The sequence below is a fragment of the Vipera berus genome (genome assembly GCF_964194415.1).
Source record: "Vipera berus genome assembly, chromosome: 9".
Lineage (NCBI taxonomy): Eukaryota > Metazoa > Chordata > Lepidosauria > Squamata > Viperidae > Vipera > Vipera berus.
The window spans coordinates 10148885-10220973 of NC_138212.1; positions in this window are offsets into that span (position 1 = coordinate 10148885).

The window sequence follows — 72089 nt, forward strand, 5'->3', positions numbered from 1 at the left end:
GTTAAGGCTGAGAAGATATCTGCAGATCCCTCCCATCCTGGACACAAACTATTTCAACTCCTCCCCTCCTGTTTTGTATGCCAAAACAGCTAGACACAGGGGCAGCATTTTCCGTTGTGCCCTTGTTCTGCTGGACACCAAATGTTCACAATGCTATCTAATGTTTATGTATATTTATCCACATAGTGTAGCTGTAGTGTTATTTACTCTTCTTGTTTTCCTGGGCTCCAACATCACCGCAGATAGAGACTGCAGCCAAGAAATTAAAAGACGCTTGCTCCTTGGGAGAAAAGCCATGGCAAATCTAGACAGCACATTAAAAAGCAGAGACATCACCCTGCCAACAAAAGTGCATATAGTCAAGGCCATGGTCTTCCCAGTTGCAATGTATGGCTGTGAAAGTTGGACCATAAGAAAGGCTGAGTGCCAAAGAATTGAGGCCTTTGAGCTATGGTGCTGGAGAAGACTCCTGTGAGTCCCTTGGACTGCAAGGCGATCAAACCGGTCAGTTTTAGAGGAGATCAACCCTGACTGCTCTTTAGAAGTTGAAACTCAAATACTTTGGCCACCTAATGAGAAGGAAGGACTCATTGGAGAAGAGCCTAATGCTGGGAAAGATTGAGGGCAAGAGAAGGAGGGGACGACAGAGAATGAGGTGGCTGGATGGAGACACTGAAGCAGTAGGCATGAGCTTAAATGGACTCCAGAAGATGGTAGAGGACAGAAAGGCCTGGAGGAATGTTGTCCATGGGGTCACAATGGGTCAGACACAACTTCACAACTAACAACAACAATTATCTTCTTCACTTCCCCCTTTTATTGGGATGCTTATGCTGATGGTGATTCTATTGCTTTGCATGTACACTGAGTGCTTCTGTACCAGAGACAAATTCCTTGTGCATCTAATCATACTTGGCCAAATAAAGTATTCAGATTGTCACATATTTTGTAAGGTAAAGGTAAAGGTAAAGGTTCTCCCACACATGCGTGCTAGTCGTTTCCGACTCTAGGGGCCAGTGCTCATCTCCGTTTCAAAGCCGAAGAGCCAGCGCTTGTCCGAGGACGTCTCCATGGTCATGTGGCCGGCATGACTAGACGCCAAAGGCGCAGGGAACACTGTTACCTTCCCACCATAGTGGTCCCTATTTTTCCACTTGTATTTTTATGTGCCTTCGAACTGCTAGGTTGGCAGAAGCTGGGACGAGTAACAGGCACTCACTCTGTTATGCGGCACTCGGGATTCAACCCGCCAAACTGCCAACCTTCTGATCAACAAGCTCAGCATCCTAACCCACTGAGCCACCACGTCCCTAAACATATTTTGTACTTAGGGCCAAACCTCACTTTTTCTTTAACCAGCCCTGTCTAGAAAGGAAAACCTGCAGTATAAATAAAAGGAATTGGACTCTTTATGCCTGGGCAAAGGCAAAACCTTGGCAGAAAAATGCTCCAGGGTTTGTGGACAGCCAGTGTTTCCAGGCACTAATTGTATTGAAAATGCTAGGACTTAAAGCACCTAATGAAGAATTTAACTTGCACTGATTCTTTTTTCTTAATACAACTTAATGGGCCATAATTGTGGTTTAAGAGGAACATTTCTCCCAATTTTTATAAATGTATGTGACTAGTTCAGCAGGACTCTGGGCCTAAAATGGTACATATCCAATTCTGAGCACAAATGAGGCCAAGTGGGTTCAGAACTGCAGCTAATGGCTTTTAACTAGTAAAGTCTTAAACAGTCTTTGGAACAGACAAGCAACATCAAGAAAGAAGATGAGGGAGTTACATAAGTAAACATTTTGCTCTAATTCTGATACTTTCACCATCCACTCTCAGTATGGACAGCAAGCTATTTCTCAATTGGTGAAAAGGAAGCATCTTATTTGAAGCTAGACAATCGTTGGTTCATCATTTCAGAGAACAATTTAAGTAACAACTACCTAAACAGAGAAACAGAATGACCAAGGGTAAAAAAAAAAAATAGTGGGAGAGGAGCAACTTTTGACTTCCTACCGGCTTGACTATGGCTGACCACCCTCTGACCGCCAATGATGGGACTTCCAGAGGCAGCAGGCATTGGCTATGGGGCAGCACTGAAGCCACCACACATTTTCCAAATTTCAGTCCCATGGGACTCATGGGTCACAGATTTGGAATGCGTTCTGAAAATTAGCCCACTTTTTTAGGCATTTTGGTTCAGAGGTTATTGCCCTAGAACACGCTGTTTTGTCTAGTTAAAGGTTACAGGCACAAAAGTTTTAGTAGCATATAGTTATTAGCAATTCATGGCACCAAAAAGTTGGAGTGTCCTTGCCTTAATGGCAGGATTGTGTTTTGCTGCATGTTTTGGTCTTTGTTGAAATAATACAGGTTTTTTTTAATTGAAAAGTTTTACAGTACATTTTTAAAAACAAAACCCTTCCCAACCCCCTCCCCTCTCCCCAAACCTCCCCAACTCTTCCCTCCCCTCCCCCTCCCCCTTCCCCGACTTCCCAGAGCTCAATACAGGGTATAAAAATACAAACAATCATAGTCTACCTTATGCAAACGACAATAAAATATTAAATTCTATCGCACTTTAACTCTTAATAAAATAACTACAAGCAATTTATATATCACATAAATCCAATACTTATTCAAATGCTAGGTGAAACTTTTTAGTCCCATATTTATTCTGGATGTAATCAATCTATCTTCTCCACTCCACAATATATCTCTGTTGTGACTGGTCTTTCAAATACGCTGAAATCTTTGCCATTTCCGCCAAATTGGAAACTTTTAAAGTCCATTCTTCTATAGTCGGCAGTTCTTCCTTCCAATATTGCGCTACTAAAAGTCTCGCTGCCGTAATTAAATTCAACATCAACTTAGTGTCCACAACAGTAGTATCTGTGATAATGCCCAGTAAAAACAATTGCGGACAAAACTTTATCCTTTTCTTGAATATTTTTTGCATATTCCACCAAATTTTAATCCAAAGAAATAATACAGTTTTTAAAGCTTCATTGGTATGCCCTGATTATTAATTACTTCAATAGTCCTCATTCTGCAGAGCTAAACTAGTTAATTATTGTCTGAACTGGATTGTTGCCTAATTTAGATCTAGAGTTGGATCAAAATGGTCCCTAAGTGTAAAGATCCATTAGCAGACATGTCTCCTGCCTCAGCAAAAACTTTTGCCCTTATAAACTTTTCCTCTTCTTTCATTTTCCCTCCCTTTGATCTGAGCCAAAAATCTAGCAAGTGGATTTTTCAGTTCAGCTGTAATAACAGACATTTTGCCTTTTTGATAAACAAAATACTGGTTTTGGTTTTGATACTGTCACTGGCTTGTCACAGATCACCTATTGGGGTGCTCATTTCCTCAAAAGATCCTGGGAATCATTCTTGGATTAATAAGAAAATAAAAATATCCCAGTCTCCCATCTCCCTACATTTAATTGAATTCTCCAGATAGAAAGGATTGTTTAAGCCTTCTGTGTAGCTATGTCCTAAGAGTGTGTACAAATGAATTTCTCACCACAGTATTGTAACCTTGAGAAAAGAAATGTGTGGTCAAATGAATAGCAAATGCACATTGGCTGCACAAAGAAAAAGAAGAATGTGACCATGAATAAGCTTCTGAACGTCACAGCACTTCAATATCTCATTCCTCCCCCATCCTGTATATCAGGAAGACTAATTGCTTTCTTCTCTACAGGCTGCTGGAGGGTTAATTAGTCACTGACTGCTTAGTTCTTAGTTGAGGTGAAGTATGAGGAATTTATGATTAATAATGCTCCATTGGCAAGGAGCTTAGCAAGATTCAAAGAAGGATTAGACATTTATATGAGCACACAGACTATCAGCCGCTACGTTAAGTGTGATGAAAAGCTGGGGTAGATGGAAAGCCTTCGTAGTCAGGGTCAAAATCTCAACATTGATTTCCCAGGTTTGGGATGAATTTCAGGGTCCGTATGGACACTGTACATGCTTGTGGTCTCAGCATTTGAGTTGGGGGAGAGGGGAAGAGCAGATTAACCATCTTCCAGCATCTTTCTCACTGCCCTACCTGTGTGGAGAGCAGGAGCCAAATATGGATATGTTATTCCAAATTCTCTGCTCTGAAGCAATACACAGAGAAGGGGACTTCCAGTTGCGATCTTCCCACAAATCTTAGCCTGGAGTGGAATGTCAGGGAAGAAGCCTCTGTGCAAATATCCCTAAATACCCCTTCTGACATGTAGTGGAAAATTCTATGTGTGATCTGTGTTTTTTGCTCAGACTGCCAATCCATTTTTCCCTATTAGCATAGAATTACCTTATTTATTCACTGAGAACAAGTGATGGCTAATTTGTGTCATTACTTGATGTATATTTGAATATGCTACATGGAAACCGATTAGATAATGGGAACCCAAGAGAAAAAAAAGAGGAGAAGGTGAGGATCATTTTATTTTATTATTTTATTATATTTTATTTTATTATTTCATTAAAATTTTATAAATTGAATGAGGAATTCTATTCTATTCTATTCTATTCTATTCTATTCTATTCTATTCTATTCTATTCTATTCTATTCTATTCTATTCTATTCTATTCTATTACTAATCTATTCTATTACTAATCTATTCTATATTCTATTCCATTCTATTCTATTCTATTCTATTCTATTCTATTCTATTCTATTCTATTCTATTCTATTCTGTTCTGTTCTGTTCTGTTCTGTTCTGTTCTGTTCTGTTCTGTTCTGTTCTGTTCCATTCCGTTCCGTTCTATTCCGCTCCATTCTTCTCTTCTCTTCTCTTCTCTTCTCTTCTCTTCTCTTCTCTTCTCTTCTCTTCTCTTCTCTTCTCTTCTCTTCTCTTCTCTTCTCTTCTCTTCTCTTCTCCTCTTCCCTTCTATTCCATTCCATTCCATTCCATTCCATTCCATTCCATTCCATTCCATTCCATTCCATTCCGTTGTGTTCCATTCCATTCTATTCTGTTCCATTCCTCTATTCTATTCTATTCTATTCTATTCTATTCTATTCTATTCTATTCTATTCTATTCTATTCTATTCTATTCTATTCTATTCTATTCTATTCTATTCTATTCTATTCTATTCTATTCTATTCTATTCTATTCCATCCCATCCCATTCCATCCCATTCTTATCTGACTATATGCCATTATGAGCTTACCAGCTGCCAGAAACCACATAAATAGATTTTCTACTTAATAATCTTTTCTTAATCTGGCCCTTGAGCTCTTCTACTGGCTGCTAGTTGTCCTCTTCTCTTTGCTTCCTCCTTTCAAGCATTAGAGTGGGTTTGTCCAACCTTGGCAACGTTAAGACTTCTGGACTTCAACTCCCAGAATTCTTGGAGTTGAAATGCACAGGTCTTAAAGTTGCCAAGGTTGGACACCCTATTCTATTCTATTTCCATTCCATTCCATTTTAATCTAATCCAGAACAACTCAGTTGTGTACCAGCTCTGAAGGTATTAAATGCAGAATCCAGTGAAAGAGATACCCAATGAGCTTCTGTAAGATGCACTTTAAGAAGCCGCCCATCTTAAGTACAGGTTAAAATGCACTTAACACTAAGTAGTAGCTAAAAGTGTTATTCAGGGAGATGACATTGGCATAATACAGAAAGACTTGAGAATAGTACATTTTGTTGGCATGAGATAAGTAGTATAAACACTTTCCTTGAGAGTCAAGGAGTGAGAACCAAGTGAGAAAGAAAAAGGATGATTGATAAAGAAATTTGAAATGCGTCTCACAGCTCTGTTCCAGTTGTAGGATTTGAATAAACAGCTTGCAGGACTTCCGTGCAGTTCAGTTATTTGTCATTGCTTTGCCACAGCTGCAGCTCAGATAGATAAAAGCAAATGTTGACTCCAGTCCTTGGTCACTATCTAAGAACAAGAATCTGCTATACCGTATTTGGATAGTTGGGGTATAGTAACTTGGTGCCTAATTTCTGAGCTGCAATACGATATGTGTGTCCAACTCATTGGTGCTTCTTGCTGCCAGATGCCATCCTGCTTTCTCTGAATGCAAAGCCATTCTGGAGCATATTGGGAAAATTGTAATATAGCTGGAGAGAGGATTTGCTCATTTTTCCTTCCCCTTTTGGAGCCCAGTGGCCGGGTTCTTTTGTAAAATGCAAATTGGAATGTTGTTTTGTCCCTTCTTCACTTGCCCATACCCAGTGGCATTATATAAAGGGCAGTTTTGTGAAGGATTTGCCATCTGCCGCATTTAGTGACTAACTCATATTTTACAAAAGATGCAGATCTACTGTCAGGTTTATCATGCAGTTGGAAGGCACCATAAAGCTCATCTAGTCCAATTCCTTGCTCAGTGCCAAATCCACTAAAGAATCCCTTCCAGATGGCCATATAGCTTCTCTTGGAAAAGGTCTGATAAAAGGAAATGCACCACATTATGTGGCAGCCAGCTCCATTGTCTGATAATTCATCCCATCAGAAAATTCCTCTTGATATCTAGCCTAAAGCACCTTCTTTATCATTTTAAATTGGTTCTAGTCCTGCCATATGGGGTAATGTAGAATAAATCCAGAATAACAGAGTTTTAAGGGACCTTGGAGTTCTTCTAGTCCAACCCTTTGCTCAAGCAGGAGACCCTATACCATTTCAGACAAATGGTTGTCCAATCCCTTCTTAGAAATCTCCAGTGTTGGAGCCCCCATATCTGGAGGCAAGTCGTTCCACTGATTAATTGTTCTACCTGTCAGGAAATTTCTCCTTAATTATAGGTTGCTTCTCTTCTTGATTAACTTCCATCCATTTCTTCTTGCGTTTGGAGAATAACTTCACCTCCTCTTCTTTCTGGAAGCCCCTTAGATATTGGAACACTACTATCATGTCACCCCTAGTCCTTCTCATTAGACTAGACATATCCATACCATTCTTCATATATGTTAGCCTCCAGTCCTTCTTTCTTCTAATACTTTAGCACAAAATGGCTCTTGACTTACAACATAGTATGACTTGTTATCCTTAAATGCAGCTCTGGCCTCCTCTTCCCTTCTTCCCAGGAAGTCCTTGATAGCACCAGACGTTTCTTCACCTGGAAGTACTAAAGGGGATTGTTGACTTTGCTTCAGGTTTGAGAATGGGAAAGGGACTTGGTCTGTGGACCAACTTTGAAGGAGTACTTTTCTCAACACCAGGCCCTTCTCCTTGTAGCTTGACGGAACCCTAAGCAAGAAGAGATCCATTCAACTGTTGAACAAATTTTAATTTAATTTAATTTTATTAAATTTATATGCCGCCCTTTCCCGAAGGACTCAGGGCGGTTTACAGGGTATTTAAAATCAAACAGTACAAAATACAAAAGTTAAAAAACAATTAAAACAGATTTAATTATCCCTTAACTAAAAACCTCAGTTAAAAATTCTCAGCCTGGGCCGGAGAGCTCAAAGAGCCAGGTCTTCAGGTCCCGGCAGAATGAATGCAGGTCAGGGGCGGTCCTAAGCTCCACGGGCAGCTGGTTCCAGAGGGCAGGCGCACCCACAGAGAAGGCCCTCCCCCTGGGTGTTATCCGCCGGCAATCTTTTACCGGCGGCACCCTGAGAAGACCCTCCCTGTGTGAGCGCACTGGACGAAGGGAGCTTGATGCTGGCAGCAGGTGTTCCCTCAAATGGTTTTATATCTACATAACTAATCCTGATCTGCTCACCTAAAGTCAGAGAAAATAGCTCAAAGGAATATCCCTGGCAGGTGGGATGCTAACTTATTTAAGCAACCATGAAGCACCCCTCTCAATCATAGAGACTGGAGCTTGGTTCTGTGTCCCACTGACCTCATATTTCCCCTCTCCATTGATACCACTCCATGATCCTCACCACTCTTCTGCCATCAGAAGAGTGCTAAGTCATCATTATAAATCCTCTTTCTGGTTTCATTCAATTTAAAACTCCCTCTTACCAGCTTTGGTCCTTAACCTTATGCTCCATAAAGCAATCAGCCAAGAGAGCCAGGTGGGATATTAAATTAGATACTTAGACATCAAGTTTCTGCTTCCTTTCAGTTGTTTTTGGAAGACAAGCAAGGCTGCAGGAAGATACAACGTGGAGGTGTTGGGATATGGGATTGGGTGGCCATAGATCACTGTAAGTATATATCATGCCCTGACTGTATATATCAAGGATCGGAGGGTTGTTGTTGTTGTTGTTGTTGGCTGCGAAGTTGTGTCCGACTCATCGCAACCCTATGGACAACATTCCTCCAGGCCTTCCTGTCCTCTACCATCTTCTGGAGTCCATTTAAGCTCATGCCTACTGCTTCAGTGACTCCATCCAGCCACCTCATTCTCTGTCGTCCCCTTCTTCTATTGCCCTCGATCTTTCCCAGCATTAGGCTCTTCTCCAGTGAGTCCTTCCTTCTCATTAGGTGGCCAAAGTATTTGAGTTTTAGCTTCAGGATCTGGCCTTCTAAAGAGCAGTCAGGATTGACCTCCTCTAGGACTGACCGGTTTGATCGCCTTGCAGTCCAAGGGACTCGCAGGAGTCTTCTCCAGCACCATAGTTCAAAGGCCTCAATTCTTTGGCGCTCGGAGGGTTGGGAGTAGTCAAATCAGCTGATTTGGAAGCTTTGATCACAGAAGCAAGTCTAAGTTGATTTGGTGAGAGTAAACAACTCTCGCCATTTACCCCAGGCTTGGAGACGATATAGTTGGCTAAAAGATACTTAGTCACTTTCTGTCTAAATTCCATTGTCTTTGAAGTGTTGGGGAAGTAGAGTTGCTCCTTCCAATCCCCACTTTGCAGATGCCCCAGACCTGCTTGGTTTCTTGTTACTGTTCAGCTGTCTCTTGCCATGGCACACCTGACTTTGCTGCATCAGTTTTCTTCCCCCAGTTCTCCCATCCCTTTGCTGAATTCTCGTATCTTATTGGTAACAGCCACTTGGTGCACAGAATCATTCTCTGTTTTTTGGTCTGAAGGTTTCGCTGGCGGTCGTAATTCTCCTTTATTTCAAAGCACTTAAACATCCAGCTCTGTAAATTCCTATTACCCTGGATCAGAGAGTGCTCTTTAAGTACTGCTTTGAATTAAAGTCCTCAAATATGCATTCAATTTCCCTTTTAAAGGGGTAGTTAACGTATGTTACATAAATAGCTATTATTAAATATGGTCGCTGAAGATTAGCAACTGCTGAGAGTAATGGATACATGTCTAACTCACATGATATATACCGCATTTCCTCATTATGTAGCTGCTGGGTGTGTTTCTGCAGGAACTCTTGAGTAGAGCTTGCATGTGAATACGGGTGGAGAATGGAATATCTTCAAGCTTCCTTTGTTTGTATGTATGTTTTTTCTTCCTGATGGAAACTTGGGTAGAATGCAGCACAGTGTTGCCCTTCTTGACAAGCTGGTTATTTAAATGACACTAAGCCTGGCTATCCATTCCAGAAGTACAATATTCACTTAATGCATCAGTCAAAATGAAGACAAAAGAGACACGTGCATCTAAAATGTAGAAATGCCAATGAAAAACTATAGATGTGCACTTGGAAAGAAAACAGACAGTGTCAATTATATCCTCAAGATACCTGGGGACTATGGACAAAGGTCGGGAATCATGGATTTTGTGGTTCTAACCTATCTGGATGGGTCCCAGTTAGGAAACCTTGTTTGAAATGGCTTCAACCCATTGGGGAAAAGTGTCACTGACTGAGCATTGTGGCTGCTTAATCTCCTGTTGAAGGATTGAATTTGGGCGGAGGAAGCAAGGCCTCTGTTGTTCTTGGGAGGTTTTTCCCCATGCTTTTTCTTGATACATGTTGGAGTTCTAATTAAAATAAAAACTCAGTGTAAATCTTATGAATTATAAGCCTATCTTTCTTTGGTCTATGTTTCTTGGCAGGGATCCTTGCTATTTCAAACAAAGAAATCTCCCCAAAGATTCTCCTCAAAGAAATGGAAATGTCCTTGGTTGGAAAATATGGGGCTAATCAGAAAGCAACCGTAATTTCCTAAAAGAACAGATCAGAAGACAAACAGAATTAGTAAAATGAAACAATATCATCCAATCTTGGATACACTGGACTGGCTATTCTCGTTAGCTCTGGGTCTAGTCCTTCATAGCTGACAAGTCCAAAGAAGAAAGAACAACCCAGATTTCAGAAAGATGTAAACTTTATAATTTATATATCCTTGTGCTCCAACACTGGAGGTTTTCAAAGAAGAGATTGGACAGCCATTTGTCTGAAATGGTATAGGGTTTCCTGCCTGAGCAGGGGGGTTGGACTAGATGACCTCCAAGGTCCCTTCCAACTCTGTTATTCTGTTATTATGCAACTCTGGGATAAAGGTAGAGCCCTGGAAACTATAATGGGGATGTCCTAACTTCCTTTATACTGAGTTCATTAAGGTGGAGCTTCCTTGAATGTTTTGAAATGCTTGTCTCCAAATCTTTTTTCCTCCTGACCTGTTGCCATTTATCAGATTCTTTGTTAATTCCCTTCCCACTGTTATCTCTTCCCCTCCCTGCCTTTTCCATCCATCCTACCCTGTTTCATACACTTGTGGGAACTGGCTCCAGATTGGAAAAGTCTGACTAATTACTCATTTAGATACCCTGAGTGAAAGAGAGAGAGACACCCCCCAAACCCTAAGCCAGTAGACATAAAATGGAAAGATCAGAATAATAAAAGAACACGGAACATGTTGCAGAACTGTAAATCGGATGAAGAAATGTTAAAAAGAGGGGAAATCATCAATTAAGTCAAATTCAGAAAATGTCCTTAGTGATAAAAGAAATAAGGCATAAGGCGAAACCTAGGCAAAATTACAGTAATTAACAATGCTTCTTTTGTCAGCGTTTACGTGCTCTGCAGTGGTAAGGAAGATTTCCACATCATACTGAACAGTACAACAAACCATAAACTCTTAGTTTTGTAGTATTAACCCATTTAATATTAACCCATTTTAGGGACTTAGACAATACAGTTGTCTATAACCTCTTAGTTTATGGTTTACTGCAGGGGTCTTCAAACTTGGCCCTTTTATGACTTGTGGATTTCAACTCCCAGAATTCCTCAGCCAGGCATACTGGCTGAGGAATTCTGGGGGTTGAAGTCCACAAGTCATAAAAGGGCCAAGTTTGAAGGCCCCTGGTTTACTGTATTGTATAAGTCCCCAAAATGGGTTAATTCAGTAATCAAGCTATGTGAACAAAACAAAACATAGTGCCCCAACCAGAGTCCATTTGGGGGAAAGATGGACAGCTACATAAATTTCATTAACAAATAAAATAAAACTGTGAGCAGATCGATCCCACAGCATTACATAGTCACTAAGAGATAGTGACACAATGTCACTGAGAATAAATATGGCGAATTGAGAATGTAAATGGTTAATCCAGTAACATTTAGATTAGTCTGGCTGCAGCTAATCAAGAATCGTGAATTAAGCAGGTTGGCATTTTGGTGTGAAGCAGGACCACTGACTTTGTTATAGGGCTGTGCCAATGATTGAACACTGTATAAAAACCAGAAGAGATACGGAAGATAACTAGGCTGCAAAAATGCAGATGGCCCGTTAGATGGCAACAAAGAGTCAGGATTTTCTGAATCTCTTTGCTGCCATTTCTGGAGTGCCTGGATTTGTGTGTTGTGATTCAGGGTCAGCCTGTGGGTTCGGCAGTTGGGTCGGATGACTCAGAGGAGGAGGAGGGGGGTGTTGAAGACCTTGCTGAGGGGGTTGAAGACCTTGCTGAGGGGGTTGAAGATCTTGCTGATGAGAGCCCTCAGCCAGGCCCCTCCCACTTGGTCACCACGGAGACCCAGCTGTGTGAGCCTGACAGCGTGGATGAAGATGACCCACAGCTGGCCCTGTTCAAGGACACCCGACGCAGGAGGCAGTCAATTAGGAGTAGACAGAGGAAGGCAATGGGGCTTCTCGGAAGGAGGCAGAGAGAAGCCACGCCCTGAACTCTATATAAGGGGAATGTGTGGGGAGGGCTGGTTTGCTGAAGGCAACCACTTGGATAGTTCGTGTTTCTTAAAGCTCCGGTTTCTTGGTTCGTGTCTTGTTTGTTTTTGTAGTAATAAATTTGGCAGGCGTAATTCCAGCCTCTTGCCTTATTGTAAAAGGGGTTGTCCCTGCCTTTTCTGCAGGGCCGGTAGCAGGCTGGTACAGAACATTGTGCATGTTTGATACAGGCAGTCCTCAACTTACGACCACAGTTGAACCCAGACGTTCTGTTGATAAGTGAGAGATTTCTTAAATGAGTTTTGCCTCATTTTACGATCTCTCTTGCCTCAGTTGTTAAGTGAATTACTGCAGTTGTTAAGTTTTTAAACAGTTGTCAAATGAATGGCTTCCCCATTGACTTTGCTTGTCAGAAAGTTGCAAAAGGGGAATCACATAACACTGGGACACTGCAACCGTCATAAATATGCGTCCGTTGCCAAGCGGCCGAATTTTGATCATGTGACCATGCAGTGGTTGTAAGTGTGAAAAATGATATAAGTGACTTTTTTCAGTGCTGTTGTAACTTTGAACAGTCACTAAATGAAATGTTGTAAGTCAAGGACTACCTGTGTTACAAAAGATTGAATTCAAAGTTATATTCTGATATTAAGAAACCACCCTAATTCATCTGAGACCAATTCCAGGCCTCCAATTGGACTTAAGGCCCTGATTGGAACAGCTGTGCCTTTCATTAGGCAGAACTCCATGCAATTTATTCGTCTTTATCAGACAAACAAGATAGCAGTATTTCAATGAGTTCTAAAAGGTGCACTATTAAATGTAATCCTAGCATATTTAAATTACTTAAATATGCAAAGACGTATTCTGCATCACAGAGAACTCTAATCACATTTCCTGAACATATTATTGTTCCCATTATTCACCACCAATATTTAGAAAGACAAAATCACTAAACACGCACAGGAGTAATCCTAATCACTATGCGTAATTAATATTGTGAAATTCTATGTCATTTTAAGTCAGTTTAAAAGTTTTTTTTTCTTTTTTTGCCCCGATGCTGCATCCAATACAAAAGATAAATGCAGTGCTCAACCCTGAAAAATATGGGCAGCCTGAATAGATTCCAGCTACTTCTTTTATCCTTATTCGGACAAAGTGAAGTGGTTGGAAAGTGGATGGAAAGTCCTTTTGCTTGAATTTAATTGAATTTCAATTTCTTAGGAAGCCAGTGTCCTCGGATCTATGAATTATGGCTCTAATGTATTTAATATAAATTCTCCCCATCTACAGAAGAGAGGCAGTGCTGTTTCCAACTCATTATAGACAGCTGGGGTAGATGTTTGAAGAAAATTGTGACTAAATCTTCTCAGGAGTTGGGAGCTTGCAAATGTTGCTTTAAAGAAGCTAGTGGACTACAGATAGTGGACAATGTACTCCATTGGCCTTTTGAAGCACACTTATCCAATCAAATGTTCCTAAACCAGAAGTTAACATTTATGACAAAACATGCACTTGTAAAGTATATTAGTGCAATTTGCACCTCCTATTTAGCCCCCCCTTCCTCAAAAGTGTGCAAATCTGTATTACGCTAGAATAGAAATCAACAGGGTTGTTGTTTTCTTCCCCAAGTTGCACAATTTTAGAATTAGAAAGGACTAGAAAACCTGTGACCCACTGGGTCATCATTTCAGAGGTATAACGGTACCTTGGTACTCAACTGCTTAAAAACTCATCAAATTTCATGCTCGACACATTTTGACGTGAAAATGTAGTCCCCGTACTTGGCGTTTGTTTAGTACTCGATGTGCTGTGATAGGAAGAGGGGGACAGCTGTGGAGGACGGATAAGAAGTTGGCCATGCTGGGAAGGTCAGTGACATAGGAAAAGGGACAAACAGTAAGTTATTCCTGGTCTAAACAAAGAGTCACATGATAAGTCACATGGTTTGTTTGGGATTCATCCTTTTTAGGACTTATCACACCTCCTGGAACCAATGAACAAGGTGTTTAGCAAGGTGCCACTGTATTTCTTTACCTAAACACAGAAAAATAGAATGACTATGGTTGGGCAAAAAAGCAATGGAAGTGGGATTGACTTCAGCTTCCCCATTGATTTGTAGGAAACCAATGGAGACCATTGAAAATTATGATCATATGATCACAGCTAATCAAGGCAGCATGAGAGTGGTCATAACTTTGCCAAATTTAAATCTTATGGAAATCATGTCCCGGATTTTGGGTGCATTCTGCAATTTAGCCCATTTGAGCTAAGCTGATTTAAAAATTGTTGCCCTATGATGCACTGTTTTGCCCAATTGAAAGTTACAAACAATCAGACACAAGAATTTTAGTAGTATATCGATTCTCATACAGACTGTCTTATGGGAACAGAGGAGTTTTATAACAGGAATGGAAAATGGGACAAGCAAGCAGATATTACCTTATTACAAACCCTACTAGGTTTGGAATACATAATAGTCAATATGACCAATTTTCAGAGGTCATAGTTTACAACCTGTCTCCCAAAACACATTAATGTAATAGAAACTAAAACTGCAAAATTTAAAAACAAACCAGAATACTGTAATATTTCCTAATGCATTGGTTCCAGACAGCAGTGTAGAGAAGGAAAACTGTGTAGACATTTCTTAAATTAGAACTAGATTCAGTAGGTACTTGTGAGGTTGCCATACAACAGTTGCAAGCATGCCTTGACATCCTGATTGGTACTGAGGGATGCTGAGAATCATGGTTCAATGAAATGACACAGCTGTCCACCTTCGAACTAGTTGACATCATGCTGAAAATTCCATCAAGCCAACAATATTCTGCATAGGCATACTTAATGAAAGTGATTTTTTTTTTATGAATTCCTCCTACCCAGTAGGTCTGATCCACTAATGTAGAGATCAGGGCATAGCTGGTGATCAGGTTTCACACTTTGACAAATATTTTGACACTCTTCTCAACGGCTTGTGTACATGCACAGAAATACCTCTTTGAGAGAAAGCACGCATATAAATACTTCTTCTAGCGAGTCCACATTTAGATACTTATTTTGAGAGAACCTATTAAAGAACAAATAAAGTACAATAAAGGAAAGAGGATACAAATATGAGTGAATAATGACTAAAGCAAAATAGGCTTAAAATAGACTGTTTGCCCAGCCCTCAGAAACAGATCTGTTAGGACTTCATTGTAATACAGCTTTTGTCTGATGGATGGGAAAAGTCGGGCATTGAAATCAACAAATACATGAGTTCAAAATCAGGAAGCGTTGTTATTGTTCTTCCTTTCAGTGTAATAGAAGGTTTAGAGCAGGGGTGTCAAATTGCCGGCCCACAGGCCAGACATGTCACGACAAAACCGCGCCCACTCACGTGACGTCGTGAGTTTGACATGCCTGGTTTAGAGCATCTCAAAGATGCTTTTCCAAAAGGCAACTGGACTTTTTTTTTGGGGGGGGGGTTCTTAAAGAACTGAAGAAGCTTCTTGGATGAGAAGCAAAATGTTTTCAAGGAAAAAAACACACAAGAATGTCCAGCTGCCTTTTGGAAATGCACCTTTGGGACAACTATGACCTGGATGATTGAGAATCTCCGTAGACATTTAGAGTGACTCCTTTTGCTAGGCCTCTTCGCTTGATGCCACTAATGGTTTCACACCATTGTTCAATTTGGTTGCTCTTTATAAGTTTCTTTCAGCTAATTTAGTCTTTGGGGATCCAATTTTAGTTCTTTCCTCAGCTGCCATTACTGGATAGTGTAGATGTGAAATCTGAAAAAATTTAGGAGCAGCCCCTGGTGTTTTAACGAATAAAAGATTGGCTTACTCTGACACTTACCAAAGAGTCCTTGAATTCTTCTTTAGGCTGATTGGAATGTCCATGTGTCTGCTGGTTATTGAGGTAGACCTAAGCAGAGCATCAGCTGAGATTATTCAGTAATAAACCTTTATTGTCAAAGTACAACATGTGTACATTGAGATTAGCTGAGCCTCCCCCCCATGCTCTCTCCCCCCAACACACAGTGACAACAAACCCTCCATCCTACCACACCATGTGAACCAACTACACCACACACCAGCCTCCCAAGTCAATTCTGCATAAATTCACAGAGATTATATCCCATTTAAAAGCCTAACAGCCCACGGATAAAAGCTATTTTTCAGCCTGTTGGTACAGCTGGCTATACTCCTATATCTCCTACTGGATGGTAGGAGAGTAAAGAGATACCGTCCAGGGTGTGAGTCATCCCTGAGAATCTTCCTCACTCTTCCAAAGCAACGAGCCCTGGCGAGGTCATCCAGTGGTGTCGGGACAGCCCACAATGTCTTGTGCTGTGCTCACTACCCTCTGTAATACTGTGGCTGTCAGACCAGCATACCAAACCACAATACCATACGAAAGGACGCTCTCTATAGTAGACTGGTAAAAGAGGGTCATTAGCTGTTGTTCTACCCTGTTCTTCCGCAAGACCCTAAGAAAGTGAAGCCTCTGTTGGGCCTTTCTAGCCACCTGGGTTGTGTTAACTTTCCAGGTCAGATCTTCACAGAGGTAGACTCCCAGAAATTTAAAGGAGGAAACTCTCTCCGCACAGTCCTCCCTGATGTAAAGTGGGGCAGGTTCCTCCTTTTTTCTCCGGAAGTCAAACACCATCTCTTTCGTCTTGCTGATGTTTAGGTGCAAGTTGTTGTTACTACACCATATGGATAGTTTTTGTACCTCCACCCTATATGCTGTCTCATCCCCACCTGTAATAAGACCCACCACAGTTGTATCATCTGCGAACTTGATTATCACAGTGGATGGGTCAGATGATACACAATCATAAGTGTATAAAGAGTACAGGTAGGGGCTAAGCACACAGCCCTGTGGCGTGCCGGTGCAAAGCTTCAGGGGGGGTGGACAAAGCAGACCCAACCCTCACTGTTTGTAACCAATCCCTAAGAAAGTCTTGAATCCAATCGCAGATGGCGGGGGAGAATTTCAAGTCAGTCAGCTTCTCGATGAGAATGCCCGGCAAAATGGTGTTGAAAGCCAAGCTGTAGTCAACAGAAAGCATCCTGACATAACTTCCAGGTCTCTCGAGATGACGTGCTACAGCCTTGAAGCAAATATTTATTCTGGAAATATTTATTTGTTGATATGGGGGTGGGTAGGGCAGGGGGAGAAGCCCAATTGCATTGTTGTTTTTTCCTCCTTTTCTTGGTAGTCTTTGAATCCTTAAGTATTCATTCTTTTTCAGTTTCCTATTTGGGGCACTTTTAGTTTTTCAGAAAGGCAATAGAATCAGGAGAGGAGGCGATGGTTTCCAAGCCAGAAGGATTCTGGCTACCAGGATATCACTGAAAAGCTGCTATTGCTTCAAATAAGTCTGCTACCAGTTTTTGGCAGTCTTTTTCCAAGAGGTTGGGGAAATGCAACACGCACACGCACACACATGCTCAATGTTAGGCTTTAAAGAGGGATGGGAGATGAAAATAACTTAGTGAGGCACTTCCCATGTGTTGAGAAGATCAAGCGCTAATGATGATTCTGGTACATCGGTGACAGTTGTGTCTGTTGCGTGTATATATGTTTTTAACTGTGAGACCACATGGGAGGCTGTTGATACAGCCAGGGTGCCTTTGACAGCCGCTGTGAACACATTGGATTCTATCTCCTGGCAAAAAGAGTCATCCCATTAAAAGCTGTCGATAAAAGGAAGGGAAATATCAAGGGCGCTTGGAAGTGGGGGGGAGGGAAAGCAGCAGCAGGAGGAGACAGGAGCTGCCTCTGCCAATGTCATTACTGGGAATGAGAAGGAGGTTTTGTATAAATGCACCATGTGTTCCATTAATGGCACTGGTGAAGAACTGCTTTGCATTGGCTATGCTTCTCCTGCCCGGGATAAGAATGAAGGATAAAAGCAAATGCACTCTGTTGTGACTTGGATACAGGAGGGATGAGAAGTCTACTTTGGTAACTGGCTTCAGAGGTGAGGAACAGAACAGGATAATGGTAAATATAAGATCTTTGGGGGGAAAAACAAGTATCAGACCTGTCTCAACTTGAACCTCTAATTAAGAACCATCCTTACCTCCATTTGTTGAGAAAGATATAGTTCACTAGAAGTCAAGTGAAGTCCAGTAGCGCATAGCCAGAACTGAAAACCGTGCAACAAAATCCCCAAGCCTGACCCCCCCTTAGTTGCCTCCCATCACTGCCCCCCCCACCACATGTCCAATCATATTCAAATACGATGTCTTCAGAACAGTCACTTCAGGCATATGTATGGTATGTAGATATGGTATCCTGTTTCCAGCTGGTTGAACTTGAAGCTCCTCTCAGAAAGATATAGTGAACTTTTGTTTCTCTTGAAGCATCCCCTCTCCCATCTAGTCCGCCTAGAGTTCATGGCGGCTGATACTGAATGGTTGAGAAGCACAAGGATGAGGTGGCAGCTGACATCAAGGACCGGAAATCAAAGAATTGGAACCTTCCCCTAATCATGTTGTTGTTAGTTGCGAAGTCGTGTCTGACCCATCGTGACCCCATGGACAACATTCCTCCAGGCCTTCCTGTCCTCTACCATCTTCTGGAGTCCATTTAGGCTCATGCCTACTGCTTCAGTGACTCCATCCAGCCACCTCATTCTCTGTCGTCCTGTTCTTCTGTTGCCTCCCCTAATCATAAAAAGGTAAAGGTTCCCCCGCACATGCGTGCTAGTCGTTTGCTACTCTAGGGGCCGGTGCTCATCTCCGTTTCAAAGCCGAACAGCCAGCGCTTGTCCAAGGATGTCTCCATGGTCATGTGGCCAGCATGACTAGACGCCAAAGGCGCACGGAATGCTGTTACCTTCCCACCGTAGTGGTCCCTATTTTTCTACTTGCATTTTTACGTGCTTTCGAATGGCTAGGTTGGCAGAAGCTGGGACGAGTAACAGGCGCTCACTCTGTTACATGGCACTCGGGATCGACCTGCCAAACTGCCAACCTTCTGATCGACAAGCTCAGCGTCCTAACCCACTGAGCCACCGCGTCCCTCCCCTAACCATAAGTCAACCTAAAGTTGTTTTCAAAAAGGAGCAGGAGAAGAATGCTTACATGTTATTCAAAAGCATGGTTTTCTTCTGATCAAAGACCCTGATATGAAGGCATTTGGTTCTCTCCCTCATTATAAGGGAAAGAGAAATTTTCATACTTGCTATGAAAAAAGTTCCCTTTTATCCTGTGGTTCTTGGGCATCTTTGGTATAATACTTAGGGCAGCTCTCTTAAGCATTATTACAGAAAGGGCAGTCCCCTTTAGGAAGTCATCCTCTTTTGAGTTCAACACTTGTCTGTCTGTCTATCTATCTATCTATCTGTCTGTCTGTCTGTCTGTCTGTCTGTCTGTCTGTCCGTCCGTCCGTCCGTCCGTCCGTCCATCCATCCATCCATCCATCCATCCATCCATCCATCCATCTATCTATCTATCTATCTATCTATCTATCTATCTATCTATCTATCTATCTATCTATCTATCTATCTATCTATCTATCTATCTATCTATCATCTATCTATCTATCTATCTATCTATCTATCTATCTATCTATCTATCTATCTATCTATCTATCTATCTATCTATCACATTTGTTTGCTGCCCATCTCACCTCAAGATGACTCTGAGTGGCTTGCAATCTTAAAAAGAATGAAAACATTACAAAAACATGTGCATTACAAAAAAGATGGAGAGGGAAGGAGCAGGACAAGCAAGTGGGGGGGGAGGTGAGATCTGTTATTAATCTATCAGCCACCTCCAGCATCACATCCTCTCATTGGAGACCCAGGCCAACTGGCAAAGCCAGGTCTTCATGTTCTTGCAAAGGTAAAGAGGATGGGAACTGACTTCAGTCCAGAGGGCAAGATGCTCCAAACAGCAGAAGCAACAGCAGAGAAGGCCCTTTCCTGGACCCCGCCAGGTAAAATACCCTGGCTGGTAGGACCTGCAGCATGCTTCCTCTGCTGCATTTTTTTTGGGGGGGGCAATCCTAGTGGAATGAGACATATGTCTGGGTGTGGCCAATATCTAAAAGGAGGAAGTGGTGTTAGGACAGCAGATGGAGTAAGAGGGAAGCTGTTAATGGTAGCCCAACTTCAGATTCTCAGTTATGTTCCTTGATATTTTGACCCAGGATTTCCACAGAGGACAGAAGCTGTCCCTGAGCGGTGAGAACACAAAGGCCTCTAGGAGCACTTACAATGCTCTCCACACTTCCTGATTTATCAATAGATTATTATTATTATTATTATTATTATTATTATTATTATTATTATTATTATTATTATTATTATTATTATTATTATTATTATTATTGATGGGACTGCTTTCCTATAGTTTCATTAAGAATTTGTCATTGATCAATTTTCCCGAGCAAGGGCAGTGAGCAGAGCTTTGCACTTCTTTTCATAGCTTTCCTTTTCTCAATTTATTATTTATTTTTCAAATTTATATAGCTGCCCATCTCACAAAAAAATAGCTCTGGATGGGGGACATTATTAATAAAGGAGAATATTTGTAGCTCAAGGCTGAAATGAGGGGTCCTTGGTGCTCTCTCAGCTTGGTTGTTTTCTTACAGACATTTCTTTACCCAAACTAAGTAACATCATTGCTGGCACTAATGATGTTTCCTAGGTTGTGTAATGAAATGGGGGACAATATTTTTTGTATCCTTCCTCTTTTTATATTGATTATATTATTATCCTCATTAATAAGCCAGTGCAAAAGTACCAAAAAAAATCCCTTCTGACAATATATTGTGACTGGCTGGCCTGCATTTTGCTTAGAATTTTATTCAGGGTACAAGCACTTGATCAAACCTTGTTAAAGGTGATGTTGGTATAACTGTAAGTAGGGTTGGGTTATGATGCCATATTGAAAAACTTTCCTGATTTACAGAAGTAAATTGAGCATCATCTACAGCTCTGCACAAAAAGAGGCTGATTACATTTATGCATATGCTTATACCAAAGTAGGGTTGTTGTTTTTTGCCAGCACATATGATAATGTGGAGAGAGATGGGGAATATAAATTGCACATGATTCATTTAATGTAGATATTCCTTTAATTAAAGCTCTATTTGGTAGGGTTGGAAAGCATGCCACTGTCATCAAAACAAAGAAAACAGGTCAATGCCAAATTCACAAAGCACATGCAGGACACACATGACTAGTTTACCAAGATCTAGTAACACTGACTTTAGCCCCAGCTCAGATAGTTGCGTGAACACTAAAACATATGGATATTGATGAATGATTATCCCCTTGGTAACTGATAAGACTTTTCTTTTGCCTTGCAAATAAGAGGCAAAAGTACTAGCTGCGAATCTTGACTAAATGCACCAGGATAATTTGCAAACCTCCAGGCATGCCAATACCTGTTCTGCTTACTTGCAGGTAAATTGATACACAGGAGGGTAAGGGATACTCTCTCAGGATAAAGAATCTGTTGGCTCATTAAAAAGATGATGCAACAGTATCTCCAAGTTACATTGTGCAAGGCACCTCCTGGCTTTCAAAATGAATAAGCAATTTAACTGCAGTGTAAGACCCAGGTGTCCAGTTACAAGCCCACAATGTTTTCCAGATCTTTAAGGTAATTTGGCATTTACAGATACCGGTAGTAACAACTTTGGAAGGTTTCTATGGGTTGCACTCAAAGCCTTGGAAAGCCATGTGTGTCCTTAAGTTCTACCTTCAATCCAGGAGGGTACATAGGGTATCTGTCAAAATTTGAATGAAGCTGATGAATTGTCTATGGAGATTTCAGTCATCCAGATCCTGGTTGTCCCAAAGGTGCTTTTTCAAGAGGCAACTGGACTCCATAAACATTGAGCTATGCACTTTGGGATGAACAACCTTCAAGTGGTGCGGGAATATGAATGGATTTCCAAGCTGATTAATTGTTCTGTCAGGAAATTTCTCCTTAGTTCTAGGTTGCTTCTCTCCTTGATTAGTTTCCATCCATTGTTTCTTGTCTTACCTTTCAGATGCTTTGGAGAATAGGTTAAACCAGGGGTAGGCAACCTTGGCTCTTTTATGACTCGTGGACTTCAACTCCCAGAATTCCTGAGCCAGCCATGGCTGGCTCAGGAATTCTGGAGTTGAAGTCCATGAGTCATACAAGAGCCAAGGTTGCCTACCCCTGGGTTAAACCACCACCACCCTCTTCTTTGTTTAGCCCCTTAGATATTGGAAGACTGCTATCATGTCACCCCTAGTCCTTCTTTTCATTAAATTAGACATATTCTTGCAACTGTTCTTTGTAAGTTTTAGCCTCCAAGCCCCCTAATCATGTTTGTTGCTCTTTGCACTGTTTACAGAGTCTCAGCATCTTTTTTACATTGGGGTGACAAAAACTGGACACAGCATTCCAAGTGCAATATTACCAAGGCATTATAAAGCGGTACTAACACTTCACATGTTTTGATTCTATCCCTTTGTTAATGCAGCCTGGGACTATGTTGGCTTTTTTGTCAGCTGCAGCACACTGCTGGCTCATATTTAAGTGACTGCCCACTAGGATTTCAAGATCCCTCTTGCAATTACTGCAGTTGAGCCGGGTGCCACCTATTGTATACCTGTGCATTTGGTTTTTCTTGCCTAAATGTAGAACCGTCCTTTTCTTGTGCCTAGCATCTTGCAGATTGAGTGAGTGGAGCACTAGTATTTCCCTCCAAGAATGTGGGGGGAAAGCTATAAAACTGTATCAATTGCTCCCTGTGGAAAGGAAGGATGGCTAAAAACAGGAACAAAGATTCTAATTCCAATAACTATGGTTGTACTTGAAACAAATGCTTAAAAGACCATGAAGGAGATGTTCAATTACAAACAGAAATGCAAGGAATTAGTTTGGGGACTTCCTATCTGACATTGGCATTACGCTCTGCTTAGGATGATTGTAGCCATTAGGTTTATTTTCTTCCACATTCTCTTTCTTTTTTCCTTTTTTTGGTAAATTCTCAACCTTTTTCTATCCTACTGATTAACAGATGACCTATATCACATTTCTCTATTTCCCCTCCTGTCCATTTTCCTGTTGGGTCTAGTGGTTATGGTACAAGGCTAGAAACTAAGAGACTGAGTTCTACTGCTGCCTTAGGCATGAAAGCCCGCTGGGTGACATAATAATAATAATAATAATAATAATAATAATAATAATAATAATAATAATAATAATAATAATAATAATAATAATAAGAAGAAGAAGAAGAAGAAGAAGAAGAAGAAGAAGAAGAATAAGAATAAGAATAAGAATAATAATAATAATAAGAAGAAGAAGAAGAAGAAGGTCTTGGAGGTCATCTAGTCCAACCCCCTGCTAACGCAGGAAACCCTATACCATTTCAGACAAATGGCTTGGAGTCGGTTTCTTCCTCTCAGCCCACGATGCCAGGCTCTGGTGACAAGCCAGTCAGTAATTCAGCCAACCCCAGTAATTCAAAACAATCCCAGTCAGGGGCTGCCACAAAGTAGAGGGAGTCAAGCTATTCTCCAAAGCACCTGAAAGCAGGACAAGAAGCAACGGATGGAAACTAATCAAGGAGAGAAGCAACCTAGAACTAAGGAGAAACTTCCTGACAGAACAACTAACCAATGGAACAACCTGCCTCCAGAAGCAGTGAATGCTCCAACACTGGAAGTTTTTAAGAAGAGACTGGACAGCCACTTGTCTGAAATGGTATAGGGTTTCCTGCCTGAGCAGGGGGTTGAACTAGATGACCTCCAAGATCCTTTCCAACTCTATTATTATTGTTGTTGTTGTTTTGTTGTTGTTGTTTTGTTTTGTTGTTGTTTTGTTGTTGTTGTTGTTGTTGTTGTTGTTGTTGTTATTATTATTATTATTATTATTATTATTATTATTATTATTATTATTATTATTATTATTATTATTACTATTATTCCTATTGCAACCAATTCAATTGATAAAAATGAACGAATGAATGAATGAATGCAGACCCTGCACTTGCAGAAAAATTCCAGGAAGGAAAAAAAAAATCTCCTATCCTCTTGCTCCATATTAGAATTTGCCATCCCCATTAGCAAGACTGACTACATCATATAAGCAACCAGAAAACAATATTTTCCCCTGCACTGATGATCTTACCTAGCCTGGTAGTGAAATGTCTGCAGGAAAACCACCAAACTCAGAGAACACCAAGAACAACACAATTCTATCCTGAGCTACATACTGTAAGTCACCTACAGTTGAAATCTTAGCTACTGTATCCGCCCCCTACTGTCCCTTTGTGATCAGTAGATCACGAGGTGCTAAAAAGTCAGTGCACTGGATTCACACCTCCCACAGACTATCCTTCTAGTGTAGTTATCAGAAATCGTTGGCATAGATTCCTGACATATGGAACATAAATAGCAAGTTATATCCTAAAATAAGAACAGTAGTTTTTTCACAATGAGCCCATCCAGAATGAAGTCTCCAAACCCAAGGAAATCATCCAGAAAACTCTTATCCTTTTCCATATGCACTCAAAGGCTTTGCATCATTGCCTCTTCCTTGCTCTATTCCAAGGGTCTTCAAACTTGGCCCTTTTATGACTTGTGGACTTCAACTCCCAGAATTCCTCAGCCAGCATGCCTGGCTGAGGAATTTTGGGAGTTGAAGTCCACAAGTCATAAAAGGGCCAAGTTTGAAGACCCCTGCTCTATTCAGACTCCCCCACTTCTGCGTCACCAAAAAGATGCTCAGCCAAAGTGCCCCCCTCTTTTCTCTCTCCTTCTCTTTCCCCCTTTGCCTATGAAACCCCCCTGCTTGGGTTAATGGGCATTAAATAATTGTGATCATAAGTCACTGCAGAAGATGCAAAAGGTCACAAAGATACTCTGGGAATATCAAAACAAATTGCATTTCCATCAGCTGGCATTTTGAGTTCTCTTTCTGTAGCCGTGGCCTGATGGAATAGGAGGGATAAAAGGAGCTGAAAAGAAGAAGACAAATGGAGGATGCAAAGAAGATCGCTTTGTACTGCTTTCTCCTGTGTCATTGTTAGATGGTATTTGGAGGAACTTCATGTAAATCTAGAACAGGGGTCTTCAAACTTGGCCCTTTTATGTCTTGTGGACTTCAACTCCCAGAATTCCTCAGCCAGCGCACCTGGCTGAGGAATTCTGGGAGTTGAAATCCACAAGTCATAGAAGGGCCAAGTTTGAAGACCCCTGTTCTAGAACTTCACTTACTCCAAGAAGACCAAGAGCTTTCCTGGCTAGAATGTGCTGAAAACTGTCGGTTAAAGGTAGTCCTCAATTTACAACCGTTTTTTTAGTGATCATTCGAGGTTACAACAGCCCTGAAAAAAGTGACTTATGATTATTTTCACACTTACGACCATTGCAGCATCCCCAAATCAAGTGATCAGAACTTGGATGTTTGACAAGTGGTTCATACTTATGACGGTTGCAGTGTCCTGGGGGTCATGTGATCACAGTTTGCAGCATTCTGGCAAGCAAAATCAATGGGGAAGCTAGATTCACTCAACAACCATGTCACTAACTGAACAACTGCAGCAATTCACTTAACATCTGTGGCAAGAAAGATTGTAAAATGAGGTAAAACTCACTTAACAACTGTCTCACTTAGCAACAGAAATTTTTGGCCGAGGACTATCTGTAATTGTTTTCATTTCGGTGAACATTTCTTTTCCTGTGAATAAGCCAGGGACGGTCCACTAATTTTTATTCTTTAGGTTTTGGTGCAAACATTTCATTGAACTTTGTGTTTGTGTTCTGATGTAATTTCACCCACCATGCACTTTTTGTTTTGTTTTGTTTTGCTTGCAGTTTTACTTAGTGTAGACAGTTTGGTAAGCCCATTTGCCTCCTAAAAGGCAATTTTGTACCGACAATACCCTAAAAGGTACATGTTTAAAAGTCTGGTAAACGGAAGTGCAAAATTCAGAGAACTTCAAGTTTCAGATGACAGCCATTTGTGTATTGGTTCAAAATTTTTGAAATAAAATTCTCCCCCATTCCTAATCTGGAAGATCGCAAGTTCCCTAGCCTTGATGTAAGAGGATCAGAATGGCTTTCAGCCATTGTAACAATGAAAATATTGGAAGTTTACCAACAGAAGTGAATTGAGAAAAGGGTCACTCCTCACTTTGTCTCTGTCTCTGTCTGTCTCTGTCTCTCTCTGTCTCTCTGTCTCTCTGTCTGTCTCTGTCTCTCTCTGTCTCTCTCTGTCTCTGTCTGTCTCTGTCTCTCTCTCTCTCTGTCTCTCTCTCTCTCTCTCTCTCTCTCTCTCTCTCTCTCTCTCTCTCTCTCTCACACACACACACACACACACACACACACACACACACGTACATGTTCTTGCCAATGGGGCTGTGTTTCTTGTTACCTATTGGAAGCAGTTTCACATCCTTCAAAACATTGGTCCTGCTGGTGCTTGTTGTTATTGTTATTATTGCAGTGTTCCCACTGTGCCTTTTGAAACACACACACACACACACACACACACACACACACACACACAAATCATCCTCTCCTTCCCATTGTGTAGCTCTTCATCCTTGAAACAGCTGTGAAGGCTCTCAGTTAACATCAGGATATCAGATGAACTGTGGTTTCCCCGTCTCCAGTACAAAGGGAGCAGTTTGTTATGTCCAAGATGAAATATCTCAGGGAGAAAGAATAGCAGACATGGGAAAAAATCCTAATAAGCAGGCATATACATAGAATGAAGGCTATTGCTAAGCTTGTAAGCCGCCCTGAGTCTTCGGAGAAGGGCGGGATATAAATGGAATTAAAATAAAATAAATAAAAATAAAAAAATAAAAAAAAATGCCTATCTCTCCACTCACTCCATCTCTTCAAAAGCAAAGCAAGCACTCAGCAGAAAAGCGAGACAGCTTGAGGCATCAGGTTTCTGAGACTAAAAGAGCCATAAGAGGATGCCTGAGTTAGGAGGAGAACTCTGTCAGTTTCAGGAATTCTCTGTTTCCCATTTTTATGTATCTGTCAAACTCAGTTCACCACACCTCAATAGTGTATTTTTAAAGTTTCCACTAAAATGGGTCAATATTGGTGCACGCTTCTTCCAACATACAGCTTTTGGGGGGTTTGTTTGTTTTTTGATGTTTTGCCCACTGCAGAAAGGTTTTTGCCAATTACATTCTCCCGATATAGTGCAGTTTTCAACATTTTTTTTGGAGATAATTTAATTGTAGATTTATTTCCACAGGCTTTTGTGCTGCTTCAACTGGAATGAATCAAGGCATTTTTGTATGTACACACACACACACACACACAGAGAGAGACATGTTTTCGTAGATTTTCATGGGTACAGGTATGTAGGTCTTGGTGTATTCGGGTCTTTTCCCGTGTAAGATATATATATATATGGGACACGGTGGCTCAGTGGGTTAGGACGCTGAGCTTGTTGATCAGAAGGTCGGCAGTTTGGTGGGTCGAATCCTGAGTGCCGCGTAACAGAGTGAGCGCCTGTTACTCATCCCAGCTTCTGCCAACCTAGCAGTTCGAAAGCATATAAAAATGCAAGTAGAAAAATAGGGACCACTACGGTGGGAAGGTAACAGCGTTCCGTGCGCCTTTGGTGTCTAGTCATGCTGACCACATGACCACGGAGACGTCCTCGGACAAGCGCTAGCTCTTCAGCTTTGAAATGGAGATGAGCACCGACCCCTAGAGTTGGAAACGACTAGCACACATGTGCGGGGGAACCTTTATATATATATATAACCGCAAATTTGCAGATAAGGATAGGGTTGAGTGATAGCTAAGACTGAACTCATGTACTTCTTCAAAAGCAAGAAACCACAGCCCTTCTGAGCCAGAACCAACTTATATATGAATTATTCACTGGATAAGTAATTTCACATATAATTTCCCAGTGATCAAGTAATGAAACAAAAAATGTAAGAGCAAAAACTGAAGCTTCTAAAATGTTGCCAGATTACATTTCCTATTTTGATTATCAATTAATGGTAATTGATCAAAGCTGGAGGACAACAATATTCAAAGTGTCACAGATTCCCCGAACCTTCTGTGGGACCATATCAAGCCGATCAAATGCAACTGATGATATAATATAGCTACCCAGCAATGATTTTCTAAAAATAAATGTAATTGCTTATGCAATTTGATGTAGTGATAATTTGTCTGGGTAAATTGCAGCGTTGATAACATCAAATAATATTAGACATCAAGAACTTCTTTTTCTTTCAGGCAAAAAGATTTTCTAAGAGAAAACTAGGACTTTGTGATGATGACATATTTGCACCAACTTATCTCTTAGATCGCAGGAAGGAATCTATGCTCCTTCAAATGCTTCTACACCAGGGGTCTTCAAATTTGGTCCTTTTATGACTTGTGGACTTCAATTCCCAGAATTCCTCAGCCAGCGTACCTGGCTGAGGAATTCTGGGAGTTGAAGTCCACAAGTCATAAAAGGGCCAAATTTGAAGACCCCTGTTCTACACTATGACCCATCCAGTAGGGCCAATGTGGCTGTAAATCAAGAGATGTTTGAAGATATCTTCTCTCTTCAGTGGGTTGGAAATAGTTTGTGGACATGCAAATTAAGCCTCATTTAGTACAGAAGCAGTCTTAGGTTCCACCGAGGACTTTCCAGAAGGAACAGCAAGCAGATTGTTAAGCCCACTTGGCGACATCCTTCATTCTTTCCAAACCTATGACTATATGATTTGGAAATCTAGCTGTTTTTTATGAAGCTTACTTCTATCTTTAGCAAGACACGCAGATTATTTGTCAAGTGAAAAATAAGAGGAATCAGTGAGCATACAGCCTTTATATTCCTTCACTGCAATGACCATGGTGCTTTACTGAGAAAATAGCTAAAGAATGATAAGCTCATTCTGATTGAATTCAGAAAATTTTGTTAAGTAACTAGTGGTGTCATTCTCCACCTCTTACAGCACATTGAAATGCACTAAATAGGCACAATTCTGGTTTCACTTGCTCCATTTCAGACCAGAGTAATGTTTTAAGAATTGATTGTTGGTATAAGATTCCAGGGCTTTTTTTTGTCATAGAACGCTCAGAACGGAGTTCCGGCACCTTTTTTGGATGGAACCTTGTAGGGTAGGCAAGGCGGGTTGTATGACATGTGTGAGTTCCGGCACCTTTTTCTTTTTTTAAAAAAGCACTGAGATTAACTAGAGTCTATAAGGAACAGCTGGTCAAAGTATTGGGTTGATGCTAATGTTCTCAATATTTCAAAAGGATTATTTGAAACTTTGTTCCCAGTACAGTTCTGGACCAAACATAGCACCTTTGATGTCCTCCTCATGGGTTAGACCACAAAACCTAGCCAGCTTAGATACTAATTCCTAGCCAACATAGATACTTGAAGGACTCTTATAGGAGCTACCTTCACCACGTAGAGGGCAACAGGTGAGGGGAGACTGATTTGATTGCTATGTAACTCTTCCAACCTCAAAATTATTCTGGATTCTCCCACTCTTCTTCATAATTAATCCGATGGAGAATAAATTTCTTTTGATTATTTCAAAGACCATTTCAGTGCTGGGATCCCTACCTATTCTATTAGATTGCCACTTTCAATCTCAGTTAGTGGAGGTAGATGGAATTCATCACTGCCACTTTCTGTCAAACTCAGCTTCTCCTTTGTAACACAATTATGGTGACCTATCTTGCTGGATTGTGAGCGCCAACCCAATAACAATTTCAGAGCCCTTTGTGAAATAAAGCAATCCATGCCCCTACTCCTGCTAAGACAGCAACAGGAAAGCAGCCATGGGGTATGAGTGAAGAGCAAATCTTCCATTCTTTAAAATTATAGCAGGGGGTCTTCAAACTTGGCCCTTTGATGACTTGTGGACTTCAACTCCCAGAATTTCTCAGCCAGGGATGCGAAAAAAATCATTTTTCCCCATCCCCATTTATATCACTTTCACACCCTGCAATTCTTGATATGCTGCCCAGATGAGATAGGCAGCCATCATTTATTTATTTAACAAATAAGTAAATACAGACTCCATTTCTTCAGGTTTCCTCCACTTTTGGTGCTGGTGGACCCATGCTGCTTCTTGCTAGGTAAACTTATAGAAGAATACAGGTACAATTAGTCTTTGACTCACAACCACAGCTGAGCCCTGTATTGCTAAGCAAGACAGTTTTGCTTCATTTGATGTCCTTTCTCACCACCGTTGTTAAGGGAATGTCTGTAGTTCTTAAGTTAGCAATATGGCTGTTAAGTGAATCTTGCGTCCCCACTGAATTTGCTTTTCAGAATGTTGCAACAGGGCAGGGGTAGGCAAACTTGGCTCTTTTATGACTCATGGACTTCAACTCCCAGAATTCCTGAGCCAGCATGGTTCAGCTTAGAAACCTCTCCCTTTTCCCTCAGCATGGCTGGCTCAGGAATTCTGGGAGTTGGTCCACGAGTCATAAAAGAGCCAAGGTTGCCTACCCCTGCAAAAGGGGATCACATGATCCCAGGACCCTGCAACCATCAGAAATATATGCCAGTTGCCAATTCTCTGGATTTTGACCCCACGACCATACACAATGCTAACTCTGAAAAATGAACATAAGTCACTTTTTCAGTGCCATTGTCATTTTAGATGGTCACTATATGAACTGTTGTAAGTTGAGGATTTCCTGTAGTCTTCACTTAGCAAGTTTGAAGATAATGATGATAATAATAATAACAACAACAATAACAAAATACAAAGACCTAAAAATAGAACAATAGATAGAACAAATAGATAACAAAATACAAAGACCTACAAATAGAAATAGGAAGACTGTGGCAAAGGCAAGCAAGGGTACTATCAATAGTAATAGGCGCTTTGGGTGCAATCCCAAAACAACTGGAGCACCACTTGAATGCCATTAGCATTGACAAATTAGCCATTAGTCAATTGCAAAAAACGGCCTTACTAGGAACTGCTTCCATCCTGCGACGATATCTGTAATACCATCAAACATGCACATCTGCCTATCCCAGGTCCTTGTAAGGACTCGATAGGTAGACAAAAATGCCAAATCCAGTCTGAACATCTGGCTGTGCGAATAATAATAATAATAATAATAATAATAATAATAATAATAATAATAATAATAATAATAATAATAATAATAATAATAATAATAATGTTGGAAGGAACTTTGGAGGCCATCTAGTCCAACCCCCTGCACAGGCAGGAAACCCTATACCATTTCAGACAAAAGGCTGTCCAGTCACTTCTTAAAAACTTCCAATGTTGGAGCATTCACAGCATCTGGAGGCAGATTGTTCCACTGGTTAATTGTTCTAACTGTCAGGAAATTTCTCCTTAGTTCTGGGTTGCTTCTCTCCTTCATGAGTTTCCATCCGTTGCTTCTTGTCCTGCCTTCGGGCGCTTTGGAGAATAGCTTGACTCCCTCTTCTTTGTGGCAGGCCCTGAGATATTGGAAGACGGCTATCAAGTCGCCCCTCGTCCTTCTCTTCATTAAACTCGTCCTTCTCTTCGTTATGACAGATCTCCCCATAGCTTCTTATGGTTGCATGATTGGATTTTGGGTACCTGACAGTCAATTCCCATTTACTTCTGGTTTCCAGCAAAATAAATGGCCATTGGGGAAAAACTGCAGTGTTTGCTTAAAGACAGCCATGTTTGCTTAACAACTGCTATATTAAAGTCCTAAACCAGGTGTGGTCATGTGCTTGCTTAATGACCACAGTGATTTACGCTGACGCTAAATTACAGTTATAAGTTGAGGACTACCTCTTAGTAGTGAGAGGGGCCATGACTACCAGGATTATTCCTTTGGGCAAGGTCTAGTTAGAGAACAAAGAACAGTGTCAAGCATGGGAAATCAGAACTCCAGGTAGTACAAATAAATATATATATTTTTTCTTTTTACGACTCTGTAATCCCTATATTCAGGGTGGAATCAGGGCATTTACTGGCTGGATGCCCTTCCTGACGTCTATGCAGTATATGCAGATGTTTTTCCTTTGTGCTCTAATAGAGAAAATCTGTTGCTGCCTAGGATTGAACTCTCAACCTTCCGAGTGGGAGGCAAGCGTCTTTACCTCTAGGCCACCACACCACTCACAAATGAGTATGGATTTATTGCACTTTAATGCTCTTTACAAGAATCTGAACTACCAATGGTCAAATGCAAATTGGCAGTAGCTAAGAGTCAGTGGAATTCAAGTGACTTAGATCTCTTGCGGGCAAAAAAGGACTCCAAACTGATAACACATTTTACTCCTCCCTTGGGCTCAGCCTGGTCATCTCCTACAGGCAACTTTTAGGGATGCTAAGCAGTGGTGCACTCTTGGTGCTTCCACCTGAGGATCTACATCTGAAGGCTGGTCTTAGTAAATGATGAATTACACATCACTATCCTGCTGAAAATACAGCCAGTGTGCCTCACCATCTCTAGCCTGGGATTGATGGAACGCTAGTTCAGTCTGATGTTCCCAGATGGGCATTTGAGTCCAGCAAACGGCAAATTGGAACACAGAGTTGGAAACACTGGGGCACAGATCATTTCATTAAAGAGAGATTGTGGGTCTCTGGAGCCTCTCTGTGCTGTTTCCTCCTCCAAATCCTTGATGCAAATGAACCTAAAATTCCCCAAAGAACTGCCATCTTCCTTGCTCTCCTACAATCACCTCCCCATCCTCAAACAAAAGTCCTGTGACACACACACACACACACACACACTCACACACTCACACACAGCATGTTACTTTGGAAAGAAGTTACCATAGTTACTGGCTGCTCACAGCAGCAGTCAGAACTCATTAAAATGATTTGACTGGCTATTCTGTAATCAAGGCATGTGGGCAGGAAGAGTGCCCTAACCATACTCCTGCGATTGACTGAGAACCTGTCCTTCCTTCAGCAGTTGCCCAAGTGTTGGCAGCACCTGTTATCTGTGCACAGTGCCAAATAGGCACCTGTCCCCTTTCTTGCTTGAGCTTTGGTAAAAGCAAGAACAGGATACCCAGATAACACAGGCAAATTCTATCCTGGCATGTAGGAAGTGGCAGCATCTCTTGGCACCTTATAGATATGTTGTTAGAGTATAAACCCAAGCAAAATACTAGCAAAATATCCTTCCAGGAAAACTGGGAGGAGGGGGGAGGGCTTGAGAAATGCCCAGTGACTGGACTTCTGATGAGCTGTTGTTTTAAAATGTTTGGTTAAGAAGTTAACCCAAGTATCTATGGAGATTCTCAATCATCCAGATCACGGTTGTCCCAAAGGTGCTTTTTCCAAAAGGCAACTGGACTTTCTTGGTGTTTCCCTTGAAAATGTTTTGCTTCTCATCCAAGAACTGAAGAAGCTTAATGGATGAGAAGCGAAACATTTCCAAAGAAAGTCCAGTTGCCTTTTGGAAAAAGCACCTTTGAGACAAATTAACCCAAAGTACTTATTTCAGAACATGTTGCAAAGCCAAATTTAAGCATGACATGCAAATCTTTTGCTCTAGCTGGGATTTTGCATAAATGCAACTCTAGGCGCAGTTAATACTGCCTTCCAGTTTTCTAAGAATTTTGTTCAAAAGTTGCTGTTGTTTTTCTTCTTGGTCCTCTGGATGCTTTAGAGTTTCTTTGATGGGCCTTTGAGTTGACTGTAACAGGGAGAATAGTTTGTTTTCTTCCTTTCTTTCTGGGTGTTGGAATGAACCCTCCCAAGCTGCCTACACTTCCTGATCTGAGAAAAAGTGTGTCAACGCTGATAACATTGGATGTTTTTGCTTTGACAACATATGGAGATACAACCATTTTCCCTCTTATGTTTTACTCTTAGAATTAGAGTTAGAATTAGATGATATTGGGGGAGGGAGAGGAATGTGCATGGGAGTTTAGTTAGACATAACAATACTGCAACTAGTGTGAGAACCAAGGTTATTTAAATAAGAGATGATAAGAATTGGCGGGTTGGAGAACTGGAGGGAAAGCCTACATTTCAAAATAATTGGAGAATGTGATTTATGACTGTAAATTAGAGGGGGGAATTGTGCTTTGATCAGAAGGTCAGAAGTTTGGCAGGTCGGATCCCGAGTGCCGCGTAGCAGAGTGAGTGCCTGTTACTTGTCCCAGCTTCTGCCAACCTAGCAGTTCAAAAGCACGTAAAAATGCAAGTAGAAAAATAGGGACCACTACGGTGGGAAGATAACAGTGTTCCATGCTCCTTTGGCATCTAGTCATGCCGGCCACATGACCACGGAGATGTCCTCGGACAAGCGCTGGCTCTTCGCCTTTGAAACGGAGATGAGCACCGGCCCCTAGAGTTGGAAACAACTAGCACACATGTGCGGGGGAACCTTTACCTTTACCTTATGTAAGTGCCGATGCTATGCTTCTCAAAGTAAACAATGCCTCGAAGTTCTTTGAAGGGTTTCATCTGCCGAAACCATGACAAAAGGAGGGAAGAAATGTTCTTGCAAGGCCTTTCCTGAGGGAATGGAAACATGGGGAACCAAGCAAGGTCTGCAGACCCAGAGAAAGGGAATTGACATCCACTTTGGACTTACAGTGAACATTATAATCCCACAATCTGAGTCATGACAATTTATGTTTCTCTTGGTAAAATATCTATGGAGATTCTCAGTCATCTGGGTCACGGTTGTTTTAAAGGTGCTCTTTCAGAAAGCAAATGGATTTTCTTGATTTTAAACCAAGAAAATCCAGTTGTCTTTTAGAAAAGCATTTTGGGATATCGTGGGAAAATACTTCATAAATTAATGTCACTCGCATCACACTTTAAGCACAGTGCTAAGTAAAGGATGGAGTGCAGGTAATCCTCCATTTACAATGGTTTATTTAGTGACCATTCAGAGTTACAATGGCACTGAAAAAAGTGACTTATGACCGTTTTTCCTACTTATGACCACTGCGGCATCCCCGTGGTCACATGATCAAAATTCAAACGCTTGGCAACTGACTTGTATTTATGACGGTTGCAGTGTCCCTGGGTCATGTGATCCCCTTTGGTCACCTTCTGACAAGCAAAGTCCATGGGGAAGCCAGATTCACATAACAACCATGTTGCTAACCTAACAACTGCAGTGATTCATTTAACAACTGTGGCAAGAAATGTCATAAAATGGGGAAAAACCCATTTAGCAAATGTTTCACTTAGCAACAGAAATCTTGAGTTCAATTGTGGTTATAAGTCAAGGACCACCTGTATTTTTTTATCATGGCTACAGCAAGTACGGACAGGTGTACAGTGGTATATTTGGAGATGACTCTTGCAAAGGGTGCATTGATTTTATAATCCACTTGTAAATTAGGAAAATTCACTGAATAACTCATGTGTCAGAGAAACACCTGTCTGGCCTCAGTGGGAGAGCATAGCTGCAGAAGGGCCATCCTTACCCTGATCATATTCCAGATCTTTTCAAATCGGTTATTCCAAGAATCTTGGAAAACTGACTAGACTAAGTCTTGGCTGAATGATCTAATGCGATTTGTCATCCCTATGCAGTATTTTAGGGATGATGGGGGACTCTTATTCCCCCCTCATTTTAGCAATGTACAAAAACAATCTCCCATATATCCAAAAGAAAAAACCCAACAACCCTCCACCAACATTAGCCATTAATGACTCCTGAGGCTGCTATCAGATCACACAATTCCTTTGTCCCTTTTACCCTTTAAAAAATGGACTGAAAGCTATTCTGGTGATTCGAAATGAACAAAGACCTCATCAAAGTCTTGTTGTATCCAAAGTGGAGCTGAAAATAATAATAATAATAATAATAATAATAATAATAATAATAATAATAATAATAATAATAATAATAAGAAGAAGAAGAAGAAGAAGAAGAAGAAGAAGAAGAAGAAGAAGAAGAAGAAGAAGAAGAAGAAGAAGAAGAAGAAGAAGAAGTTGGAAGGGACCTTGGAGGTCATCTAGTCCAACCCCCTGCTCAGGCAGGAAACCTTATACCATTTCAGGCAAATGGCTGTCCAGGCTGTCCAGTCCAATGGCTTTCAAAATTCTCCACCAAATTAGTGGGCAGAGAAACAGGGTGAACGAGTTCTTGAAGTGTCTCTTTTTCAAAATAATAATTTTACGGAAGATCACAATTAAAAATGACTGCATTTTAGCCAGTCTCAATGAAAGTGGGTTTAGCATTCCTATGACATTAATTTCCCGGTGTGGTCGACCTAGTAGGGCTCACCACTATCTTGGCATTGTCATAACAAGTTGTGTGAGCCAGGCAATCACATTGGACTGCAAGATAGTTTGAGCATTGCATGTTGCAAGTACACAGACATCATCTTTCGTTAATCTGAGTTTAGCGTATTAGGTGAACCCAGCCTTAAAGAGTATTGATCCAAGGAAAAGCTCATAAAATGAATTTCTTAACAAGCACAATGACAACAGCAGAATAAATGCGATTCCCTGAAAATTAAACAAAGTTGTGCGGTAGTAGCATTTGGCAGCCTGTGCCACTCTGCCCCCCTCCCTCCCTCCCCCCCCCACACACACAGACAGACCTTCTTAGGCAGCCTCAGCCAAGTCCCATTCCATGTGGAAGAAAATGTCAGTTTTTAGATTCCTACTTTTCTCCAACCTTCCTGCCAATCTCTTCTGGGCTCCAGAATAGCCTTGATCTTGGTTCTCCTGCTGTGCAAAGAGCTAAAGGACTAAAGACAATCATTTACTTCCCATTTGCCAATGATTTATTTTATTAAAAATAACTTTGGGAATGCTTTTGTAATTTTTAAGAAGAAGGGACGCAGCACTTTGGGCTAATTTCAGCTCCCCTACAGAGGCATTTTCAAAGTTCCATAATAGGCACTTAGGAAGTGAGTGGTTATTTCTGTCCCTTTGAGACGTTTGAGAAACTGATGCATTTAACTGGCTGCTGACAAGCTGACTGAATGCCCAGGTACAGGTGAAAAAGCCCATTAGAGGTGGAAAGCCAGCACAAGTCACTGTATTTTCAGTTGAAAAGAACCACTTTGGAATATCCCAAAAGGCAACGGGACTTTCTTGTGGTTCCCCCCCCCCTTTGAAAATGTTTCGCTTCTCATCGAGGAAGCTTCTTCGATTCATTTCAATTTAGTTCAGTTCATTCCTCAGTTCAGAACTGAAAAAGCTTCTTGGATGAGAAGCAAAACGTTTTCAAAGAAGAAGAAGAAAAAACCCAACAAAGTCCAGGTGCCTTTTTGGAAAAGCAGCTTTGGGACAACCATGACCTGGATGATTCAGAATTCCCATAGACCACAGGTCTGCAACCCACGGCTCCGGAGCCGCATGCAGCTCTTTCAGCCGTCTCCTGCGGCTCCCAGTCTTCTGCCATGTGCAGTCCCCCCCAAAAAAAAGTGGGACTAAAAAAGTTCAACCAATCAATTCAAATATGCAGGGTAGGTGCATATCTCGCCTTGGCTCCACTCTTCAGTCAAACCCTGTTCTGCGCACATGCGCATGTACGTGCATGCGCACACATTTTTTGCGGCTCCCAGTTTATCCTTTTGTGAGGGAACCAGTTCCGAGTGGCTCTTTCACTGTTTCAGGTTGCTGACCCCTGCCATAGACAATCTGGAACAGGTGGTCATCAGCATGTAATGACTCCACAACCAAGGAGCCTCTTTCACAATCTAATTCCTAAGCCACACTTAACATCCAATTGTTCTAGGAAGAAAATAGTAAAACTATGTTTAGCAACTTTCCTGATCATCTTCCATGATCAGGAACTCCAGGCAGATCATTCCTTCCTCACCAGCCTGGTGGGACTCCATGCTGGCTACAGAGAATGGGAAGACACTTAAGGGACACATTTTAAAGGTGTGTGCATTAAAAAAGGAAGGTAAATACTCTAGAATCCTGAGACAGAGATGTCAAAATAGCAACAAGAAAACAAGCTCTTTCTTGAAAAAAATCATCTTTTTAGAATCTGTGTAGATTCTCAGTCATCCAGGTCATATTGTCTCAAAAGTGCTTTTCCAAAAGGCAACTGGACTGTTTTTTCCTTGAGGAAGAAAGGGGGAGGGAACAAGCCAGTTTTTTTTTCCTTCTCCAGGAAGTTTTTTTTTCCTTCTTAAGGATTTTTTTCCCTCAAGGAAAAAACAGTCCACTTGCCTTTTGAAAGAGCACTTTTGAGATCTTCCCTTCCTCCTCCATAAAAGTCTTTAGAGGTTTGCTCCAATATCATGCAAATCAGAGCGTGAGCGACTTATACAATATACTGAGCTAGGGCAAAATAGATATGGGTAGTCCATGATTACGTCATTATGTGTGATAACTAGTGAATTGTACGAATTCAGCCCATGTCTTAGTATGTTGTGTGAACCAGGACATCGTATTAAGCTTTTTAATTCAGACAAAGTATGTTACGTGACATGATCTTGGTTTTGGCAACCCAGATTTAAGCTTTATTATGTTGTATGCACCTAGGTAAAAGGCAGGGAATGATCATATCCTTTCCTCCCTCTTCTCCCTTCCTGTGCCTCTTTACACCATAAGCTAGGGGTCCCCAACCTTGGCAACTGTAAGACTTGTGGACTTCAACTCCCAGAATTCCCCAGCCAGCCATTCTGGCTGGGGAATTCTGGGAGTTGAAGTCCACAGGTCTTAAAGTTGCCAAGGTTGGGGACCCCTGCCATAAACCATGTGAGACATAGACCGATCCTGCCCTTTCCTTCTAATGGGATGGGGAGGGGAGACTAACCGGAGCATCTGTGAAAAGGAGGAGGTGAATGCCAGTGCAAAAATTGAATTAAAAAGCAATACAATAATGCTGGAAACAAATGAATCCACTGGGTCTCCTGAATCTTCTGCTCAAGGCAGGAATCTGAATCAAAATATCCCAGACAGGTAGCTTGCCCAGGGTCTAATGGAACACATTCACTAATGGAGAGGCTACCACCTCAGTTCCTTAATCAAAATTTGTGCAATGCATTTGTGCATTTTATTTATAACTTATGCCAATGATTCACCACCTCAGTCCCCCTTCTTGGTTCATTCTCTTGTTCCTTGTTGTGGTTGTTCAGTTGCTAAGTTGTGTCCAACTCTTCATGATTCCATGGACCATAGCATGCCAGGCGCTCCTGTTTTCCAGGGGGAAGTTTGGGGGTTTGCAGAAATTCATATTAATTGTGTCAGTCTCTTGTTCCTACTCTCTGCCTAATCTTCCTTGCAGGATTATTGTCAGTTGTACTTAGAATAGAATAGCAGAATTGGAAAGGACCTTGGAGGTCATCTAGTCCAACCCCTTGCTCAGGCAGGAAACCCTATATGATTTCAGACAAATGGCTGTCCAGTCTCTTCTTAAAAATTTCCAGTGTTGGAACATTCACAGCTTCTGGAGGCAGGTTGTTCCACTGGTTAATTGTTCTAACTGTCAGAAAGTTTCTCCTTAGTTCTAGGTTGCTTCTCTCCTTGACTAGTTTCCATCCGTTGCTTCTTGTCGTGCCTTCGGGCGCTTTGGAGAATAGCTTGACTCCCTCTTCTTTGTGGCAGCCCTTGAGATATTGGAGCACTGCTATCATGTCCCCCCTCGTCCTTCTCTTCATTAAAGTAGACATACCCAGTTCCATCAACCGTTCTTTATATGTTTTAGCCTCCAGTCTCCCGATCATCTTTGTTGCTCTTCTCTGCACTAAATGTTGCTCCGAGAGTGATGTTGGATACTAGAAGGATAGCTTAAGAAGAGCTAAGAAATCAACAAGATAGGAAGAAAAAGTACATTGTATGAGGTCCAGCTATTTCATGCAGTGGAAGCAGTAGCTCATCAAATTATAACTATGCTGATATTTATAGCACAGGATCCAGAATAGTTGATAGCTCAACCTGCTCTAATTGATGAACAGCTGCTACTTTTCTTTTTTTGTATTAGGGGGGATGGGTTGTTTTTCCATCAGGTGTACTCCTTCACGAACAAAACAACACAGCTTTCACTCTGCAAAATGTTCTTTGTCTCCAGATAAAATCTTAAACGTATATTCAGGTCCATGGGTTCCTCAGCTTTCTTTTTTGAAACAACGGCTTGGTGTTGCTCAGGTCACAAAGCTTTGGACCTTCTGTGTTTTGTTTTGTTTTTCTGATTGCAAACATCTTATTGGAGATTCTTGGTTGTTGGTCAATCTTTGGGGGAGTTTGGTACAACTTGTTTGTTAGGTGTGGCTGATGACTCCTCCGTATTTTAATGAAGCACTACAAAGGATCAAACTTGCTATGATTGATCATCATATTTTATCATGGAACTTTCACCAATACACTGAAATAACAAGACTACATGAAGAAAATAACACACACACACACACACACACATAAACCCACTGGGAAACAATTATCACATATTTGTGGGTATGCACTTTTTATATTCTCCACGCACAGAGGTAGGCAACCTCTGCTCTTTTATGACTCATGAACTTCAACTCCCAGAATTCCTGAGTCAGCTCAGAAATTCTGGGAGTTAAAGTCCATGAGTCATAAAAGAGCAGAGGTTGCCTACCCCTGTCCATGCCCATTTTTTAGGGTAGACTCCTATGTTCCTCCAGAGAATTGGTGAGAATCAGTCATGAGAAGCAGAACACTTTTTTTTTCTGTTAGTGGGGAAGGAACTCAGGGATACAAAATAAGATGGGATGGGTGGTGTTGGAGCTAATAGAAGTTTTGAAATCGCAGGAAGAGACTCAGGAACAATACCCAGTTTTGTGTTTTAAAGCAGGAGCTATTTTGCTAAAGGAGTCTCAAAAGTGCTTTTTTTCAAAACGTAACTGAACATTTTTAATTATTATTTTTTTATTTTTTTGAGGGAAGAAGTAGACGTTTCACTTCGCAAAATATCTTCTTTTTCCTCGAGAAAAAAAACAGTTCAGGTCTTGAAATTTGCAGAAAGAGGCATGAGTCTTGCAATGCCTTTGAGGTTAACACATTTATTATGGCATAACCATTCAGGCACGGAAGTCCACTTCCTCAAGAGCACAAAGGCTGCCCTAAGTGATAAATACACAAATGTGTACAGTCAAGGCAGGGAAGGAGAATATAGAGAAATGGGTTGGGGAAATGAAATATCAGCACAAATGCACAGTGCAAGCTCTTTGTTATTTTTCAAGGCATCTGACCATCTACAAATCTCCAAATTTGTATAAAAAGAGCCTTGTTAAGAGTTAATAATCTGCCGTTTCCTTTCCTTTTGTTGCCAGTTGGCACACATCCTTCAGTAGCCAAAATAGCTTTATTGGTTGATTTTGCCTTCCACCTACTGGGCAATTAAAGAAATAACAAGTAGATCATTTAAAAAAAAACAATGGGAAAAAATAAAAATAAATGTGGATTAAATTTATGTTTAATTCACAAAACTTGTTAAGCCCTGTGGGAAATATGGTATATGCACTCCTACAAAGGGATATAGACTGGTACAGTCCTTCTGTTCCCCAAGTAATGTGGACTAAGATAGATAATAACTACCATAATTAATGGATCAGGATTAAGGATGAGAATTTTGTTCAAGACATCTTCTGATAAAAAAGCTCTAAAACCCACAAAGTAACATGGAAGAAAGTATTTGAAGTTTTTCAAATATAGAAAAAAAATGTCAAGGGCAGGTATTCTATTGTACTAAAGTGGTTAGAAAAAAGAGCAATTGATTGGTATACCATAAACACAAAGAAGAAAAAAGGATTATATCTTTAGCAGTTCAGATTTTCTTGCTCATGTCTAGCAACCTGATCTAAACCAGAGGTGCAAAATCATACATGGTTCCCCAAAGTCTTATATAAAATAACCCTATTGAGAAGTCTTGGATAGAAGTCCCGAAGACTTCTGAATAGATTTATATATATTATACTATTATAATTTAAATTATAAATAAACTTTTATAAATAAATTATACATATTTTTTTTATTGAATGGAAAAAAGACTAACCATATTTAATAGCGATCATTTGTTTTAACAATATTTGAAGGTTAATGAAATAGACTGATTTACATTTTGTCCTGATCTCACCCACAGCTCTGTAGGGTGCAACTGTGGGCACTTGACTTCAAAGCTAAATATGTCCAATTTTCTACGCTCTTGTTTTGATCCTTCTCCAGCATCCATTAAAAAGATTTTGGATGGAAGCATTAACAATTCTGTGTCAATGGAACAAATGCTAAGAAAAGCATGTACTGTACAAGCAATCCAAAATAGGTCCCAATATCACATGTCTGAGGTGTAGATCTCACTTCCCTTCCTCCTTTGTAAAAGAGAGATGGAGACCTCAGCTTGGCATCTTTGCTTTAATCTTAATTTTGCAAGGTCAAAAACATAATAAATAACACCGAGAGTGGTGCACTCATCCACTTTCTTTAATCTTTCTCTGTTGTTCTTTTCTTGATTATTTTTTTTGGCAACTACCCAACTGGTGTATATGAAATATTAATATTAGTCATTGATGCAAAAAGCATGAATTTGGGCAAACTGCAGGAGACAGTGGAGGCCAGGGGACCAGGCATGCTATGGTCGGGGTTGCAAAGAGTCAGACACAACTTAGAAACTAAACAACATCAACCTGAAGGCAGGACAAGAAGCAACGGATGGAAACTAGTCAAGGAGAGAAGCAACCTAGAATTAAGGTGGAATTTATTGACAATTAGAACAATTAATCAGTGGAACGACTTGCCTCCAGAAGCTGTGGGTACTCCAACACTGGAGTTTTTTAAGAAGAGATTGTATAACCATTTGTCTGAAATAGTATAGGGTTTCCTGCCTGAGCAGGGCATTGGACTAGAAGACCTCAAAGGTCCCTTCCCACTCTGTTATTCTGTGTTTCCTGTCTCTTCCTCATCTGCATGTAGGGGTACCTTTTTGAAAGATACAGTGCCCTTTCTCCATCTTTCCTTTGAAAGCATATATATACATCTAAAAAAAAAATCAAAGTTCTAAGAGTCATTTTGTTGTTATTCTTTTCCAGACTGTTCTATTCATCCATGAATAAGATATATCTCATCTCTATGGTATATCTTATACCATAGATCACATGCAGTTCTTGGTCTCTTTCCTCACCAAATACTTGGCCACCAAAATATAGCCATCATTGTCTTAGGTTTCCAATAGGATCAACTTGTTTGAAACATTAAACAAAAGACAACAAAAAGGCTACTTTGGTAGTCCACACTGTGCCACTCTTCTGGGATATCTCAGCATTACCATTTTACTTAGTCAAAACAACAACCTGCCAGGATTTGTCCAGGATACACTCTAAAACATTTTGATTCAGCCAGCCTTGCTATTCTTAAAAACCCCCATTTGCAGAACATTCCCTGATTGTCTTCCAAATGCTGAAATCTTCACCAAAAGGAACCATCACTAATCAACGCTGGGACATCCATTTCTAGCCAGTCTACAGGGTCTTCATATCCTGTTTAATTGCAAAGTGACATTTGAAATCCACCATTGTGCAAAATAACTCCCACCCACAACCAAGGAAAACTATAATGAGAGAGTAGCATAACATTTTGGCACTTAATTTGCTGTAGGAAATAGGAAGAGCATCAGAGACAGGCAGGTTAAGAAATTTCACCCAGGGAACACCACTCTCTCTTAAGTTCCAGCATATCTGTCTGCAAAACTTGCCTTCCCAGGAATTCCCTTTGCACTGCAAAGCTTAATTGCAGGGGTCTTCAAACTTGGCCCTTTTATGACTTGTGGACTTCAACTCCTCAGCCAGCTTTGGGAGTTGAAGTCCACAAGTCATAAAAGGGCCAAGTTTGAAGACCCCTGCTTAATTGGTTCAGTAGCCTAAGACAAACAATGGCATGTGAACACAGAGGCACGCCACCAATCTGGACACAGCACAAAGCAACTGTATGGAAACTCCCTAAGCTAAGAATGTGCTCACTCATCTAAATGACAGATGTCCAAAGTGGATGCCAAAAGAGTTCACTAGGAATCCATCTCTATTATTAAACACCTTTGTGCCTAGTAATTGCTCCACAGCCCTTGAATTTAAGGTACTTGAAAGCTCGCGTGCTCTTTTTAAAAATGGCCAATTGGAGACACAACTCATGAACTCATGTTCATTTCCCAACACAAATCAGTGGGAAATTGTGCTGTTTTTATAGGGCGTTTTGCTGACAAATGTTATGTCATGATTGTGGGGGCTCTCTAAAGCTGCACAAAATAAGTCTGGGGGCTCCATCTGGCCTTGGGACAGTTGGCTGCACACTCCAGTCTAACAAAACAAACAAACAAACAAACAAACATGCAAACATCTCTGTTTTCCAACCCTGAAGAGAGAAAAATACTCTTAGCTTGTGGATTCTTGTTGCTGTTAAATTCACTCCAAATCATGAAAGAGGAATACAGCAGAATTTGCTTCTGGGGCTTTGATCCTAAGCAAGCTCAGTTGCAAAATGAATGTCCTTTTTGAAGCAGCAAGCATAATTTTTAAACCAAGATGAAACATGACATGTAAGCCTCTAGAACAGAGGTGTCAAACTGCCGGCCCACGGGCTGGATGCGTCATGCCGAAACCACGCTCATCCCATTGCCGGCAATGGGAAAAAAGTCATGATATGTCGCGACACGTCACGTGACATTGCGAGTTTGACACCCCTGCTATAGAACCACTTAAACATCCATCCCCACAATGAAATTAAGTATTCCACTACGTAATGACAAGTAATAACCATGAAGTTTGCTATTGCGTATTTCATGTTTTTAGATATTTACTTAGATAATCCTTCTGTGCCCACAGTTTCTGTATAAACTGCAGTTAAATGGCTCCAATCTCTCTGTTTCTGAATCAGATGTTTCCAACTTCTTTTGACCCTGATGAACATTATATCACTAGGATTGCCTACTAGCGATGACTGAGTTCTTGTAAGGTCTGGCTTGTCTCTTCACTAATACCATCTAAGCCCCTGTGTTTTCCATAAGCCTCTCTTTTGATTGCTTTTAATTTTTTTTCGTTGGATCTGGTCCAATGCCACTTGCAGATATGTCAGCTGTAGCTTCCTTATCACTACTTCCAGCGGGCAATTCTGGTTCAACTTCATCTGGATTAAATGATGGGTTCTTCTTGAAGGGTCTGTGTGTGCCCAACCAGTTTCTCCAATATTGCAGTTCAGAGGCGTTTGTTCTTCTTCATTCGGCTTTTCTTTTTATAGCTGTCTGTTACAACTGGCAAAGCCATACTAATCAAATACATTTTTTTGTTTCATCTGTTCAGTTAAACAAATAAAATTCTATTATTGTGTTATCTTTGCACTGGAATATTTTCTAGAAATATTATCTAGATTTGTCATAGACTTTGTCCCAGATAGATTCAGTCACCATTCCTGTGAATTTTTGAGTCAAGGAGGATAAAATGTGTTACCAACTCCCTGCCTATTTGCTTTTTGATAAGTTTGTCTTTGCCTATTGACATAACCCTAGAGTTTTTTTTAACTCTCTTCTTTTGCCTTTAACAAGAGAAGGTAAATCTTTAAATCTTTCTTGTTTCCAGCCATCAGGGTGGTATTCTCTGCATAATTACTGATGTTTCTCCCAGAAATTTTATTTTCTATTCTTATTTCTTCTTTAATTCCAGCTCCTATTTCTTCTATATAGATAATTTCCCCATCTTCTCTAAATAGGTTTAATAATAAGAAAATAATACAGGACGGGTCACATGAAATGTAGTACTGCTTTATACTGCTTCGGCAAGACCACATTTGGAACTGGGTATGTCTAGTCTAACAAAGAGAAGGCCTAGGGGTGAAATGATAACAGTTTTCCAATATTTTAGGGGCTGTTCCAGAGAAGAGGAGGGTGAACCTGTTCTCCAAAGCACTTGAAAGCAGGACAAGAAATAACAGATGCAAACCTATCAAGGAGAGAAGCAACCTGGAATTAAGGAGAAACTTCCTAATTGTGAGAACAATTAACCAGTGGAGCAGCTTGCCTTCATAAGTTGTCGGTGCTCCATCACTGGAGGCTTTTAAGAAAATACTGGACAGCTACCTGTCTGAAATGGTATGGGACAGAGGTCCCCAACCCCCTGACTATGGCCCACTACTGGGCTGCGGCCCATTCAAAACAGGGCTGTGCAAGTGGCAGGCAAGCACATGTGCATGCACACAGCTCCATTTGCACAAGCATGCACACCTGCCACTCACAGAGTACTTTCCCCTCTCCCCCATGCTGATTCACCAAGCCAGAAAGGTTGGGGACCACTAATATAGGATCTCCTGCTTGAGCAGGGGGTTGGACTAGAAGACCTCCAAGGATCCTTCCAGCATTGATATTCTGTATTCTTGTATTCCCCTGTCCCAATTTTGAACCATATACTTGCTACATACCTATTCTACCCTTGTTGGTTCCTGGAAATCATATAATTCTTCAATAGGCAGATAACATGGTTCAATACCATCACTTAGCCGTGGTGGCACACAGGTTAGAATGCAGTATTGCAGGCTAATTCTGCCGACTGCCAATAGTTCCATCCTCATTGGCTCAATTGTCTCAGCCTTTCATCCTTCTGAGGTTGGTAAAATGAGGAGCCAGATTGTTGGGGGTGATAGGCTGACTGTGTAAATCGCTTATAGAGGGCTGTAAAAGCACTGTGAAGCGGTATATAAGTCTAAGTGCTATTGCTATTACACCCATGTTTTGGGGGCTGGGGCATATTCAGTGAAACTAAGAGTCAGTGTAGCAGTTGGGTTGGTACTAGAGGAAATCAGGTGCAAGACCACACGTAGGCATGATTCTGAACATTAGGGAAACTTACTAGATACATATACTTGTAATATATAATTTCACTAGATCAGTTTTTCACCTTGAAGATGTGTCCAGCAGATGGCACTATAAGCTAGATTAATTTTCTAAAATCCTGCTTCAAATCATTTGTACCAAGGAAATGCATGCAGGTGAAGAGACTGTGAGTGCACAAACGCACACATACACAATTCCAGTCATTACATACTCCTCATCTAACTAGCATTGCAGATGAAATGACAAATAAATACAACTGAAGCTTAATCTTGCAAGACTACAAATCCTAAATTCCATTCCCTTAAACTCAGAAGTAATGCACATGCTTTTTGGAAGGAAAAAAATCCCAAACATCCCTTAGATTAAAACACAGAGAACTCACGCCAATCGGTGTCTCTAATTCAGAATTACCTGAACTGCAAGGCTAATGGCACACATCAGTTTTAGGACTGTCTACCTAATTCAATTTTTATGGTTCCCAGAGACTCGAATTGCCCATAGTTCAAGTGGAATGATTTCAGACAGAAAGATATTTCCTAATATTGTTTTTGCTGTTGTTTCTCCATGTTAAATCCCAAAACGTAAATTACACACAACCGCAGAAGCCAAACAAGATCATTGTTAGATCCAAATAATTCTGCCGTGCTGCCTTGCACATTCTCAATTAAAATTTAACCTGAATTAATCACTTCCCATCCGAAAGACAAAAGACAGCTTGTAGGTAGTGATTTTGTGCAATGGTGTAAGTTTAAAAGAAAGCATGCTTTTAAAAGAAGAAAAGAAACAAAATTGAAGGGCAGTGATCCAATAATGAGGCTGTAATTAATTCTTCAAAAGGGAAACAATTACCCTTTCAGTTCTAAATAGATTATTAGAAAAGGTCAGTAATTTGCAAAACAATAAAAGGAATAAATGGGAGTGGGATGGGGGAATAAAAAGTTGTTTACGGGGAAATTTTTCAGTTTTGGGGTTCTTGGAGAACCATTTCAATTACTTTTTTCCAACCTCTCCTGTTTAGACAATCAGAACTGGCATTGCATTAAATTAATTTCTGGGACAGTTTAGAATTTCTCCTGAATTTCTCTCAAGGATATTTTTCACATTAAGAAATTGCTAAAGGAGCAATGGGTAAAATGTTTGTTTTGCTAGGGCACAATACCATGTTTTGTGGCCTCCCAGCAATCCTATTTGCCTGCTGATTTTATTTCCATTCCTAAAACGTCTAAATCGTACCTTACTGTACAGACAGCATACAATAAACATAACACAGAAATAATTAAGACATGTAACTATACCTACTCATCACATTAAAAGGGAATAGGCAAATTTCTGGAGGGCAGTCTAGCAAGGTAGAGGTGCTAGAATTACCACATTCAAGTGACCATTAGATGGCAGCAAAGAGATTTTCTGACTCCCTGCTGCCATCTAGTGATGATTTGAACTTTTGCAGATCTTGTACCTCTGCTTTGCAAGATGGTAACAGGATTTGGATTTTCTGTAGCTCTTTGTTTTCTCTAGTGTTTGTCCTACTTTTTACAATTCAGCTCCGGTAGCCCTAATTAAGGGCTATTAGAGTCTCTATTTCTTGCTTGTGGGCACCTCAGAGGCATCTGGCCACTTAAACCAAGATGGAGCTTTGGCTTGTGATCCAGCAGAACTATTGTTATGCTTTTTTCCACATATCTTTGTTCCATCAGCTACACTGTGAGATGCCGTGAAGCAGCACAGATTGGGGGGTGTGTGTGAAGCAGAACTAAAATGTATGTTTATTAACCTTATTATTTTGAAATATATAAAAATTTATATTTGTCTGCCTGCCTGTCTGTTTGTCTGTCCATTCCAGCTTGTATGATTTATGGATAGAAAGATAGCTTTAAATTGTGTGTGTGTGTGTGTACTTATAATTTAAAGCTACTTTTCTGTCCATGAATCATTCAAGTTAGCTACTTGCTATTAAAAAAGTCTGAAACAAGCCCAACCCCTAAACCAATGATTAATCTCAAAATGCCCAGCAGATCTGAATTCTTGTGCTGGAAGAAATGAGGACAGAAACCAACAGAATTTCTGAAAGAGTGCATTTCCACACTGGGTGGTGGCACAGGATGTTTTCCAAATTCAGAATACCTGCATAAATGCCATCCCTTTAAAATAAAGGAGAGTAAAGCGAGTAAAGTGACACATAGCAGGGTGTTGTGATTCAGGGTCAGCCTGTGGGTTCGGCAGTTGGGTCGGACGATTCAGAGGAGGAGGAGGGGGGTATTGGAGACCTTGCTGAGGATAGTATTGAGGCTCTGCAGAGCCCTCAGCCAGGCCCCTCCCATCTGGTCACGACGCAGACCCAGCTGTGTGAGCCTGACAGAGTGGATGAAGATGAGCCACAGCTGACCCTGTTCAAGGACGTCCGACGCAAGAGGCAGTCAATCAGGAGTAAACAGAGGAAGGTAATGGGGCACCTCGGAAGGAGGCAGAGAGAAGCCATGCCCTGAACTGTTTAAAAGGGGAATGCGTGGGAGGGCTGGTTTGCTGAAGGCAACCGTTTGAATAGCTCCTGTTTCATGGTTCGTGTCTTGTTTTGCTCTGTTTTACGTTAATAAATTTGGCAGGCTTAGTTCCAGCCTCTTGCCGTTTGTAAAGGGGTTGTCCCTGCCTTTTCTGCAGGGCTGGTAGTAGGCTGGTACAGAACACAGGGAGGTCTGCTTTCTCCTTTACTAAAGCTAAGTAAATTCAGGTAAGATTATTATTAAGATCATTAAGATAAGATTAATTATTCAGATAAGGCCATAAGTTACTCCTCAAAGTGGCTTGAACTGCACCCTGTTCCCAGAATAAATAATAAGAGGGATTTTTAGATTCAGAAATAGAGGAGTCACAAACATCTTTCTGGGAGCAATGAAGTCTCTTTGTTTTCTTACAGTTTTCTTGAAACCCATATTTTGCAGATGCCAGGAGTATCTGGAATATCAAAACACAAATATTTGCCACAGCCATGTGGTCAAAGCCCCGCCCTTTTATTATAGAAGGGGAGGGGCTTTAATCACATGACTGTGGCTGTTGGCTTTAACTTTTATTTATTTATTTATTTTTACAACTAGTCCATCTGGCTTCCCCACTGACTTGGCTTGTCAGAAGGTCGCGAAAGGTGATGATCACATGACCCCTGGCACGGCAACCATCCGATAAATATATGCCAGTTGAACAATCGTCTGAATTTTGATCACGTGACCATGGGGATGCTGCAACGGTCATAAGTGTGAAAAATAGTCATACACAGTGCGTTTTTTGTAAAAGGAAAAGGTGCAGGAACTCACACATGTCATACAAACCGCCTTGCCTACCTTACAAGGTTCCATCCAAAAAAAGGTGCCGGAACTCCATTCTGAGCGTTCTATGAGAAAAAAAGCCCTGGTCATACAACACTTCTTCCAGTGCCGTTGTAACTTTGAATGATCACTAAACAAATGGTTGTAAGTCGAGGATTACTTCTACCCAGTGGTGGGATTCAGAGATATGTGAACAACCGGTTCTCTGTGTGGATGCCACTTCTGGAAGTCCATTCTGGGCCTGGGCAACAAAAAATTAGCTACCGGTTCTGCCGAAGTGGTGCGAACCGGCTGAATCCCACCACTACTTGTACCTGTGTTTTTCCCCCACCAAACCTTCCTGCAGCCTTTTTAAATTGACTATATATATTTTTTTACTCATTATGATATCAACAGGGTCTTTTGAGGGCATCCTCAAACTTCTCTGCTCGTAAAACACATCTTCCCACAAATGCTATATGTTATTTTGAAACAACAAAACTGTTTGGCCTGTAAATATTTACTGGAGTCTTAAAAATATTTAATGGAAGATCTAATCTCAGCATTGCACTTTCTGTCCTTACCTGAATAAACATATCCAGCAAATTACACCACTAGCAAGTGAAGTTAGATGTGAGACCAAGGGTCTTGTCTAGCTGGTTTCATTCAGTCTGGACAAACTGGTTGTTAGATTTATATTTATATTTTGGGTTTCTGCCTGACTTTCTCCCTGGGGAACAGAGTGGAACCTGTTCGTGCAGTTTAGACAGCTAGAGCACCGGTCATCCTGCAGCCTTTCGACATCTGGCAGAACAATGAGAGCCCCACTTTGGACAGCATGGAGTGATGGGCTGAACTAATCAAGGCAAGCAGAAAAAAATAATAATTTCATTTCTCCATTCCTTTTGACCTGACTCATGTTTTCTTACCTGAAGCCTGCATGGTTTTGTGTTTATTTTGTTTATTCATTACTTATCTTTGTTTATTTTATATTTGGCCGCCCATCACAAAATGACTCTGTTCAAAAGCCATGTATCTGTGAATGCCGATCATTAAACATGGAAAACGAAAGAGTATAGAGCTGTTTTCCTTCCTTCCTTCCTTCCTTCCTTCCTTCCTTCCTTCCTTCCTTCCTTCCTTCTTCTTTCTTTCTTTCTTTCTTTCTTTCTTTCTTTCTTTCTTTCTTTCTTTCTTTCTTTCTTTCTTTCTTTCTTTCCTTTTTTGTTTCCTTCCTTCCTTCCTTCCTTCTTTAAATTTGTTTGCCACCCATCTTGTCACAAGGTGATTCTTTTTCTTTCCTTTCCTGTCATGGTGACAAAGAGGATTCTAAACTAGCTAAGCTTTTTGACCTATAGGTAGTTTTCGACTTACAACCATCTGTTTAGTGACTATTTGAAGTTACAACGGCACTGAAAAAAGTGACTTATGACTGTTTTTCACACGGCCGTTGCAGTATCCGCGTGATCATGTGATCGAAATTCAGACACTTGGCAGCTGTCATTCATTTATGACGACTGCAGTGTCCCAGGGTCACGTGATCCCCTTTTGAGACCTTCTGACAAGCAAAGTCAATGGGGAAGCCAGATTCATTTAACAACAGTGTTACTAACTTAACAATTGCAGCGATTCACTTAATAACCGTGGCAAGAAAGGTCGTAAAATGGGGAAAACTCACTTAACAACTGTCTTGCTTAACAACAGAAATTTGGGGTTGTAAGTTGAGGGCTACCTGTGTACCTGTATTCCAAAGTGTTTTCTGGTCTTCCATTTCATGTGCTGCTTTTGTCAAAATACTTGATGTCTTCTTAAAGATATTTTGGAGAGTTCAGAGGTTTTCCAGGTATAACTTTAACATGATAGCAACGCCCTCTGAGTTGTAACATCAATAAAGAATTGCAATTGCAGTGTAAAACAATATAGAGGAAGCAGTTAAAGTTAGGCAATTTACAGTAAAGTACTAAGGGATGGAACACACGAGAATAGACTTAGATGAGAACTGAAATATTACCGATGTGCCCTAAAATAATGTTAGAACCAATATGAACTACCGCAATAATAAAATGGCTGCTACTTCTACTGCATTTCAGTATAACTAAAGCTATTCCCACTGAAAGTGTTGCTCCATTAAAGCATGCACACGCAATGCTTCCAGACAGATGAGAAAATATCCTGTTGGGCAGAGAGCCAGGCTAATCCTGACCTTTCCTTACAAGCCAGCTTTCTGCATGCAAGTCACTACATTTCTTTGCAGGGAAGCGTTTTGACCTATCAAATGCTACCTCCAGTTTGAAATGGTGCTGCCTGGGAAAGCCAACTTTGCAGGTTTGATTGTTGCTCTGTTTCCTGTCTCTGGAAAGATGTTTGTGGGCATGCTACCTATGGTCCCTAGGGGCCTCTTGCGTAAGTAGGGGGGAAATTCAGGATCGTTAAGCTGGATATCTTGTTAAAATAGCTGAGAACATCTGAGGCTTTCCTAAAAGTATGCTGGCTGGGAGGAGATAACATTTTTATTGCTCCTTATTGATGAGGAGCAATAAATGAATTGTCCTGAAAATTTACCTAATTGCCTAATTTTTCCCAGTTTACACCGCCCAACTTCTCCCAGTTATTTCGTATATTATGGACAATGGCATAAGTTCCCCATTTGACTTTTAACCCCACAATTCCCCACTCAGAAACGTCAGACTTTGCACTCACTGTGGTAACATTCCTCCTCCCTTTACTTTTCTGTCCATAAAAAAGAAGAAGAAAAAGGAGGGGGAGTACAATGCTTTTTATTAATCAGTAGGGGGTCTGAAACTTAACATTAAGAAAACCAAGATCATGGCATCTGGCCCTCTCAATTCCTGGCAAATAGATGGGGAAGAAATGGAGGTAGTGACAGATTTTATTTTCCTGGGCTCCAAGATCACTGCAGATGGGGACTGTAGCCAAGAAATTAAAAGACGTTTGCTCCTGGGGAGGAAAGCAATGGCAAATCTAGACAGCACACTAAAAAGCAGAGACATCACCCTGTCAACAAAAGTGCGTATAGTCAAGGGTCTGGTCTTCCCAGTTGCAATGTATGGCAGTGAAAGTTGGACGATAAGAAAGGCTGAGCACCAAAGAATTGAGGCCTTTGAATTATGGTGCTGGAGAAGACTCCTGCGAGTCCCTTGGACTGCAAGGTGATCAAACCGGTCAGTCCTAGAGGAGATCAACCCTGACTGCTCTTTAGAAGGCCAGATCCTGAAGCTAAAACTCAAATACTTTGGCCACCTAATGAGAAGGAAGGACTCACTGGAGAAGAGCCTAATGCTGGGAAAGATTGAGGGCAAGAGAAGAAGGGGACGACAGAGAATGAGGTGGCTGGATGGAGTCACTGAAGCAGTAGGCGTGAGCTTAAATGGACTCCAGAAGATGGTAGAGGACAGGAAGGCCTGGAGGAACGTTGTCCATAGGGTCGCGATGGGTCGGACACGACTTCGCAGCTAACAACAACAGGGGGTCTGATTGATTATATGCCATCAATCTGTGTCAACTCTCAGCAGCTGCATAGATTTTCCCCAGGAGAGCCTTTCAGATCTTCTAATGGTGCACCAATCACCACAATGAAAAAAGCCTTCATGTTTGTACAGGTGAAGGAGAAAAAAAATATTGCTTATTTGGGGAATGAGAGAAATTTTGCCAAGGCCAATTACCCCCCAAATAATAAAATCAAATCTGAAACCAATGGTTTGATTTAACTTTTATAAAATAAAATAATAAAATAATTAAGAGTCCTTTGAGTTTTTGCATTTTACAGAATTGGGTATCACAGCTTTATAAAGTCTCTTGGGACGATAAAGAATGGGAGAAGCCAAAAAGACTGCGGTCACCAGGAAGTAAATTTTACAATAAGTTACAGAACATTTGCCTGTGCATCAAATAAAGTGCACTCCTCAAAGATGCTGAGTTTGGCAGCATCTTTTCTGACTGACATATTTTATTAGAAAGCATAAGCTTTCATGAGCTAAACGCTTGTGCTTTTAACAAAAAAAAGATATATTTTTTTAGTACTAAGAACTATTGTGCCTCTCCTCCTATGAGGTGGATAATGTGCCCTGGATAATTTCCCCCCAAAATGGAAATAAATGACAAAAAGTTAAATAAGTTTGACCTAAGAAAGTTATAAGTGAATTACAAGTCCAGACAGGCAAAACTTTTACAATACGACTGTGGAAATTATTGTATCAAATAAAAAGCTTTTCACGAGGAAAAAAAATAGTACAAAAATCTGACCTTTGGGCTACTTCAGTGTTATCTTTCAGCTATTTCTGTTCCTTGATTTTGTTGTATATATAAAATGAGGAGCCAGTGCAATTGTGAAATTTTATACAGTCCCACCGCATGCCCTCACCTTCAACTTTTATTAGCTTATGTAAATTTTGTCCTATTCCACAACTGAAGACTTCATCTTAAGGCACTTCAAACTTTGCTAAGATAAAGGATTTGCTGAAAATCTTCTTCAGCTGCCTGGTGCAGGCCTGTGCGTGTGAAAGATTAACAGTTGTAAAGGGTAGGGCAGGTAAGTGACAATATAAAAGGAAAAGGATATGGGGTGGGGGGGACATCAATCCACAACTGCTTGAGATTAATTAAGGTGTAACTTACTAAAAAAAAAAAGCCTTACTTATTTGACCAGAGAGTTAACGAAAGTATTCTCAATTCTGACCACATTATTCTAGAATTTCAAAGCAATTTGCACTCTTAGTCCTAGTGCAGTGCCAGACTCTGTTTCCCCTTCAAAGTTAACTACACAGAATACAGAGTCGGAAGGGGCCTTAGAGGTCATCTAATCTAACCCCTGCTCAAGCAGCAGACCTATACCATTCCAGATAAGGAGCTGTCCAGTCTCTTCTTAAAAGCCTCCAGTGATGGAGCACCCACAACTTGTGAAGGCAAATTATTAAATGTTCTCACTGTTAGGAAATTTATCTTTAGTTCTAGGCTGCTTTTCTCCTTGGTTAGTTTTCATCCATTGTTTCTTCTCTTGCCTTCTGGTGTTTGGGAAATAGGTTGATTCCCTCTTGTTTATAACAGTCTTCAAATATTGCAGCTCTGTTATCATGTCACCCCTAGTCCTTCTTTTCCCTAGACAAGCCATACCCAATTCCTGCAACTATACATAATGTACAAAACAAGCTTCTGTTTTTCTAATATTGGGATGCTTGAAAATTTCTTTAAAATTCCTATTGGTGGTTCCCACTAGCAGGACAACTCCGCCAGTATGTTTTTCTGTTGACAAAATAATCTGTATCATTTTTTTTTAGCCAAAGTTTGTAGGTTTTCTATTTCTGGAGAACTTTCAAGAAGAAGCTGGACAACTCTCCTAGATGGTTTTCCTGGACATAGCAGAGAGTTGGACTAGTTGATCTTTGTGGCCCCTTCCAACTCTATAGTTGTGTAATTCAGTAATTCTGTATCGAGAATGGTCTAAAAAATGTGAATAATGTTTTCAATATAACACTATCTCATCAGCTTCCCTTACCTTGACTATTAGAACCTTTGCTTCACTTTACAGTCTCTCTCTCCTTCTGTAGAGAAAACTAAAGTAGGATGTAGTTATCTGCTCTGAACCCTTCATAAGAGGCATGCCCAATCAATCTGGGTTCCCAAATCCAACTGCTGATTCAAAATGAATATACTTCACAATTTGAATTGGTTGGAGCAGATCTGCAGCTCTAACTAGTAAGTAACATGACCACAGAGGGCAGCAAAGAGCCATGTTTCATGTCACTTATTGGCATATTTGCTCCTTTCCACCCGTGGTGAAAATATTGAGCTCTCCATGGTAGTTGGAAGGGGGGATTTTGTGAGGCAGTATTGAGAATTTCTTTCTAGTGGCAGCCATTGGGTGATTCAAGGAGGGACTTTAATTGTTTGTAAGTGTGGCCCAAAGTAAAGGGAAACCAGGCTGTCAAAGAACACGGAGGCTGGACACCATCAAAGCTGACACCCAGCCAGAACATCCAAACACTGCAAGAAATAGTGCAAGATTGGAAGATGTGGAGAGACCTGGCCCATAGGATCGCCAAGAGTCAGACCTGACTGAATGGATAACATCATCATCATCATGGCCCAAAGAGGTAGTAAGCTTTAAAATGTTTCAGCTGATGTCTCTTTAGTCTGTGGCTGTTGGAAAACCGGGCATCATCTAGAGTCCTTCTGAGCATTACCCAGAGTTCCTCCAGTGCAAGTTTTGGTCTAGCTTCACTTTACCAGAAGCTGATTCCTAAAATTATGTAGCCTCCTTGCATACCAATGCTGTGGCCTTCCTGATAATCTCCAAGTTTCATGGTTACAACAGTTTTTGATCTCCTTCCCTCCAGTGCTCAAGGCTTCTGCTTGATTTGCATAGTGAAGTGAATCCATCTCATTTGCAATTCCAAAACTAATATGCAGATTTGCAAAGCAATTTACATCCCATTGACCTGAAAGCTTTGTGTTAAAGTGAGCAAAGTAGTTTTTTCTTAGGCATGCCAAAATCCATATGCTAGAAGGAAGTGCTCACAAAAGTATACTTTAGAAGGCCTATGTTGAGCCTAAATTACAAATTCCAAACCCCCCCCAGTAAGTGGGATCAGACATAGGTCTATCTAAATAGGTAGTCTTTGACTTACAGTCACAACTGAGCCCAACATTTCTGTTGCTAAGTGAAGCATTTGTTAAGTGAGTTTTGTCCCATTTTACAACCTTTCTTGCCACAGTTCCTAAATGAATCATTGCAGTTGTTAAGTTAGTAATAAAAGGTAAAGGTTCCCCCGCACATGCGTGCTAGTCGTTTCCGACTCTAGGGGCCGGTGCTCATCTCCGTTTCAAAGCCGAAGAGCCAGCGCTTGTCCGAGGACGTCTCCGTGGTCATGTGGCCGGCATGACTAGACGCCAAAGGCGCACGGAACGCTGTTACCTTCCCACCGTAGTGGTCCCTATTTTTCTACTTGCATTTTTACGTGCTTTCGAACTGCTAGGTTGGCAGAAGCTGGGACGAGTAACAGGCGCTCACTCTGCTACGCGACACTCGGGATTCGACCCGCCAAACTGCCGACCTTCTGATCAACAAGCTCAGTGTCCTAACCCACTGAGCCACCGCGTCCCTAAGTTAGTAATACACATACATATATAATGGTTTTGTTTTATTAAAGGGGATATTGTATTATTAAGTAGATGATTCAATATTGTGGGAAATAGATAACTTTTAGGAAATAGAACAAGATTACATTCAAATAGATAAAATGTGTATTTTGGATATTATATTTTGTTATGAAGTGAGACAAGGGAAATCATGGTTACCCAAAGTCTGAAAATTATAAATATTAAAGGTTAAATTGGAATATTGATGAGAAACTAAAAAATGGTACAAATTAACAACAGGATATGGATTGTTTATGAAGATTGAATGTAATTCAATGTAAATAAGCCAAAAATTTATTGATAAATGTAATAATGATGTATTTATTGAGTTGATATTATCAGAATTGTACTAGCTTGAATACGAGATAGTAAATGTTAAGGGGAAAAGACAAGAAATATCTGATGTTGTAACCTGAGATTTACACTAAAGATTTTGTTATTGAACTATTGATTAACTCAGTCACCACGTTGCTTTTTAAATACTCAAATGTAAAATTGGAAAATTAATAAAATATTAATAAAAAAAGTTAGTAACACAGCTGTAAAGTTAATCTGGCTCCCCCATTGACTTTGCTTGTCAGAAGGTCACAAAAGGTGGTCACATGACCTTGGCACACTGCAACCATCATAAATATGAACCAGTTGCCAAGCATTCGAATTTTAATCACATAACCATATGAGGATACTGCAATGGTTGCTAAGTGTGAAAAATGGTCATGTCACTTTTTTTCAATGCCATTGTAACTTTGAATGATCATTAAATAAATGATTGTAAATTGAGGACTACTTGTACAACACATGCATCCTATAGAGCAGGGCTTTTCAACCTTTTCACCCATTGTACCACTTTTAGGATATGGCAACATCCGAGTACCACCAGTCACCTAGCAAGGAGTCAAAAACTTAATGACCAAAAAAAAAGAGGAAAAAAGTAATGAAGTACAGGTAGTCCTCGACTTACAACAGTTCACTTAGTGACTGTTCGAACTTACAATAGCACTGAAAAAAGTGCCCCCCCAAGCCACAGCCGAGCAAGACACCTGCCTGCCCGCCTGGGGTGCTCTTCCTCCTGCCCAGGGTTTTCATTGTTGTGAGCATTTCTGTTGAGGATTGACAGCGGGGCTGGGGTGTGTGTGGGGGTGGGTGGGGGGTGTTTGGTTTTTACCCCCCCCCCTCTGCTGGGTGGTTGCAGCAGGTTTTGGTCACTTCACATGACCCTGGGACACTGTGACCGTCATAAATATGAATCAGTTGCCAAGCATCTGAATGTAAATCACAAGGCCCTGGAGATGCTGCAATATTCCAGCTGATCGCTTCTGGGCTCAGAAGCTCCAGAATCAGCGCCAAACTCCAGCTGGAGCCTGGCGCTGATCCTGCCGTTTCCGCTGAGCCCTGACAGCCCTGCAGCTCCAGCCGTCTCTCACTCAGGCTTGTGTGGTGCTGCCACTGGTTCAGCTCATTCCCCTCCCCGGCTACCACTTTTCTAGGATGGTCACATACCGCCTGCCAGGTGCCAATGTACCACAGGTAGTACCCATGCCACTGGTTGAAAAGCCCTGCTATAGTGGCCACTCAAAACTCATGGAAAACTCATAAGCGAAAAATATGTAGAACAGGATTTTGCTACTTGTGTTCCCCATCTGGAAAAACAGGTGGGTAATACTTAAGTCTGTGAATCCAGCCTAATCCCGTTCATTAACCTAATTTGGGTGACTGTTTTAGGTAATCAATCCAAGATGGTGGTACACACTGACGATTCGACCAGGGGTCTTCAAACTTGGCCCTTTTATGACTTATGGACTTCAACTCCCAGAATTCCTCAGCCAGGGAGTTGAAGTCCACAAGTCACAAAAGGGCCAAGAATGTTGGCTGGGTTATAGCCTTACGACATGCTGATGTCATACATGATCTCTTAAGTAGAGGGGGAAAGTGCCTTGTATGTCATTCAAAATGGTTGCCTGCATGGCTAACGTGAGGTAGATTGCTGGCTGAGGAATTCTGAGAGTTAAACGTATAGTTGCCCAGTTTGAAAAACAGTAATGTACAGTTAGTCCTCAACTTACAGCCACAATTGAGCCCAAATGTTTTTGTTGCTAAGTGAAAGAGTGTTTAGGTGAATTTTGTCCCATTTTATGACTTTTCTTGCCTCAGTTGCTAAGTGAATCACTGCAGTTGTTGAGTTAGCAACATGGTTGTTAAGGGAATCCAGCTTCCCCATTGACTTTATTGATCAGACAGTCACAAAAGGGGAGATCACATGACCCCAGGACACTGCAACCGTCATAAATATGAACCAGTTGCCAAGTGTCCGAATGTAAATCACGTGACCATGGGGCTGCTGCAACGGTTGTAAGTGTGAAAAACGGTCATAAGCCACTTCTTTCAGTGTTGTTCTAGCTTCAAACGGTCACTAGATAAACCATTGTAAGTCGAGGACTACCTGTAGCTGCTACTTAGGGAAGAAAAGATGAATTATATGCAATTTATTTACATTTAACTAAATTGAAGCTTAAATTTTAAATGACTGGGGGGGGGTCCATTAGTCCTGGCTCCACCCCACTGTTGCTACACGGTTGCTGGCTTAGCTCTCAGGCCCAAGAAAGCTTGTGCACCCTTGTTGATTACATATCTGATGTAGCTCTCTTGTTTGTTTTTGTATATTAAAAGGGACCGATAAAGATTTCACGCAGGCAGAAATGTTCTCCTTTGGTTATTAATGTTTTGAATCATGCTGAACAGAGAAATTATCCATTTGCTTCTGTCAGTGCTTGTCTGGTTTTATGAAAAAGAATTTGCTTTTGAAATTTGTTGCAAAGAAAAAGTGATGTACAGGGTCTTATACCATGAATGAGTGGCATTAGTCTGCAATACTTGGTTAGACTGCAGCATTGCAGGCTAATTCTGCTGACTGCCAGCAGTTCGATTCTCACCAGCTCAAGGTTGACTCAGCCTTCCATCCTTCCGAGGTCAGTAAAATGAAGACCCAGACTGTTGGGGGCAATATGCCGATTCTGTAAACCTCTTAGAGAGGGCTGTAAAGCATTGTGAAGTGGTATATAAGCCTAATTGCTACTGCTATTGTATTCCACTGTTTATTTCATATTTCACCAGTGATGTTCAGTCTCACTGGCTCCATTAATTCCCAAAGAAATGGCATCATGGGGGGCACATGACTTCTAAGTGGGACAATTTCTGGAGAATTTCAAATTGTTAAAGAATTTCTCCTTCTTCTGGAGAAACATGGAGAAACCATCCATCCAATTTCTCTTTCCCCCCCCCTCCCCCAGTTCTGAAAAGGTTGCTAGAACTCAGCTCTAGTATGACCTAGCTCAGGGGTAGGCAACCTCGGCTCTTTTATGACTCATGGACTGGGAGTTGAAGTCCATAAGTCATAAAAGAGCCGAGGTTGCCTACCCCTGACCTAGCTTCTTGATTTGGGATCCTGGAGATGTTGGGATATTGCAGAGCCTATGAACTCTATGAAAAAATAAAGTTGGTGCTGCTTCATGAGAGTAGGGGATCTGCTCTGCAAGAAGTCCATGCTGTGCAATTGTCCACAGTAGCATCCATTCCTCAGTGAAAATGTATAATGATCTGCAACTAGAACAAAGGGACTCTGTGGGAAAAAGCAAAACAAAAACCTACCTGGTGCTAGTCAAGCCAGTTTAGAATAGAAGTAGCGATGTTCAAGAGCTCACGAAATATTTAAATGAAATATTTGGCTTGCAGGACCTAACCTAGTTTATGCCGGACGCTCCTGGCAAGGGCAAGGAGCTCACCAAAACCAAAACAGCTCCACCCCCCTTCCTTCCTGTTGGGTTTGTTCAATGCTGTATAGCTCTCCTAGAAATTTCCACACTGAGAATAGACTGCTTGTAAATCATGAGAACTGAAGACATGTGAAGTGTGTCAAGTTGCAAAAGGTTTTGCAACTTGAACATCCGGCGGTGCAAATAAACATCAGGAATTTTTGGTGCCAACTCACTCCCTTGTATAATTCATACACTATGCCTCTCTGACAATATGTAGCAGCCTCCTAATAGCAAGCAGGCCTTCTAACCAGCTCCTTGGAGATAACCAAGTTTATATTCTTATGTTAGTTATTCCATCCATGGGAATGGATCAAAGTTTGTCCCTTCATTTTTTTAAAATAAAAATAATACCAATCAATACTTTTTTTTTCTATTTCTTTTCTGATCATCTGTGTTGTACAGGCTCACTAAGGACACTCTGTAGTCTCTTTCTTTTTGCTTTGTTTTGTTTTCATTTTTATTTTATATCCGGAACATAGTACATATAAAAGATAACAATAAGATAATCTCTCTGGAATGTTTTTGAGTGAACATCTCTTTAATGAGCACCTGTAAAAGAAGTGTACTTGAGAAAGGGTGTAAAGGTCTAGTTCCTTTTACGTCCTGGTTTATCAATGTGCACCACCAAGTATGCATTTTTATATATATATATCACTCAAAGCAATCTTGATGTAAATACGCACTCAATTGCATAATAGGGCTCGGGGTGGGGGGAAGTAATGAAAACAAAGGATCTTTTCTAATAGAGTTGGCCTCCAATAGCTTTTCAGACAAAAGACTATTCTCTGGATAATTACAGGAATACCCTAATACTAAGGTATTCGTATAGTGTCTGTGTGTGTGTGTGTGTGTGTGTGTGTGCCTGTGTCTCTGTGTTGCAATAGGTAACATGCTTCCTTCTAGCCTTTGCTTATCAAAGTAATCAGAATGAATTCTGTGTGCTCTGCAAAAGTTCCCCCATTGTTCATTCCCAGGTCCAATATAAACAGAGACTTGGCAAAACCCTTTCAACCCCAAACAATGATGGCTGCCTTTGAAGTCTCCCCCACTGCTTGATTTCCCTTATTACTGTTCATGATGATATGCAGTTTCTTTTCCCTTTTCCTGGCTGACCCTGTTCCTGCCACTTCAAGTTTGGAATTCCTGCCCCTTGTATTCGCAAATCACAATGAAAAGAATTTCATGAGTTTTTATTATGACTTGCAAGAACTTCCTCCTTGCATCTGTTTACAGAGCTGGCTGCCTGAAGAGGGCATTGCCAGAGGTCACAGTGGAAGCAACTGGCTGGTTGGATTTCAGTTCAGTCCATGGAAGACTGTACTGGCCTTCTAATTTTACTGACAGCTCTCCCATCTTCATCTCTTTTAAATGGAGACTTTCGTTAGGAAGTCTCTTCTTCACTGGCCAGGCGGAAGGCACACTCAAACAGGCTTTCCACCTAGCCTTTCCACAGCATGGAATGATTCTGAAGATGCTACCCAGACACAACTATGGCTTTGAAAGGTCCATTGTCTTTCCTTCCTTCTGTTGAAAACAGCATGTTTGTTTGTTTTTTGAGGCCATTCCAACTTTGCTCAGCTTTGCTGAGATCCTATGCCAGTTCTAAGCCTATTCCATCTTCTCCGAAATTCTGTTTCAATAAGCAATATCATTTGTTATGTCTGTTCATTCCTACTCATCCTCCCAGGACCTACCCACATCATCTTCTCTAACAAATGTTGCAGGAGCCGTGGAGGTGCAGTGCTTGGAATACAGTATTGCAGCCTAACTCTGCCCATGGCCATGAGATCGATCCTGACCAGCACAAAGTTGACTCAACCTGACATCCTTCCAGGGTCAGTAAAATGAGGACCCAGATTTTGGGGGGCAATAGGCTGACTCTATAGACCACTTAGAGAGGGCTGTAAAGCACTGTGAAGCGGTATATAAGTCTAAGTGGTATTGCTCCATGGAACTGCTAGTCCATAGTCTGTCTCTTACATATCAGGCATAGTGGATCTAGAGCCTATATTTCCACTGCTGCTGTAACTTAAACAATTGACAATTATTATAGTTGAGTGGATTGCAGATCAACTGAACAGCTATCTGAGTAGGTTAGATGATGTCCATCATTTCTCCTCTCTGACTTTCCTAACATGTAGCTCTCTAAATGGTTGATCATCATTTAGGAATGATTGTGTTGTGATTCAGTGTCAGCCTGTGCTCCCAGCAGCTGAGTCCGATGAATCTGAGAAGGAGGGGTTTGGAGAGCCTTTGGTGTCAGAGGGAGGCTCTGATGCACTGCAGAACTCTCAGCCTGGCCCCTCCAGTCATGTTCCTCATGAGGCTCAGCTGTGTGAGTACAAGGTGTCGGACCTAGAGGAGTCACAGCTGAATCTGTTCAGAGACGCTAGAAGCAGAAGGCAATCCAGCAGAGCAGAGCAGAGAAAATCAATGAGGCAACTCAGTGAGAGGAGAAGAAGGCATTGAGAAGCCACGCCTTGGGACTGATAATAAAAGGGGAAGGTGTGGGTGGGGCTGGTTGCTGAAGGCAACCGTTTGGAGACTTTCTAAGAGAATCCTGGTCTGTTCTTGCTACTTCTGTTTAACTCTTGTTTGTTGACTCTTGTTTGATATTTTGATTCATTTATTGAAGGAAATATTCTGTTGCTTTTTTGTTTGAACTGTAAATAAATTTGGGTTGGGTTTTTCCAGCCTATTGACTGTAAAAAGGAAAAAGGGGTTGTCCCTGATACACAAACAGGGCCGGTTGTAGGCTGGAACAGAACAGGTTGGTAGAAGTTGTAGTCACATATGTCTGGAGAGTTCCATGATGGGAAAGCTGTTCTTGATAGGCCTGTAAAGAATGTAGGATGAGGTATATCAGTCAGATTATTTATCTATGATTTTAATAATGTACATGGTTCATTTTATTGATAGGGTTATTTATTAGTGCTTACCAAAAGAAGGTGCTCAAGCAATGATTCTGGTTGTTAAGCAGGCAGAAACTAGTGGCATACATATAAAATAAAGATTGCAAATCTCTTTGGATATGATTAGCCAAGGCCCATAGCCTTAACCATTGGTTAGACCTGCTATCAGAATGGTGAGCATTATTGTTTGTCCACCTTTGCTGTTGTCAGGTCATCAGTGTATAACTGCAGTCTGAGAAAGATTGCAGTAAACATAATGGGTTGGTAAACTCTTTGGTCAAAACACCACTAAAAGCTAATCTCACCCTTTGAACTAATTGGCAATGATCCTTCTACCAACTAGAGATTCCAAATCTGCCTAGGATCACATCCCATCTGTTTGGACATATTTGTGGTTTTTTGATAACATAAATCAAACAGATTGTAGTGTTACTTTCTTCCTTGTTGGTTGGTCTCCCTTGTTCTGCAACAAGTCAAGCCCATTCCCCCACTCCCGTCTACGAATACAAAAAGGACAAGATTCAAACAAAAATAGGTATTATTTTTGGCTTCAGTGAGAAAGTGTTACATAAATAGTATGACTAGAGTGAATACAGAAGAGATCTGGGCGGTCTTCTAGTCCAACAACCTGCTCAAGTAAGAGACCCTATACCAGAGGTCTTCAAACCTGGCAACCCTGGCTAAGGAATTCTGGGAGTTGAAGTCCACAAGTCATAAAAGGGCCAAGTTTGAAGACCCCTGCCCTATACCCTTTCGGACAAACGGTTGTCCAATCTCTTCTTAAAAACCTCCAGTGTTGGAGCATCCACAACTTCTGGAGGCAGGTTGTTCCATTGATTAATTGCTCTTGTGGTCAGGAAATTTCCTCTCAGTTCTAGGTTGCTCCTCTCTTTGATTAGTTTCCATCCTTCTTTTTTTTATTTAAAAAGTTTTACAGTACATTTTAACTTTATCAATCCCCCCCTCCCCCACCCCTATCTAACCCTCCCTATCCCTCTCCCCCATTCCCCCCTCCCCCCCGACTTCCCAGAGCTAAATACAGGGTATAAAAACAAAAAACAAACATAAGCATCCATATGCTATCTACAATAAACTATTAATTCTATCACCCTCTAGCTCATATAAAATGATTACAAACAATATTAATATTACAGATAAAAAAAGAAGAAAAACAGAAAAAGGAGCTTTACTCAAATGCTAAATAAAATTTCTTAGTCCCATATTATCATATTAATTTTTTAAAAAAAACTTTCATCTACTATTTACCTCTAATTTCTAAACAAATTCTCAATTACGCACCAAAATCGCCTATCTCTATTAACCTTATTAATCTCCCCCCAAACTGAACTATGATCAAAAATAGTTCTTGCATATATCACACCAAATGTCTCACAATTCCAGATCATCCTTGAGTTCAAATAAAAAGGAAATTTAGGCAATCTAGCATGACTCATGACACACTTAAAAAAAAATTAAAATTTTATAATCCAATTAAGTACCCTTTATGTGTAGTAAGTTAAGAAAAGTCAACTTGTTGTTAATTAGGAGCTTGCGTACCCAATCTTAAATTCAGTAAATACTTTTGATCCATAACCCTAATATACGTTTCTTGCAACCAAAAACATCAGTCTTAAATTGTTTTAAATATTGAAAAACTTTCTTTCTCCTCTATGATGAATTTAATCCACTGACATTCTAAATTAGAGATTTAGTCACCAATCTTGACACCCCAAAGCTTTTGGAGCATATCTGAAATGGCCCCTGTAACTTCTTTGGACTGCACCCCTCCCACAGCTTCACTGTAAGTACGCTTTGGAGGTTCCATAATTTTCTGCTGGTCTTGCTCTTGCTCTCGTCTCACTCGTCTTAGGGCGGCACGCGACATCCTCTGCTCTCCAACAGCAGCCGATGAGACTGTAACTTGATCCCCTCCAACACCATTCTCCTCTGTCTGTCTATCTGCAACATCTTGAGGCTTTCCCTCGCCATATCCTTTTGCAGCTTCCAGAAGTGATAGGGGGGTTGCTTTTAACACGTTGCTATAAAAATCACGTGCCTGGGCCACAGTAACCAGACGATGTCTTTTACCTTCGTGCATCACCACCAGTCCAACTGGAATCTCCCATCTAAACTTGATATCACATTTCTTAAGTTCCTGTGTAAGAAATACAAAATCTTTCCTTCTCCTTAAAATCTTTGGAGGAATCTCTTTTAAAACCAGGACTTCTTGCTCTGCAACTACCAATTTAGTATCATAAGCAGCTTGAATGACTTCATCTCTAATTACTCTCTTTGTAAAATAGAGCACCACATCCCTGGGTAACTTCCTCTGTCTTGCAATCCATGAATTTACACGAAAAATTTTATCCATGCTTCCCTCAATTTCAGATGCTGGCTGGCCCAATACCACTTCCAAAGCCTCAGAGATCAGCTGCTTTAAATCTTCTTTAGGATTCTCTTTTAAGCCCCTTATTCTAATAGCATACTGCATCTGATAATACTGAACAAGGCTCAATTCTCCGTCCATTTTATCCCTTATATTTTCATTCTCTAATACCTTTACTTCTAATATAGAGTTCCTTTGACTGAGATCCTTCACTTTTTCCTCCAGCTGTTGCACACATTCAGCTACACTTTCAATTATAGACAACATGTCTACCCTCATTGCTCTAAACTTCTCTTCCATCTTCTTCTCCAATTTCTCCTCCAGCTTTTTCAACTTTTCATCCATCATATCAGACATTAATTGTGAATGCTTTTCAAAGGCATCTTGTAAATCCTTAAGCGTCAATGCCGGAGGAGGTGCAGAAGAATGCAAAGCTTGCAACGAGGTCTGCTGCACCGGGGAAGACCCCGCACTCCGAAGAGCTTTAGAAGTTTTGGCCGCCATCTTTCCCCACTTTCACTTGTTGCGCACTTTCACTTTAAAGCTATAAAATCCATTGAACTAGAGAGTAAAAATAAAAGTCCACTTCACTATGACCTCCTGTACCGCTCTGCCTGCATCTTGATACTCAAGAGTATTTCCTTCTGGCAGGGGTGGTTGCTAACGCCTGGCTCTGCTCCAAAAATCACGGAGCAGAGACGCTGCGCAGCTAGGAGCAACCCAGGCTTCGGGGGGGCTCGATCCTTCAGCCGCCCAAACTCTCAGCTCAGGCGGCCCCAGAGAGCTCAACCCCTACCTGGGGCCTCACCCCCTCCTCTTCTCCCAAGGAGGGGGCTTCAAATCCATCTAAACAGCTGATCGGCGCTGTTTACGATGGATAAACACAGCTGCGGAGCGGACAGCCTGGAGACGGCTGTCTTCGGCGCCGCGTCGCCACCAGAAGTCATCAGTTTCCATCCTTCTTATACTGCCCTCAGGAACTTTGAAGAACAGGTTGACCTCATCTCTCTGTGACAGCCCCTCATATATTGGAAGACTGCTGTCATGTCACCTCTGGTCTTTCTAGTAAATTCTACTATCTAGAGCTGCCACCTTGAGCTTCCAGAAATCTGCCTTCTTTCAGATGTTCAATATGGACAAGGCTGAATCTAGAAAAGCCAGGGGAAATGAGGCCAGAGGAAATTAGTGCAAATAAGTGATTGCAAGATGTCAACATCTGACTGGCTGAGTTCTTTTTTCTTCTCCCTCTTATTTCTACATGATTCCTTTCTGCTCATGAAAGAAAGCGATGATCACCTTCTCTGAGAAAAGAGCCATATTGCATGATCACTCTCCAAGTGATGGAGAGAGAAACACAAATATTACATTCGTCACCAGAAAATATTAGAATGATATATATGGTCCCTTAAGCTCTCAGAACACAAAGATATAGGTATTATGGCATGCTCAATGTGGCTGAAAACCCCAATATCAGAAGATCAGAGGAGGAATGAGAATGTGCCTATTATTAGGGTTTTGAAGAATTTGGGGAGGGGAAAGACCCAGTTTCCTATCTTTGCTGTCATTACTAGTTTTCCTGTTAATAGTAGTACTGTAGTTACTACTACTAACAAATACTGCAGCCTGTCAGGACTTGTTTATAAACAGGGATTTGTTTTCCTACGTCTCTAAAACAGGGATTTGTTTTCAGCAAACTTAACAATAATAATAATAATAATAATAATAATAATAAGAAGAAGAAGAAGAAGAAGAAGAAGAAGAAGAAGAAGTTGGAAGGGACCTTGGAGGTCATCTAGTCCAACCCCCTGCTAAGGCAGGAAACCCTATACCATTTCAGACAAATGGCTGTCCAGTCTCTTCTTAAAAACCTCCAGTGTTGGAGCATTCACCACTTCTGGAGGCAGGTTGTTCCATTGGTTAGTTGTTCTAACTGTCAGGAAGTTTCTCCTTAGTTCTAGGTTGCTTCTCTCCTTGACTAGTTTCCATCCATTGCTTCTTGTCCTGCTTTCAGGTGCTTTGGAGAATAGCTTGACTCCCTCTTCTTTGTGGCAGCCCTTGAGATATTGGAACACTGCTATCATGTCACCCCTCACCCTTCTCTTCATTAAACTACACATACCCAATTCCAGCAACCATTCCCTGTATGTTTTAGCCTACAGTCTCCCAATCATCTTAGTTGTTCTTCTCTGTACTCTTTCTAGAGTCTCGACATCCGTCCCAGCTGAGACTCTATAGAGTTATATCATATCACATATGCGCCTTGTATAATTATCACACAAATACTGCTTTTATAAAGTTTCTATAAAGAAAGTTTGCACTGTCATTCGTTGCTATCGTGGCTTGCAAAATAGTTGAATATACAATGCACGTTATGTATGTTTATACCTTCAGTCATCCAAGTTCTTAGAGCAGATCAGAATAATAAAGACTTATCATTGTTTTTAATAAGATAGCTGGTTGAACATTACCTTGAGTTTTATTGTTCTGGTACATTTGTGAGTGAAGTCCATTTCTTTACAAACAAAAAGCCCATTCAGTCTCCCCTCCCCCCCTTAATTTTAAAGAAATGGCAGGAACTTGGAGGGCCTGATGCTCCCCAAGGTAGCATCAGAAGAAAGTCTGTGCAGGTTGGCTTCAAAGGTACCCTCAGAGGAGGGTCCATAAAAGGCAAGATGGCAACGGCATCCATGTGATTGAAGACCCTTTCCTTTTTACATAGGTTGTGTACACGGTGTACTTTTAAAAAGGGTGGAGCTTTGATTGCATCTCTTGGCCACCGTCTTGAATTCTGACCTCAGATGTCTCTGCTTTGGGGAATGGAATGTGTAGGATTTGCTGCCTAGTATGGTTTAGCCACCATTTTAAACCGAAGAAGAATTGTTTCCCCAAGTTCTGCTGGGAGAAGCATAGTGTTTTTATTTAGAAAACAGAGCGACCAAGGGGGATGAGTCAGTCTCCTGTTATTACTAGAATTAATACTCCTGTGTCCTGGGATTGCACCGGTCAGTTCACTTTCCAGCAGCCTCCAATCTCCCTGGCTTTCCACCTCTCCAATCTCTTTAGTCTCTCTGGTTTTCCAGACTTTCATTTGATCCCTATGAAAAACAACAAGGGCTTTTATTAAAGCATTGTTTCTGTCACTGCTAAGGGAATCCTGCAGTTTGAGATGAGGTGGAAGAATTTCTCCTTCCTCTCCCAGAGGAATTACAAACCCCCACCCACCCACCCCAACTGCTCTGCCCACAAGTTTAGCCAAGAATATTATACCGAATTGCAATTCTTCTGCAAAGCTTTATGCCCTTTGGTGATTCAGAGCAAAGTCCTTTCAGCTTTCGGTGGCGGTCCAGCCCTGCAAGTTCCCTTTTCTTCTAGGAAGCACAAAAGCTGGTAGAAAAGGAGAGGGAAGGAGATTTGCCCTTTCAGACTTGCAAGATTGATGTCAGCCTTATTAGGTAGCCAAGACAGGAGACCTGACCAGATGAATTAATTCTACTTTACTGTAAAGCTACATCAACAGGATCTTGCAAGTCTGAAAGAACAAATCTCCTACCATCTTTCCCAAGCATGAGACATGAGGGAGGGCAATTTCTGAACCTCTTGGTCACCCACTGTCCACTGCAGGCTATGTTGTCGCTTAACTGACTGTTCTCTAGGCCAGGGGTCCCAAACCTACCCCGGCACTGGGCCACGGCATGCCAGAAACCGGTCCGTGCAAACAAGCAAAGCCCCATCGGCAGGATGCAGACAGTACATGAAACCACGCCCCCTCCGGTCCATGGAAAAACCTCTCTCCACAGAACCGGTCCCTGGTGCCCAAAAGGTTGGGGACCTCTGCTCTATGCAGTATCTCCTCACCCATCTCCCAAGAAGGTTCCACGCCCATTTTCACTCTGATTCACATGACTCTGTGGATACAGATAAACCCCCAAGTGACCTCCACAACTCTCAGAGAGTGAACAACAAGATGAGTGCAAAGCATATAATTCCTTCCATTCCTCACCAGTTAGTTAGAACTGAAGAACTTTCTTGGATGAAAAGTGAAGTGTTTTCAAAGGAAAAAAGCCAAGAAAGTCCAGTTGCTTTTTTGGAAAAAGCACCTTTGGGACATCTCTGAAGATCTTTCCAACATACCATCACAACAGCTGCCTGACCCAGGCTGCAAAAAGCTATGACAAAGTTTTCTCTGTCTCCTTGCTGAAGTGGATGGTTGGCCTGGACTTTGGTTGCAGACTGTAAACGGAACGGTAGCTGTGGTGATGGAGGGATTAAAATGCAGGCTGACTCTGCTCACTGCCAAGAGTTCGATCCTGACTGACTCAAGGTTGACTCAGCCTTCCATCTTTCAATAGTCGGTAAATGAGGACCCAGATTGTTGGGGGCAATATGCTGTAAACCGTTTAGAGTGTGTAAAGCCCTATGGAGTGGTATATAATAGCAATAGCACTTAGACTTATATACCACTCCATGGTGCTTTACAGCAGAGGTCCCCAACCTTTTGGGCACCAGGGACCGGTTATGTGGAGAGGTTTTTCCATGGGCTGGAGGGTGTGTGGTTTTGTGTGCTGAATGCATCCCACAAATGGAACTTTGCTTGTTTGTGTGGCCCAGTTGCTGGCATGCCGTGGCTCGGTACCGGTCCACGGACTGGGGGTTGGGGACCCGTTTTACAGCACTCTCTATGTGGTATACAGAATCAGCCTATTGACCCCATCAAACTGGGTCCTCATTTTACCAATCTCGGAAAGATGGATGGCTGAGTCAACCTTGAGCCACTCAGGATCAAACTGCTGGCAGTCAGCAGAGTTAGCCTGGCATACTGTAGTCTAGCCACTGCACCACCATGGATCTATAAGTCTAAGTGCTATTGCTATTGTGTCCTAGCATTTTATATTAACAAAATGTACTCGCTATCCAGGCTTGCAGCCACAGAGGGGCTAAGAAACCTATCATCAATCCCCAAGTTCTCCTCCTTCTGCATTGAATTTATCTTCCAGAGAAAATAATTGTTACTTCACCATCCACTTCATTTTGTTAACATAAAATGCCATCTAGTCAAGTCTGACTCATGGCGACTTCATGGGCAAGTGCTCTCCATGCTACCCTATCAAGCAGAGCTTTTTCAGTTGTTGGATGTTCAACTTGTATCGGGTTTGATGTTGTTAAGCCAACAAGTTCTTTGCCTGCCCTCTTTTTCTTGACCCACTAACTATTCCTAGCATCATTGCCTTCTCCAATGAATTTGCATGCACAACATGGCCAAAATATATCAGATGTAGCCTGTTGAAATAAAACAAAAACACCCTTTCCTTCCAAAATGGGAGAAAAAAATTGGGGGGTGGGGAGGAAATGGGAAGACACATTTCAGCCCAATTGCTCTAGAGAAATACTCACAAGCCGAATATCGGAAGCCCATCATATAATTAAGGACAAAATCCTGGGTGGATCTGCTGAAAAGAAAATCCTACTGCCTTCAGTGTGCTTCCTCTCTAGCCAGAATATTGAGGATATTCTCTTTTCAGCTTCCTATTTCATCCTCAGGGACTGACAGATAAAACAATGCACTAAAACTAAACTGAATCCGGAACCAAGCAAACGTAGTTCCCTTATTCCCAAAGCAGCTTCCCTTTTCTTCTAATCAACTCATCTGTTCTTTCTGCTAACCTCATTTTCATGATTCCCTTGTCTGTAGCCTCTGTCTGCATCACCCCAGAGAAGGACCCTACTAACCAAGCCCTCGCTCTTTAATTATATTTGCAGTATTGTCCTGCTTTTACCATGCAGCTGCAAAGACAGGTCCTTGCAAGTTTCCCTCTAATTACCATTATTTGCATCACTGAGTAATCCCAGGGCAAATTGCTGTATAATTTGTAACCTGTGGACCCTGCTGTCAGACTTCAGTTTGGAAGCCAATTTT